The 69,838-nt window shown below is 50.4% G+C and overlaps 3 protein-coding genes across 5 annotated transcripts in view; 2 read left to right on the top strand and 1 right to left on the bottom strand.

The window, feature by feature from the left end:
- Nucleotides 1–6,475, bottom strand: part of MED15 (mediator complex subunit 15) — a 70,962-nt gene extending 64,487 nt beyond the window's left edge. The window contains exon 1 of the mRNA XM_039242840.1: nt 6,334–6,475. Coding sequence (XP_039098771.1) covers nt 6,334–6,401 — 68 coding nt within the window. The 5' untranslated portion in view covers nt 6,402–6,475. The remainder of the gene's footprint in view (nt 1–6,333) is intronic.
- A 13,079-nt stretch (nt 6,476–19,554) lies between these two features.
- KLHL22 (kelch like family member 22) lies at nt 19,555–58,236 on the top strand. Of its 2 annotated transcripts, none has more exons than XM_039242923.1 (7): nt 19,555–19,599; nt 26,605–26,870; nt 35,562–35,727; nt 39,217–39,935; nt 46,959–47,151; nt 54,441–54,674; nt 57,262–58,236. In XM_039242923.1, the coding sequence occupies exons 2-7, from the start codon at nt 26,644–26,646 to the stop codon at nt 57,625–57,627; spliced, it is 1,905 nt and encodes a 634-aa protein (XP_039098854.1). In that variant the 5' UTR covers nt 19,555–19,599; nt 26,605–26,643; the 3' UTR covers nt 57,628–58,236. The 2 variants fall into 2 exon arrangements, with proteins under 2 accessions (XP_039098854.1, XP_039098855.1); XM_039242924.1 differs by lacking the exon at nt 19,555–19,599 and adding an exon at nt 25,303–25,343.
- Nucleotides 58,237–62,145: 3,909 nt separating this feature from the next.
- The window catches only part of SCARF2 (scavenger receptor class F member 2), a 12,076-nt gene continuing 4,383 nt past the window's right edge, over nt 62,146–69,838 (top strand). For both annotated transcript variants that reach the window (XM_039242948.1, XM_039242947.1), the window contains exons 1-7: nt 62,146–62,315; nt 67,472–67,530; nt 67,640–67,741; nt 67,933–68,452; nt 68,559–68,777; nt 68,922–69,050; nt 69,664–69,767. In XM_039242948.1, the coding sequence (XP_039098879.1) occupies nt 62,146–62,315; nt 67,472–67,530; nt 67,640–67,741; nt 67,933–68,452; nt 68,559–68,777; nt 68,922–69,050; nt 69,664–69,767 (1,303 nt within the window). The remainder of the gene's footprint in view (nt 62,316–67,471; nt 67,531–67,639; nt 67,742–67,932; nt 68,453–68,558; nt 68,778–68,921; nt 69,051–69,663; nt 69,768–69,838) is intronic.

The following is a 69,838-nucleotide window of genomic DNA, read 5'->3' as shown; positions in this document are numbered from 1 at the left end:
GCATCAGGTATAGAGATCACTTAAAAATAAAATATTTATTTACTTAAAAATAAAATATTTATTTAAAAAAACAAAAGAAAAGACTTTTCTCCATCTCTGAGGTGAACACCCATGAGTTAGCCCACTACGTCCACGGAGCCTGAACAGGGCTGTGGTGGTGCTTGAGAATCTACACACCATTGCACTCTAGTGATGCAGGAATCACCTCTGATTCAGAAATACTCATGGTATTCCTGCCATGAGGGCTTCAGACTCAGGGAAACAAGCGTAAGCTGGTTACTCTTCATGGAGTGTGCACAGAGGGGCAAGGCAGCGGGTGGCCGGGTGGCCTGGAAGGGTGAGTAGAATGAGACTGCTGCTCATCCATGGGAGGGATGGGTCTCTCAGGCAGGGGAACAAACAGGATGCACAACAGCCAGGGCAAGAAAGAGCTGGGCTCATCTGAAGATCCACAGGCAGCCCAGTACAGTGGGCTACAGACCCTGGAGGAGGGAGTCAGGCTCAGAGTTGAACCCACAGGCTGGGGCGGGGGGGGGGGGGGACACACATGCACTCAAACATTCCAGGCATCAACCTAGTTGGCAGAGGGTGGAGTCCAGAAGTAAGAACTGACAGCTTGAAGCTGAATGCAGATACATGGATATAAGGTCTTTATACTACTTAGTTTCAGGATTTAAACTTTCCATTTTGAATTTTTAAAAATTCATTAGAATTCCTTTAAAAATGTGCCTTCTGGTATGGAACCAACATTACTGCCCTGAGGAATGCTTTAAAGGGTACTCCATTGCCCTGTATGACTGTGGCATGATCATGTGACCGCTGGGGAATGCCAAACACAGAGCCTGGGCTAACCACCCACCTTGTACAAATGGCGTTAAGAGTTGGTAGACTTTCTGGTCAGAATGGATGTTAAGGGCTTCAGGTGTGGCACGTGGGTAAGATTTCTTACAAAAGGAAGCTGGTGAGGCTGGGAGGCTGGCTACAGGCTGTGTGAAGGCCAAAGATCATCAGAGGCTTTCAATCAGAGGCTGGCCCTTCTGCCACTGTTTGGGCCCCACTGACTCACGGCGAGTTGCTGAAACGGATGCCCACTGGCACTCGGCTTAGGTTAACTTCCAGCTGCCATCTCCCCTCTATCCCCAATAAAGGCACGACCTCTCTTTCAAAGATCATAAGGCAGTTTGCCTCTCCTGTCCTGCTACGCTTCTGCAAATTTTATAATATGCAGAGCATAACTACGAGCAGCAGTGACTTCTCTACATCTCAGTTTCGTCGTCTTAAAAATGGGAGTAACAAGGCACTGAATGACTGCGCAAACATGAAGTCAGTGGGCTAACACAGGGCACCTCCCGCAGCGGGGGTTCATGTCAGCTGCTGTGTTGCTGCTGTTGAGGGAGTCCTGGACCCCTGAGCAGATGAGGGCTCACATCGCCTCAGGTCACTGCCACTCCTGATCTAGAAGCAGGAGGGCCAAGGGTCAGGACTCTTGAAGTCAACAGCTCCACAATCACTTCCTGATTGACGTCAGGGGCAGCAAGGCTTGAGGTGGTCAGACAGACAGGCCCCTGGTCTCAGGGAACGAACATTTTAGTGGTGGCTTATACACAGAAGCCTGAAAGCCAACCCAGTTGTCGACATACAACCAGGCTATGAAGAAAGCAGCAGGGCTCAGCAACCTCCCCACTGGAAAACAAAGGCCAGAAGTGCACCAGGAGGGCACAGGGCTGTTGGGAAGTCTGAATGTGATAAGCCACAGAAAAGGGTCACCCAAGACTCATTCACTTCTGCTTGGAGGATAAAACATAACCCACAGGCAGAATCCAGACATGCAAGTTTCAGGGCACTCCCCATCCTTCTTCCTAAGGCCTCTCCATGCCCTCAGAAGTTGCTATTCAGTTGTTCTTTGCTCCTTATGCTTTTGGGTTTTTCTGCTTTTTAAAAATATGTTTCTGGCTAAATAACACTCAACTTTCTCCTTATGGTCCAAGCAGAAAGCTCTCCATCTCCTAGGTCCCAACCTGGAGCTCAAATCTCCTTCGGGGACTGACCTGTCTGTCCTGAGTCTGCTCCATGCTCCCTAATGTCCTCCTGGCACTTGAGTAGAGCCCTGATACACGCTGCCCTTCCCCCACCCCTCAGGGTCTCCTCCCCTCTGCAATCTGTTCAACCCAACAGACATTTATTTATTTCACAACTATATGTGCAATATGCTGTACTGAGAGGTGGGAGGCATAAAAAGTCTCAATAAGATGGCAGAAAATTTTAAAAGAACTGGAAGAAGTGACTGACGAAGTCGTTTCATTCATTCACTGCTTACCCACTCCATGCCAGGCACAGTGCCAGCAACTATAGATACATACTTGTTTTCTGGGATCCTACAGACCAGACATACGGTCGACGCTAACCCAACAATTCCCCTGGAAACGCCCAAGGCCCACAAAGGCCAGCTTGAGAACTTCTCCTGGAGTGCTGTGGGGACAGAGGATGTTCAATGAAGAGATGACCCAAACTCACCAATAACATCACAACTACCCTCCCCACGAGCTCCTGTAAGTGTCATCAACTCCCATAACCAGGCTTGGGGGTTTCACCTTCACCTTCCAAGGCTCCTATTCCTGCAAGAGCCTAAGGAGGAGGCATCTTCTAGGGCTCAGGTGGAGGTCTTTTTATTTTCCCTTCACCTTCCCTGTGAGGCAGACTGGACTCCAGCTATTTTATAGGTAAAAGTGATGATCCAGAAACATTAAGTATCCTGCCCACGGTCACGCGATTAACAAATAGAGAAAGTGGGATTTCCAGAGCTTCACAATGCACACCTGCACAGGTAAAGAAGACCACTGTAGTAGGAAAGGGTGGCACACACAGCCTTGAGGAAAACACTCTTGCACATTTCAACAAGTGTTTTACATGCCAGGTGCCATGTTTCATAGGACTGGGGTTCCAGGGGAAACTACAAGGGACTGAGAGCCAACATACCAGAGGGGTCACCCACTTTAGGCACAGTAAGCAGGGAAGAACCTGGAGTACTTGGTATTTAAGCAGACATCTAAAGGAAAGGAAGAGAAACTGGTCATAAGTGCGGGGGGAAGTCTACCCATTGTCGAATATCCTAAATGCTTGGTAATAACTTGTTTAAAAGGAGAAGGAAAAAAAACCACAACTTGGAATGTTCAAGAAGCTGAAAAGACCAGAAAGAATGGAGCAAGCTGGGGGGAAAGAGGGGCGTGGTGAGAAGAGGTGGCCAGGCCAGGCCATGGTGAGGGGCTGGGAGTCTGGGCCATCTGGAGTCTTATTCTAATGCTAAAAGAAGTCACAGACAGGTTTTCAGCAGGGCAGCAGAGAGCAAGGGGAGGCAGCAAGCAGTCCGGGATGGGCCCAGATGAGGTAGAGGCGGTAGAGGGCTAAGAGGAGGCTATACTAGAGAGTCCCTGCAAGGGCTCTCCTAACCAGCCCCAAGTCAAAACTGCTTGTTCTCATGATGGCCAAGAGACCAGATTACTGGGCGTGTGATCTGAACCATTGTTCTCTTAGTAGATACTTAAGAGCAAGGCGGAGACAGCGAACCAGCTATCAGCTGCTTCTCCCTCTGCTGCAACTCCCGTTTTCACTATGCTTTCTTTACTCCCTTGCTCATCTATAAACTACTTGGGTTCAAAACATTTCCCAAGATACCCACCTTCAACCAACAGCATAAACACCAGAGGAAGTTAGAATTAACCCTGGGAACAAAACAAATCAAGGCCCCAAGAATCATGATTTTCAAAGTGAACCATGGAGATAAAACAGACAAATCTGCAAACTGAGAACACCGCATCATGTTAGGCAGACAACCTCTGAAACTGCTCATCCTAGCAATGGTAGCAGAAGGGCTCCCCAAAGATGTCCAGGGGAACCCATGAACACGCTACGCTATATTTACAGAGATAATTAAAGTTATACACTTTAAAATAGGAACATCATCCTGGATTATGAGAGGACCCAATCTAATCTGAGTCTTTATTAGAGAATTTTCTTGGCTGAAGTCAGAAATATGCAGTAGAAAAACCCACACCTAATGAAGAGGGCCAACATAGAAAGTGTGAGACTGAATACAGGCCCCTTTCAGGAACAAAGACTGACCACTGGATAATAAATAGTAGGGTACAAGAACACCTCAGTCCTACAACTGCATAGACTGAATCTGACCAACAATCTGAATGAGCCTGAAAGCAAATTCTACTGCAGAGCCTCTGGGGAAAAAATGCACACCTAGCCAATGTCTTGATTTCAGCTCTGAAGACTCAGCTGAGACCGCCCAGACTTTGGATCTACGGAAACTGCCAGGTGATCAATTTGTGTTGTTTTAAGTCACTATATTTGTGGTATTTTGTTACGGCAACAAGAGAAAAACTAATGCTCAAGCAGCTATCTGGCAAAAAAAAAAAAAAAAATCCAGCTTCCCTAGAAGCAGAAGGAAGTTGAATTATGAAGTATACAGTCAGTCCTTGACACCCAAAGACTCTTCAATTGCCCTCCCTGACCTCTGACTCTCCCCGACCCTCCCCAATTTCCTTTGATGGCAACTCCTTCTGGTTCTTTGATCTCCCCAAAGAGAAATCACTGCCCTGGGGGCTTTTCTTGCAGGAGCTCTGAAGTGGACCATCCATCAAGATTTCATCTATAGACAATTCCAGGGCATCAAAAAAAAAAAAAAAATACCCAAAAAACAAAAACCACACTGTTCATGGATTCTGCAATATCTGCAGAATTGTCCCCAGACTATTCCATGGCAGTGCCCAGCCACTAACTCTACAGTCTCTACGTCTTCCACTGTACTAAGAGGCTTCCCAACATTCCATCCCACTTCCTTCCTTCCACGCTGCTGCACTCCACCCCCTCCATCCAATTAGTCATCAAGGACTGTCTCTGCTTGCTCTCCCCTTTCTCTGGAATGGTCTTCCTCCTTCAGTTTCCACCACTGTCTGCTGCAGACCTTTATAATCTCCTGCCAACCAGGTCATTCCACAACCATTTTATGGAGCAGTGTGACAGGCAGTGATCTAGCAGTAAGAATACAGGGATGAAAAACGACAGATCCCCAAACCCCAAGAGTTCAAAACTCATAACAGCCTAACTGGCCTCTCACTCTCTCTCTCTCCTCTGTTCTTGATCCATCTCCAGGGACTAAGGGAATCTTCCCAACTCTGGCATTTTACTCCCTCAAAGCAGGCCACATGCCAAATACAGGCTCAACTCCTTGGCACAGCACTCCCACCACTAACATGTCAGCACCTGCTCACCCTCATTCCTTTACCATCTCCTGAACCTCCTTACTCCTGAAACCCCAGAACTCAGCCTAAAGCAATGTCCTCCATGCAGCGAGCATTCACACTTCTCCACTACTCAGCCTGGAATGGTGGCCTTTCACACTCCTACTAGTCTTTTTAGTGCTCAATTTTATTCGTCACCTACTCCACAGACTCTTGGTCTGCTCAAGCAAACGGACAATCCTTCCCAGAGGAAAGACTGCACTGTAACTACTCCTTTGTGGTAGTCCGTTCCCTGGGGGCAGGGGCTGTCTCAGGCAAATTTGTGGCTATCACCACACCAGTAAGCTCAATAAAAGACTGCTAAATGAAACAAGTAGCCGGTGGTGAAGCCTAGGGCGCACTGGCAGCCCCAGCAGAGAGGGGTTCAGCAGTGAAACTGTAGGGACGAGGTATTAACTCCAGCTCTTCATTCCGTCCTCCCAACCGAAGGTCGCTTCCTGACAGCCTCTTCCTGCCACTCCTCGAGAAATCCACACTGGGGGCGGGGGAGGCAGGTTCCCCGTAGCTTCTCCATCCCCCACCGCCCTCAGCCCCAAGCATCTAGCTTCCCTACCTCATCTTCCATCCACCTTGCTCCAAATTCTTTCTCTCATTTTGATGCGCTTTTCTTAAAGAGGAATCACAAACCACCCAGATCTGCTAAAGCCACCACGGGCTGCCCCTTTCCTTTTTCGAACTCAGTGTGATTCAAAGCAGGGGAAAGTCTGCAACCAAAGCACACAAATGACGAATGAGAAAGCTCAGGATGATGACTCATAAACCAGGGCTCGCTGGTTTGCAGAGTTCGGCCCCAGGAAAGCTAACGAACAATCCGTATGAGCCAAGAACGGAAGGGACAGCGCTCCGCAGCGCCCCGTAACTCACGCGAGTCCCTGGCGCCTTCGGCCTCCCGGCACCCCCAGGCCCCCACGGGTCCGGTCGCCCTAGGTCTCCCGCGGGTCCGGCCCGGCCTCGCCCTCCGGGCGCGGGAGGTCTGAAGGGGAAAGGTCCAGGGATCTCGCCCTCTAGACCGGCCCCTACTCACATTTGACTGACCAACTTCTGCCGGAAGGCGGTGCTCCGCCAGTCGGTCTCCTGCCCTGAAACGTCCATGCCGGTCCCTCCGCTCCCACCTCCCGCGTCCCGCTCTGCCGCCTCCGCCGCCTCTACCGCTGCGCCAGGCCCAAACCCGGAAGCCGTCGGAGGCGCCTCCGCCGCGCCGGAAGCCGAACGGGAGTTGTGGGAAATGGAGTCGCGCGCGGGGACCTGTGGGAAATGGAGTTTCCAGACCGCGCCGGGCAACTTCTCGGCGCCCTTCCTCTCCCGCGTACCCCAAATCAGTGGTCACTCTCCCAGCGCGGATGTCGCGCGGGACGGTGATCCCACATGCTCTGGGCTGAGGAGAGTGGGTGTGCGGGAGCCATGGCTGCATAGTCCTCCTGATACTGCCCTTAGCTGGCCCACGCTGGCCACCTGCCTTTCTTGCGACCCTACTGCGTGCTAGTCTCACCAAATCAACAAGATCAGCACCCTGAGGCAGAGCTGGTAGCAGTCTACAGGAGATGCTATGAAAAGATTGTTTATTTGTCAAATCTTTATTAGCGCTTACTGTGAACCGAGTACTATGCCGACATGATCCAGGTTCTGCTTTCCTGCCACTGCCTTACAGCGCCACGTGCAAAGCGTGACCAGATAGAATTACGCTACTGCTTCTCTTTGTTAGACTTTCGGAATCTCATATCACGCTGTGTTTTGTAAGGGGTGGAGATGTAAGGAGGCTAAACTAAACCACATTCATTAAATTTTAGATACGGGCAATCTTGCTTGGCCCAAGAGCCACGTCCTGGTCACGGAGAACACAAGCCCAGATCCTCACCGGACCAGGATAGCACACAGGCCAGATAGCACACAGACTTGTTGGATGGAGGCAAGTGAGCTGGAAGTAGGATGCAAGGGGGTGACAGGGCCTGAGGATACCTTTAGAAGGATAAAAGTTCTGCTGGATAGGATCTGTATGGCCCTTGTCTGTGCCAAAGGGAAGGAAGGGTAGGTGGCAATAATCCTGAGCCCAAATGGTCCACAAGTGCCAAATGGACAATCACCAACACAAGCCTCAATTCCGATTGAGTGCCAGCCCCAGGCTAGACTGTGTACACCCCCGTCTCCATATCCCAGGCAGGAGCTTGGGGTGGGGTGGAAATTGGGAGAGTAAAATGTGACCAGGTTCCCGAGAAGGATCCCTCTTGCCCACAGGGTTTCAGGTCTTGAGTCGGCAGGAAAGCTTTGCACATCTTCAAACTTTTTTGCTCATTCGCCTGAAAATAATTTTTTAAAACTCTGTATTTAGGATGATCAACTTGTTCTGGTTTCTCTAGTACTCTATGTGCTTTAGCTCTGAGATTCCTGCATCCCTGCAACTCCCTGAATCCAGGCCAACTGGCATAGTTGATCACTCTATCTATATACCTCTTGCACATTTGTGTTCCTCTTGCACATTTTTTTTTAATTGAGATAGAATTTGGAGCGCCTGGGTGGCTCAGTCCGTTAAGCGTCCGACTTTGGCACGGTCATAATCTCACAGTTTGTGGGTGTGGGCCCTGCGTCAGACTCTGTGCTGACAGCTTAGAGCCTGGAGCCTGCTTAGGATTCTGTCTCCCTCCCTCTCTCTCTCTGCCCCTCTCCCACTTGTGCACTCGCTCTCACTCTCTCCCTCTCTCAAAAATAAACATTTTTTAAAATAGAGATGTAATTCACATACCATATAACTCACCCTTTTAAAGTGTATAATTTAGTGTTTTTTAGTATTATTCATGTATTCATGAGGTTGGACAACCTTCGTCACTCTCTTGCACATTTTAATTTTTTTTTAAGTAGGCTTCATACACAACATAGGGCTTGACTTATGACCCTGAAATCAAGGGTCATATGCTCTACCGACTGAGCCAGCCAGGTATCCCACTCTTGCATATTTTTTAAAAATTTGTTATAGTTTTTATTTTTGAGATAGAGACAAAGTATGAGTGGGGTAGGGGCAGAGAGAGAGGAAGACACAGAATCTGAAACAGGCTCCAGGCTCTGAGCTGCTAGCACAGAACCCGATGCGGGGCTTGAACCCATGAACTGCAATATCATGACCTGAGCCAAAGTCAGACACTTAACCGACTGAGCCACCCAGGTGCCCTTCACTCTTGCATATTTTTAAGTTGACATCTAAATACTTTCCTGAACATCATTGGAAAGGTGTGACTGTAGTGTATCCTACATTGTATATGGGCTCCAAATGCATTTTTTTAAAAGTAGGTTTCATGCCCAGTGCAGAATCCAACATGGGGCTTGAACTCATGACCCCAAGATCAAGACCTGAGCTGAGAACAAGAGTTTTACTTGGAGTACCTGGGTAGCTCAATCAGCTAAGCATACAACTTCAGCTCAGCTGATGATCTCACAGTTCACAAGTTTGAGCCCCGCATGCTGACAGCTCACAGCCTGCAGCCTGCTTTGGATTCTGTGTGTATGTCTCTCTCTCTGCCCCGTGCTCATGCTCTGTCTTTCTGTCTCTCTCTCTCAAAAATAAATACACATTAAAATTTTTAAAAAGAGAGAAAGATGGATATTTAACTGACTGAGCCACCCAGGCAACACTGCATTTTTTCAAGTTTTATTTATTTATTTTGAGAGAGAGCGAGCAGGGTAGGGGGAGAGAGAAAGGGGGAGAGAAAGAATCCCAAGTAAGCTCCACACTGTCAGCGCAGAGTGCACTGTGAGATTAAGACCTAAGCCAAAATCAAGAATGGGATGCTCAACAGACTGAGCCACTTGGGTGCCTCAAGCACCCCTGCATTTGTTCTTTATGTCCTTGGCCCTGCACATTCCATTCATCAATTTATGGAAAACATTGGACTCATAACCTCATTGGTAAAACCAGTCCTCATTGTCAAACCCTTGGGTAAACAGAGACGCCCTGGGGCTTCTGGAAGAAAAGAGTGGACTTCCTATCATGTTTAACCAAAATGAGCATGTGAATAGATTCCTCAGGACATTTCTCCCCCATTCTGCACTCTGTTTTGGGAAGGCTGATAGAGCAACAGACACACAGTTTCACAGACAGACAGAGGCCGGGAGCTTGTCAAGAGTTTGTCATTGGGATAAAATTAAGTGCTACCCCTTTTGCTGTTTGCTCCAGAGCTCTATTTCTACTGGTCCTTTTGCAGCCCAGAGATGGTAGTAACTCCTGGGGCAATGGTCTTTGGTTAGAATTTGCATGGGTGGCCAGGGAAGGTAAGGAGGTAGAGACAAGCACGGACTCCCTAGCCTCTGGGAGACAGGAAGTCTATGGGAAGGTGGATCTTGAAATGGACTTGCACTCTCTCAGCACCTGCAGAGCCCCTGTGGACCTCAGTGTGAAAATGGGTGATTTAGACCCTGAGAAGGAAATGATGAAGGAAGTTGAAGCCATTCCCAGGCCTGACATGGATGCCACACCAATTGAAGTTAGGTAAGTCTCTGTCTTCCCGGTTCCTGCAGGCTACCCTGCCATTGCTGAATCCTGCCACTAGCCACACACTTTATGAATATGATTTTAGGTCCTGCAGGAGCCCAGAGCTGGAAGCTTCTGGGGCAGATGAACCTTCCCTGTAGGGAGCCTTGCACATGATCTTTGAGCATTTGTCTCTGTCTCCCTTCAGCTTCTTGTGAGGACCTGTCTGATTCCCTGCCTTGCTTTGGTGCTCAGTCCATGGAAGTTGCTCAGCTGCCCCTCTTTCCATCTTAGCACCTGCTCAATGTAACCCCAGTACTGTGTTTAGCTTGGAGCCTCCAATCACCTCTTCGTGTATGGATGGGGGTGGGGGACAGTGGCAGTGATTATTTCTTCTAAAAACAATACATGGAAATTTTAGAAAGGACCAAACATAAATCCCATCATTCAGAGGCAGCCATTGTTTATTTTTAGATAAACTCTCCTTTTTCTTTCTCACTCCCTCTATTTAAAAAATACAGCAAATCATGGTGTAGATGCCATTTGATCCTGTCTGTAAACCTAACATCATAGCATAAGCATCTCCCAAAGATTAACAAGCCTTTAGCAACTGGAATTTTAATTATAATTTAGATTATAAAACTACATCATGGGTAAATATATACAACCAACTGTAACTCGTGTGAAATACGATTTTTTTTTTTTAAATGTTTTATTTATTTCTAGGAGAGAGAGAGAGCGTGAGCAGGGGAGGGTCAGAGAGAGAGGGAGTCACAGACTGAAACAGGCTCCAGGCTCTGAGCTGGCAGTCAGCACAGAGCCCGACGCGGGGCTCGAACCCACGAACCGCGAGATCATGACCTAAGCGAAAGTCGGACGCTTAACCGACTAAGCCACCCAGGCGCCCCGAAATACGATTTTAATAATAGTGTCATATACCAACCTATGAAACCTGTCACATCTTAGTCATTCCCCTGTTCTTGGACCTTTAGATTGTGGATGTTTGATTTCCTATTACAGACAAGGTGTGACAAACATCTTTGTGCACAGATCTGTTAGTGTTTCAGAAGATTTCCTCAGCCCAGACATGAGTCCTGGGTCCTGGTGACATACATTTGAAAGCTCTTACATTTGATATAAATTCATGCATTATACAGATTAAAGGATAATTTTTTTAAATAGATAAAATCATAGCTTTCCAGTATATATTAACTCATTGAAGAGAAAACTATTAGAGGCACCTGACGGGCTCAGTTGATAGAGCATGCAAGTCTTTTTTTTTTTTTTTTTTAATGTTTATTTATTTTTGAGAGAAAGAGAGAGAGAGCATGGAGAGAGGGAGACAGAGGATCTGAAGTGGGCTCTTGGATGAAGGTAGAGAGCCCTATGCAGGGCTCGAATCCACAAACCATGGGGTCATGACCTGAGCCAAAGTCGGATGCTCAACGGACTGAGCCACCTAAGCGCCCCAGGCATGCAACTTTTGATCTCAGGGTCCTGAGTTCAAGCCCCATATGGTTGGGTATGGTGCCTGCTTAAAAAGAAAGAAAAGAAAGAGAGAGAGAAAGCAAGCGCGCAAACAAGCTGGTAATATCTTACCAGATTTTTAGTATTTGGGAATATTACAATGCATATGTAAATGAGATAAAACTGGCAGACAGTGGGGGAGAAAAATCATTTGAATCTCCACCTGGCATGATTTGCATGTCTATGGACAAGAATTATTTTGCATTGCTATTATCTACATTGGACAGAGTTGTAAATCAGCTAGGGTAAGGAAAGACTAGAATCCAATAGATGAGAAGGGTATATTCTACACAATGCACAGTACCCCATGAAGTATGAAATTTTCCTGAAGTGCCTATCACATAATCTTTACAATTTTTGACCTTTTTCCCCCAAGAAAAAGGCACTTTGCATGCCCACCAGTGGCTGTCACATTATTCAGTCTGGGTGAAAGTACAGATCAAAGGACCTGGTTTCTTCAACAAGAAGACAAATACAACATGAAAGGGAACTCAAAGATTAAAAGAGACTTTCGAAGTATCCCAACAATATGAAGTGTGAGGTCCTCGTTTGGATCTTGATTCAAATAAACTTCAAAAAGCAACAAAGAAGAACATGTACATGATAACAGGGAAATATGATCCCTTGACTACTTGGTGATATTAAGAAATCATTGTTGATTGTGTGTGAGAGAGAATGGAATTGTGTGGGTGGAAGAGGTCAAAGGCAGGATGTTTATACAGCGGACCCTTGAACTACTCAGAGGTTAGAGTTGCCAAATCCTGCACAGTTGAAAATCCGCAAATAATTTCGGAGTCCCTCCAAACTTAACTGCTAATAGCCTACTATTGACTGGGACTCTTACTGATAACATGGCCAATTAACACCCATTTTGTATACTTATTATATGCTGCGTTTTTACAACAAAATTGACTAGCGAAAAAGAAACTGTTATTAAGAAAACCGTAAGGGGGGGGCGTGTGGCTGGCTCAGTTAGTAGAGCATGTGTCATGAGTTCAAGCCCTACATTGGACATGGAATCTACTTAAATAAATAATATAATTAATTAATTAGTTAAGATTTTTTTAAAATTATGTTTATTTATTTATTTTTAAATATTTTATTTATTTCTGAGAGAGAGAGAGAGAGAGAGAGAGACAGCATGAGCAGGGGAGGGTCAGAGAGTGAGGGAGACACAGAACATGAAGCAGGCTCCAGGCTCTGAGCTAGCTGTCAGCACAGAGCCCGACATGGGTCTTGAACGCATGAACCGTGAGATCATGACCTAAGCTGAGTTGGATGCTTAACCGACTGGGCCACCCAGGCACCCCTAATAATTTATTTATTAAAAAAAGAAAAGCATAAAGGAAAAGACATTTACAGTACTCTACTGTAAAAAGTCCATGTGTAAGTGGACTCATGCAGTTCCAATAGTTGTTTCAAGGTCAACTGTATTTATAAGACTTGGTGGGGGCAGGTCTTTCAATGTTGGAGCCAGAGGAGAATTGGGCAGAACTCCTGATATCTAATAGTTCCGGAGTGATGAGCACAGCTAGAGGAGTGTTTGGAAACAGCCTTGAGGAGTACACAGGCTTGAAGGCACCCTGTCTTGAGCTCTCTGCTGCACCTTGAGCTATCTGTTGTTCTCACGTGGGACTCTACCTTCTGGTGGTGGCTAGGGCTGGTTGAGTAGCCAATTGTTCAGATTGGATACTCAGGAAGTTCCTGAAAGAAACAATACAGTTATTTGCAACTTCGTCTTTCTGGGTAAAGTCCTGTTCACCCAGTGTGACATAATAAGAAGTCATCTTGATGGAGACTAGGAGCTAACGTTTAGGATGGCTTTAGTTCTCAAAGCTCTGGTTGTTTTCTGCATAAATGGTAGGATGTGAATCTTTTCACCATCTGTCCTTGTCACTTACTAAAAGTTACTGCTACATTATCACTCCTAGATCACCAGCTATAGGTCATTCCACAGTGCCAACGCACCATAGTTTATTGATGGGCATTCACTTTGCTTTGGCTTTTTCATAATTGAAAGCATCCTCTGCTATGCTATCTTATCTCCCTCTGGAGACATTTCTCCAATACAGACACCCAGAGATGGAATCATTAGCTTGCAGAGAGCCACTTTAGATTTTATTTAAATGGTAATAAATAAATAATAAATAAATAATTTTAGGGTATTAATTATCTAATTCTACTGCATAAAAAAATAACTCCACACTCAAGCAGCTTATGACAGCAGTGATAAACATTTACTATCTTTCACAGTTTTCTCAAAACTTTTTTAACGTTTATTTATTTTTGAGAGAGAGATGGAGCGCAAGTGGGGGAGGGGCAGAGAGAGAGGGAGATTCAGAATCCAAAGCAGGCTCCAGGCTCTAAGCTGTCAGCACAGAGGCCGATGTGGGGCTTGAACCCATGAACTGTGAGATCACTACATGAACCAAAGTCAGACACTTAGCTGACTGAGCCACCCAGTCACCCTACTATCTTTTACAGTTTTTATGGGTCAGGAATTCTGGGGAGGGTTAGCCAGGTCCTGGATCAGTCTGTCTTGAGGTTCCAGGTAGATGTGGGACTTCCGAAGGCTATAGTCTGGCAGAGACTGGAGGATCCGTCTCTGATACAGCTCACTCATATCTGGTAAGCCAGTGGTTGGCTTTGACAGAGGTCTTAGCTCCGCGGAGGCCTCTTAGGGCTGCTTGAGTGTCTTCAGGACATGGTGGCTCACTTCCTGCAGACTGAGCAAGACAGAAGCTGCAACACCTTATATGATCTGGCCTTGAAAAGCACAGGCTTTTTTTTCTGCCTCCTGCTATTTCTTGGAAGTCACAGTCACTAAGTACAGCCCACAGTTAATGAGAAAGATTGGCCTTTACCTTTTGAAGGCATGAGAGTTAAAGAATTTGCAGATATATTTTAAAACCACTGTATGGGGGCACCTGGGTGGCTCAGTTGGTTAAGCATTTGACTTTGGCTGAGGTTATGATCTCGCAGTTCGTGGGTTCAGGCCCACGTCAGGCTCTGTGCTGACAGCTCAGAACCTAGAATTTGCTTTGGATTCTGTGTCTCCCTCTCTCTGCCCCTCCCCTGCTCACACTTTGTCTCTGTCTCTCTCTCTCTCTCAGAAATAAATAAAAATTAAAAATAAATAAATAAAACTACTGTATGTTCCAATTTTGCCATTCTGATTTACATTCTCATCAGCAATGTATGTATATTCTCACCCTCAGCAACCAACACTGGATCTCATTTTATTTTATATTTGCCATGCTGATGTTGACAAAGAGACTCTCTCCTTAACCGAACTTTCGTCAGGCTTCTCTGAGCCCTCTTCTCAACCAGGCCTCAACCTCAGTCCCCCTTGGGCTGCCTAGCTCAGCCTTAGCAAAGAATTCTACTCAATCAGTTTAGGGAGCACCCCCCCCCCCTTTGATATCTAGTCAAGTTCATCCTTCAGCTCTGATAACCCTGGTAGGCCAGTTTAGCAAGAATCTCCCCACCCTGATGTCTAATTTTAGTAATCTACATCTACTGGTCCCCTCAGGCTGCTTTTTGGCTATAAATCCCCAACTCCCTTTGCTGTATTCAGGGGTGAGCCTGATCTCTTTCTTTCTCTCTTGACATACCCCTATTGCAATAGTCTTCCTGAATAGTCTTCCTTACTGTTTTAACAACTGTCAGAATAATTTTTCATTAACAGTGTATGAAAATGTGGTGTATTGTTTGCACTTCCTGATTATTTATGAAATTGAACTTGACTTCCTTTGTTTATAGCCACTGGGACTTCTTTATCCGTGAGTTTCTAGTAAATATCGTTTACCATTTTTCTGCCTGGTTGACTTTCTCATTCTCAATTCTTAGAAGGTCCTTATATATTCTGCATAATAATCTTTTGTCTATCATATGTGTTGCAAAAACATTCACTGGTATATTTATTGTAATATTGTGGGGGGGGTTTCTTTCACTAATGTTGATGATTCTCTCTGGTATTAAATGATTTGTTTATCCTCTTTTGAGTATTTTCTATTCACATCCATTTCCACTTAACTGGAAATTCCTAATATCTTTTATTTTTAACTTTTATTTATTTATTTTGACAGAGAGACAGAAAGAGTGTGGAAGGGGCAGAAAGAGGGAGAAAGAAGGAATCCCAAGCAGGCTCCACACTGTCAGCAGAGAGCCCGATGTGGGGCTCCAACTCATGAACCACGAGATCATGACCTTAACCAAAGTGGAACGCTTAACCAACCAACCAAAGTTGATATGTTTTGTTATTATTTTGTATGAATTTTTTATATAGTATTCGCTCTCAAGTTTGTTGTGAATGTTTCCTCAATTGTTGTTTGTTTAGGATGTCTGTGATCAAATTGTGTAGCAGACAAGGGTGTTTGGCTTTTCCTTTGAGATCTTCCATTGGGTCGAAACTTGCAAAGTCTTCCATTGTTTTTAACCAATCTCTCAGCTGCTTATTTCTCACCAATTCCCTCCACTTTTATTTACTTAGAACCTATTGAATGCTAGCCCTGTTTTAGTTCTGGGAATATAGCCATAAAGGAGGTGAAGTTTGTACCCTCAGGGAATTGAGGATCACCTATAAAGCAAACACATCCTGCACATCACAGCTTCTTGGGCTTCTTCTTATCTTGCCACATCCCTCCTCTAGAATATTCCAGTAGGGGATCTGCTCACTTGATCTGGGTATGTACATATATATGCCCATATATATATATGTATACATAATATTTTTAGTTTTTTTAATGTTTTTTTAAATTAAAAAAATTTTATGTCTTTATTTTATTTTGAGAGACAGAGACAGAGAGCGACAGAGGCGCAGAGAGAGAGGGAGACACAGAATGTGAAGCAGGCTCCAGGCTCTGAGCTGTCAGTAAAGAGCCTGATGTGGGGCTGGAACCACGGACCACAAGATCATGACCTGAGCTGAAGTCAGAAACTTAACCGACTGAGCCACCCAGCCACCGCTGATGTTTATTTTTTAAAAAATTTTTAATGTTTTATTTATTTCTGAGAGAGAAGGAGGGAGAGAGACACAGCGTGAGCAGGGGAGGGTCAGAGAGAGAGACACACACACAGAATCTGAAGCAGGCTCCAGGCTCTGAGCTGGCTGTCAGCACAGAGACCGACGCGGGGCTGGAACCCACAAACCGTGAGATCATGACCTGAACTGAAGTCGGACACTTAATCAACTGAGCCACCCAGGCGCCCCTAATGTTTATTATTTTAAGTTTATTTACTTTGGGGGGTGGAGGGACAGAGAGAGAAAGAGACAGAGATTCCCAAGCAGGCTCTGCTCTTGAACCCAGGAACCATGAGATCATGACTTGAACCAAAATCAAGAGTTTTGGCGTTTATCCGACTGAGCCACCCAGGCGCCCCACTGTTTGTTTATTTTTGAGAGAGAGAGATAGAGAGAGAGAAGGAGAGAGACCAAGTGCACGTACACGCAAGTAGGGGAGGGGCAGAGAGAGAGAGGGACAGATGATCTGAAGCAGGCTCTGTGCTGAGAGCAGAGAGCCAGATTCAGGGCTCTAACTCACAAACTGTGAGATCATGACCTGAGCCAAAGTCGGATGCTTAACCGACTGAGCCACCCAGGGTCCCCAAGATATAAATATAAATGTAATGTAATATATTAACACAAATATATTAATGTTTACTTATTTTGAGAGGGAAAGAGCACATGTGTGTGGAAAGGGCAGCGAGGAGAGAAGATCCCAAGCAGGCCCCAATTGTTAGCACAAAGCCCCACACAGGGCTCGATCTGACAAACCCTAACCGCGAGATCATGACCTAAGTCAAAATTAAGGGTTGGACACTTAAGCAACTGAGCCACCCAGGAGTCCCTGATCTGAGTACATTTTGAGATGATGGTCGCTCTAGCTCTGGGAAGACTGGGGAATGTCCTCTCTTCTCAGTCCTGGCCAGCACCCCACTTTGCTCCTGGACTCCTCTCCTTCACTCGTTCTAATTCTCTCCAGCTTCTCCCTCCATCCTGAAGGTGCTGTCTTCAGTCTCTTCTCAAGCTATCGTCCCATCTGTCCAGTATTTTGGATGCCAGACCCATCCCTGCCATCTTCCTGTCATCCCCTATCTTCCTCTGCTTTCACACCTGTCACTGAAGCTGGCTTCTGCCACTCCAAGGGAAGGGCTCCTGCGAACACACCAAAGGTCTTCCTGTTGCAGATCCAGGGGCTTTGCCTCCTGTCCCCTCTGGGGCCTCCCTCATACCTGGGCCTTTGAGATTACTCTTCCCCTGTCTCCTCTATGGGTTCCTGCTTTCTGAGTGTCCCCTGGAACATCAATGTGCCTCGTACTCTGTCCTCAACTCACTCTCCTTTCATAACACATGTGCTAGTTCAGTGTATCACCTCTGGCTGAAATGCATGATATGTCCATGACTTTACCTCTAAGCTGAAAGGTCCCTAGCTGAACATGTGCAGTTTCCTTACCCTGCCTGGGGCCAAAGTGAGCCTACTCTTACCCCCAAACCTGCTCTTGCTCCAAAGTCCTTGTGATGTGGGTAGCCTCATTTTTCCGCACCATCTCTTGGGCTCACTCTTCCTCATGCATCATTCATGTGGAGTGGGGAACTTGGGTCCTTCCCAGGTTTCCAGCCAGCACCAACCTGTCTGCACTCCCTGCTCATCTGTGGCTATAGCTTCACTGCTGCCCCTATACTCTGCCTCCTCTAGTCCAGAGTCTGCAACCCACCTTGGCATCTGCCAGCCCTGGCTGAAGGCTGCCCTCAGGGCCATATCCACCTGCATCTCCAGAGGTAAGGTCTGCTTTCGTTTTACCTTCAGGGTCAGAAACTCCTGGTGGCCTCTGGACCATTCTTCTGGATCTCATCTTCATACCTCTGCTGACACTCCCCTTCCTGGAATGCTTTTCCCATTCTCCCCGAATCCTAATCTATTGTGTAGCTAGGGGGTCACCTCCTCCAGAAAGCCTTCCCAGAAGCCCACTCCCGTTGGGAACCTCTGGTCCTGGAGTCTGATCCTACTCTCCTGGCCCTTGTCTAGACTCTTGGGCAGCGGTGTGGGCTTAGCGAGGTCAGTGCCTGTTTTCCTCTTCTACATTCCCCTACACCTTTCTTTCTTTCTTTCTTTCTTTCTTTCTTTCTTTCTTTCTTTCTTTCTTTCTTTCTTTCTTTCTTTCTTTCTTTCCTTCCTTCCTTCCTTCCTTCCTTCCTTCCTTCCTTAGTGTTTATTCACCTTTGAGAGAGAGTGAGTGAGAGCAGGGGAGGCGCAGAGAGAGAGGGAGACAGAATCTGAAGCAGGTTCCAGGGTCTGAGCTGTCAGTACAGAGCCCCAAGAGGGGCTCAAACCCATGAGCCTGAGATCAGGACCTGAGCCGAACACTTAACCCACTGAGCCATCCAGGTGCCCCACACCTTTCTTTTTAACCGTGAGCCATCCCTAGCCACATCTTTCCACCACAGCTCCACCACCCTCCATAACGCCTCTCATCTACACCAGTGTGGGACATCCCACTTTATCAGGAGGCTCTGCTGGCTGGAATCTCTGCACAGGGCAATTACAAACGAGCCTCCGAGGCAAAGATACTCTTGTCGGTGAGGAGTAGAAAAATGAACGCCAAGAGCCTCCTGGCAGACGGCTGGGAGTAGCCCTTTGGGACGGGAATTGGATTTAGTCCAGAATCTGAGTAAACAGGAAAATACCCGTTCACTCTGCCCGTGTTCATCTCTTCTCCCCAAGATCCAGCAGAGGGCAGGCGATCAACAAGGGGCACTGTGGCCTGAAGGGACCGCGAGGGAAGGAAGTAATAAGTGAGATGGAATGAATCAGAATGAGTCAGAGAGGTAATGAGGAGGAAAGGAATAAAGGGGGAAAGGGATGGAAGGAATGAGTGAGGGAATGAATAAGTGAGAGAACGAGGGAGAGATGAAACGAGAGAAGGAAGGAGGAAATAGATTTACGGGTCGCGACCCTCCCTAAAAGGCATTGCTCCATTTATTCACTCATTCATTTGTTCAGCCCCACTAGGTGTCAGGAGCTATGTCAGGTGCAGAGACGCACGTTCACCCGGGCGGCTGTAGCCTTTCTCCACTGAGCCACGACGGGCTCCTCACCAGCAGGAAAACTGCCTGGGGCGGCGCCCCTCCTCCTGCCCGGGCGCCCCTCCCCCCAGCCCCCCGTGAGGCGCCCCCCAGCCTTCGTGCGCACCCTCCCGGCGCTTGCGCAGCGCAGCCACGTGACTCGCTGAGGCCCCGCCCCGCGGCCCCCTGCCCGCCCCGCCCCCGCCTCCCGCGAGTGCGGCCTCGGCTTGCGGCGGCACCAGGTGAGCTGCGAGGCACCGGCAGGGCGGGCCGGGCGACTGGGAGAGCGGGCGGTAGGCGGCGGGCGGCCGCTGGGCCTGGGTGAGCAGCTCGGGGGGCGCGGGGACACGGGCAGGCGCGGGCCGGAGGCGCGGGAGTGGCGGCCTGAGGCTAGCCCTCGGCCTGACGTGGCGGGGGCGCGGCGGGCGGGACCCCCGGGCGCCGTCCGGGGAGTAGCTGGCGCTAGCAGTGGTACCAGGCCTCCGCTTGTAGGTGGGACCTGCCGGCCCCTGAGCCCTCGGGCAGGCCTGTCACCTGCGCACCTGCGGCGGATCGGAGCGCGGCCTTCCTAGCCGCGACCCTCGGCGCTGCGCGCGGGCGGATCCTGCAACAGGCGGGCTGGGCGGGGCTGGACTGCTGCCACCTGGTGTGACCTTGGACCTTGGCCTGCCTGCCTCAATTTACTCAGCAGCACACCCGGGCCCAGGATCGGGGGCCCGCGGGCTGCAGCCGAGGGAGTCCAACCTCGCTAGCTCTCACGGTTTCCTAAGAGAAGCCGGAGATCGCTGTCATTGCAAAATCTCGGGGTCCCGAAGCGTCGACCGCGGGTTCTGATTATTTCCAAGCCTGGGCGGGCTGGAGTCGCTGGGTTGCCATCACCTAATGCCCAGGGCCCCTTTCGCACTGGGCCTTCCTGGGGCCGGGCCTGGGCCGTAGGTTTGGCGCGCCGAGATACTCCAACTCCGCTTTCTGGGAGACTCCTGTCGGACGGAGCGCATCCGAGTTGGCAGCCCTGTACAGCTCTGCACTCTGGAAATTAGTACCCACTCCCTCCTCTCCTCTTCCCGACTGCCCCTTTTCCCTTTATTGCAGACCTTCATGCTACCAAGGATTGGGGTTCATTGAGTGCAGACACTGTTTTGGGACTCTACAGAGAACTGAGGGGTGCCTGCTCAGTGAATGGTGTTGAGTTGGGCACCTGGGTAGCTCAGTCCGTCGAGTACCCGAGTTGGGCTCAGGTCATGATCTAACAGTTCTGGTGGTTCCAGCCCAGCGTCGGGCTCTGTGCTGACAGCTTGGAGCCTGGAGCCTGTTTTGGATTCTGTCTCCTACTGTCCCTGCCCCTACCCTGCTTCTGTGTGTGCTCGTTGACTCTCTCTCTCTCTCAAATAAACATTAAAAAATATTTTTTTGAATGGTATTGAGTTGAAAATTCTTTGAAAATGCTTTTGACTCTCATCCATGAGTTCCATAAAAAAGCATTTTATGTTTTCAATTTGGGACATAAAGCTTCCTTCCCTGCTCACCTCAAAAACTTTGAACAACACAGAATGGAGGGAACTTGCTTGTGATGAGTGGAATCAGAAATGCTGTGGAGCCAGAGGGAACTTAATCTAGGCAAGAGCTTCATGATAGAATAACATCTGCAAAATGAATAGGAGAAAGAAGGTGACACCAAGTGGGCTCCCAAGAACATTCAAATAAAGAGTGGCCTGGGAAAGGAATCCCAAAAGAAGTGTTGCATTTGACTTAACTTTTTATTTTCTGAAGTTTTGTCAGTTACCAAAATATAATTACACTGTGGAATGCTGTTTATCTTTTTCTTTCTTTCTTTTTTAATGTTTTGTGTGTGTGTGTGTTTTAATTTTTTAACGTTTATTTTTTTTTTTTTGAGAGACACAGGGAGACAGAGCATGAGCAGGGAAGGGCCAGATAGAGAGGGAGACACAGGATCTGAAGCAGGCTGCAGGCTCTGAGCTGTCAGCACAGAGCCCGATGCGGGGCTCCAACCCGCAGACCACAAGACTATGACCTGAGGTGAAGTCGGAGGCTCAACCAATTGAGCCACCCAGATGCCCTGATGTTTGTTTATTTTTGAGAGTGAGAGAGTGAGAGCATGTGTGGGCTTATACAAGTGGGGGAGGGACAGAGAGAGAGGAAGAGAGGGCAGCGGAGGCCCTGACTGGGGGCTCAGACCTGCAAACTGCTAGATCACCTGAGCCAAAGTTGGACACAACCCACAGAGCCACCCAGGCACCCCTGAAATGCTGTTTTCATCTAATTCAACAAAGTGTGAAAAGAAATGCTATTGGTGGGCTAGACGGTGGTTGGAATCAGGTTCTCATATTTTGCTGGTGGGAGAATAAAGTAGTATAACCTCTGTAGAGGGCAATTTGGCAGTATGCCTTACAATGACAAATATTCATTAAAATAAATATGATCCAACAGTTCTGTATCTAGAACATTTTCCTTAGATAACTGCTACATATGTGGCACATAAATCTAAAGGATTTTCAGTGTATAACTGTTTACAAAAGCAAACAATTGGAGGAAACCCAGATGTCTCTCTGAAAAGGATTGGTTAAATATGGTTATCCATATTTAACTGTGGGGGGATATTAAGTTTTCATATGTAGAAGTTCATAAAGGGTGGAAATGGGGTAGATTTACAGACTTGCCTTTGAATCCATAGATTCTCCCCCCCACCCCCCAAGGGAAGGTAGAATAGTAGTTTTCTTCTGGGAGAGGATCTGGTTGGGGCATAAGTTGGAGGGAAATGTTAAGTTTCACAATATGGCTTTTTGTCCTTTTGAATTTGAATCACGTGAACATATTAAAAATAAGGTTGAGCATGCAATTTTTAAATGTCGAAATATTTCAATACAGAAAAGTAACTTACCCACCTCTCCCTATCAGATCCTAATATTTTGTTTTACTTGTTGTTTGTTTGTTTTAAAGAAAGAAAACATTTCCTTTTTTCCTTGCTGGAGATAATCGTCATCCTGAATTCCTTTAATGTGTCTATACTATCTTATACTATAACACCTGTGTATAAGTAAAATTGAATGGTATTCTGTGTGTTTTCACACTCTCTCTACTATATTCTGTGGTGTGCTTGTTCCTTGGTGTGGCTTTGAGATTTCTCCATGTTGGTGACTGTAGCTTGAGGTCTAGTTTGCCCATTTTTAAAAAATGTTTATTTTATGGGGCGCCTGGGTGGCTTAGTCGGTTAAGCGTCCGACTTTCGCTTAGGTCATGATCTCGCGGTTCGTGGGTTTGGGTCCCGCGTCGGGCTCTGTGCTGACTGCCAGCTCAGAGCCTGGAGCCTGTTTCAGTCTGTGACTCCCTCTCTCTCTGACCCTCTCCTGCTCACGCTGTCTCTCTCTCTCTCCTAGAAATAAAATAAAACAAAAAAAAAAAAATTAAAAAATGTTTATTTTTGAACTATAGAGAGTACAAGTGGGGAAGGGAAAGAGAGAAAGAGACAGAAGATCCTAAGCGGGCTTTGTCCTGACGCAGAGAGCCCGATGTGGGGCTCAAACCCACAAACCACGAGATCATGACCTGAGCCGAAGTCAGATACTTAACTGACTGAGCCACCCAGGCACACCTAGTTTGCCCATTTTAACTGATGTCTAGTGTTTTGTCGGCTCACTGTGCTGCAGCATCCATTTCTCTGAGGATTGACGTTTTGGTCATGGCCAAGCTTGTTTTATGAACAAGGCTCTAAGCTTTGCTCCTTCAGAGCAGGAAATGGTTCATTTTTCTTCAGACTGCCCTCAAGCTCCTAGCTTAGTCCCTTAATTGTGCTTGGTAAATGTGCTTTGCTTGCCCAAGGAGGCAGTCTTCTCATGGTACCGTGTTCTGCACTTGTAGTAAGTATAGCTCCCATCGATTCCTTCCCAAAGGGGCAGAAGTGCTAATGGGCTCACAGAGGGCGGGGACTCACTGGGGACCCATGTCTGTTGGAGCAGTCGGTCCCCACTGCTACTGCTAGAGAAGGAGGCCCTCTTGACTCCCTGATGGTCATGGTAGTGAGAAGGAAGCTGAGGCTTGGAGATAATGAGCTAGGTGCCCAAAATCATTTGATAAGCAAGTGGTACAAACTGCCATGGGGTTCTGTGATGTGGGTGAGCTAAAGCCTTAGCTGGTGAGTAGATAGAACAGCTGCAGCGATGGAGCATGCCTGTCATGGTCTTGATACAGTGACAGAGGGAGAAGTGATCAAGCTAGGCCTTGACCAATATGGGGTTATAAAGAGACAGGCCTAGGTGTGAGTGTGAAAGTGTTCAGAGGATGATGACACATGTCCCTTTTGGTCTAAGGACTAGTGACGGTAGAGGGGAAGGAACATTTTGAGCCAGATAGTGGAGAGACCTAAGCAGAAGGCAGTGGGGAGCCAGTGCTTGAGGAGCCAGTTAGTATATTCATTGGGCTTTTGGGGACTCCTGCAGTCTGAGTGCAGGGAACTCAGGAGGATGGGACGAGAGGAAGCAAACCAGACCCAGAGTGGTGGTCATGGAGGACTAAGTGGATGGGCGTCTGAGATGGGAGAGAAGGAATCAGAACTAGAGGCTCTGATGGGGCACAAGGTATAAAAAGGAACAAAGATCAAAGAACATTGAAACCTTGAGGTTTCTGACGTGGAGATGGTGGCTGTATGAACAAGAAAACTAGACCCGTGGAGAAGGTTGCTAGCTGGATTAGGCAGTGAGCTGGAGGTGCATTTGGCAAAAGGTTGAAGATATATATGATCTGAAGAGAAGCCAGAGTATTGTTTTGGGGAACATAGGGTAGATTCTTGGGAAAGAGAGGGAGGGCTGGGATAGAATTGTTGGCTGAGGGAAGAGATCAGAAAAGAGGGCATTGCCACGAGGTAGCATTTCAGGTCAGGAGAGGTGGTTAACGGGGGATATCCCTTGGTCCCGGCTGTGTATGAGCCAGTCCAGGGTGGGAAGGAAGGAGTGGGTGGGTGAAGGTTCCAAATCCAGGAGGTACGTTGAGGGAGCCAGTACAGAGGGGAATTGAGCATGTCGGATGGGAAACAGCAATGAGTTGGAGCAATCAGGTGGAGTGGGGAATGGGAGGGGGAGGCAGTAGCAAGGGGTGCTCTTGACCTCTAGTAGTGAGGAGGGAGGCCTCTTTTGGCAAGTTTTATAGTAGAATCTATTTTTCTTTTTTATTCTCTCTTTTTTTTAAAGTAGACTCCATGCCCTAATAGGGGGCTTGAACTCAAAACCCTGAGATTAAGAATTGCATGACTGAGTCAGCCAGTCACCCCTATAATTTTTTCTCCTAAAGATACAGTACAGGGAATTGAAGAAGAAACTAATTTGGGGGAGGGGATAGTGGAATAGTGGTAGGTGGGAGGCAGATGTGGCTGGGGACCCTTGGACTCCTGCCTACTGACTAGGTGTGACAGTGCTGTGGCCTGGAGAGTGTATAGCTCCATCCCACAGCACAGTGCAGGACTAGGTGCTCCCCTAACTCAGAGTGAGTGTCCCAAGCGTTTGAGGTAGGTTTGTTTTACTGACTGGGTTTCTGAGGCTCCAACTCCTATCAGTGTGCATGTTTTGAACATGCTGACTCAATTACTACAAAGTAAGCTTGAGTTAAAAACATGATGCAGATGATCTTGAATGCAGCAGGTCTAGTTGAAGTTACTGTGCTTGACTCAGAATTTGATGAAAGAAGACAAATCCTCGGGGCGCCTGGGTGGCTCAGTCGGTTAGGCGTCTGACTTCAGCTCAGGTGATGATCTCACAGTTTGTGGGTTTGAGCCCCGCGTTGGGCTCTGTGCTGACAGCCAGCTCGGAGCCTGGAGCCTGTTTCGGATTCTGTATCTCCCTTGCTCTCTGACTCTCCCCTGCTCATGCTGTCTCTCTCTCTCTCAGAAATAAATAAAACATTAAAAAATTTAAAAAAAAAGAAAAGAAAGAAAAGACAAATCCTGGAACCTCCTCTGGGTCTCCTGGTCACCACTCAGGTCTGTTGTCATTTTTATGCATCCATTCTACATGATGGAACCCAATTTTGTACTTTCTGTCTCTCCTTTTTTAAAAAAAATTTTAAAAAATGTTTATTCATATTTTGAGAGAGAGACAGAGTATGAGTGGGGGAGGGGCAGAGAGAGGTAGAGACACAGAATCTGAAGCAGGCTCCAGGCTCTGAGCTGTCAGCATGGAGACTGATGCAGGGCTTAAATTCATGAGTTTATGCCATGAGATTATGACCTGGCTGAAGTAGGACACTTAACCAGCTGAGCCACCAGTAGCCCCAGGTTTGTTCTTTCTTGGTTTGTTCTTTCTTTTTTTAATTATTTTTGTAGCGGTTTTTTTGTTTGTTTGTTTGTTTTTGTTTTCTAAGAGAGCGAGCGCGAGCAGAGGGTCAGAGAGAGAGGGAGACACAGAATCCAAAGCAGGCTCAAGGCTCTGAGCTAGTTGTCAGCACAGAGCCCAATGCGGGGCTTGAACCCACAAACCGTGAGGTCATGACCTGAGCTGAAGTCAGACACTTAACCAACTGAGCCACCCAGGCGCCCCTTTGGTTTATTCTTTCTTAATGGCAGAGAGGAAAAGCTCTTGAGAACCTGTTCTGTGCTGGTACTTTATATTCATTGTTTACCAGTTTTAGGCTTCCCCAACAGGCGAAGTGCCTTTATTTCCCTCTTTTTTATTTGAGGATCATGCAGTGAGTCTGTGGCAGGGCCAGGGCCCAGAGTTCAGTCTATCTCCAGAACCCTTCTGTTACCCAGAGATGCTAAAAGACATAAAATTTAATGAAGAATCTTGGAGATAAAGGGGCACAGATCATCAGGAAAGGAAGCCCCAGGTTCAGATGAGCAGTGGGAAGGTAGAGGGAATTCAGGGGTTTAAGACCATAGTGGAGGGGCGCCTGTGTGGCTTATTTAGTTAAGCGTCCGGACTTGGGCTCAGGTCATGATCTCAAGTATTCGTGAGTTTGAGCCTCTCATCGGGCTCTGTGCTGACAGCTCAGAGCCTGGAGCCTGCTTCAGATTCTGTGTCTCCCTCTCTCTGCCCCTCCCCCAGTCGTTCTCTGTCTCTCATTCTCAAAACTGAATAAACGTTAAAAAAAAAAAAAGATCACAGGGGAAGCACAGGTGTGCTGGTGGGAGGATCCAAAGTGCCAGGAGCAGCAGGTGCCACTTAGGGGAGCAGAGCTGGCCAGTCTGTGTACTGCGTGGTGTCGCCTCTGTGGCTTATTCCCTGTCCCCTCTGTCTTGCCAGCTGACAGCCGCAGTGGTGAGGTCTGGTGTGGTGGTCAGGATGGCGGAGGAGCAGGAGTTCACTCAGCTATGCAAGTTGCCTGTGCAGCCCTCACACCCACATTGTGTCAACAACACCTACCGGAGTGCACAGCACTCTCAGGCTCTGCTCCGGGGGCTGCTGGCTCTCCGGGACAGTGGAATCCTCTTCGATGTGGTGCTGGTGGTAGAGGGGAGGCACATCGAAGCGCATCGAATCCTGCTGGCCGCGTCCTGCGATTACTTCAGGTGAGTTACGTCACATGTTCTGTTCTTACGAGTAAGGTAACAGATAATCCTGGCTCCACTAGGTAGTCATGCTGGTACCCACAGTGACCTGGTGGCAGGGACCAGCCAGGAGCCGCCAAATCCCCTGCTTCTCCCCAAGCTTTTCCCACTGCTTGTGATGACTCCCCAACAGAGAATGGGGCCAGAGGGGTTTTCGGATCTGTTTTTCTTTTCTTTCTTCAAAATGTTTGTGTATTTTTGAAAGAGAGAGAGACAGAGCACGAGCAAGGGAAGGGCAGAGAGAGAGGGAGACACAGAATCCGAAGCAGGCTCCAGGCTCCAAACTTTCATCACAGAGCCCGACACAGGGTGCAAACCCACGAACCGTGAGATCATGACCTGAGCTGAAGTTGGACACTTAACCGACTGAGCCACCCAGATGCCCCTCAAATCTGTTTTTCTTTCAGCTCTCCCATTTTGGGGGCACATTCTCTTTTTTCCTATTTCTCTTTTAAGTTTATTTATTTATTTTTAAGTAATCTCTATACCCAACACAGGGCTTGAACTCACAACCTCGAGGTCAGGAGTCGCATGCTTTTCTGACTGAATCAGCCAGTCGTAGCCCCCCTTTTCCAATTTTATTTAAAAGTCAATGCTTGATGGGGCGCCTGGGTGGCTTAGTCGGTTAAGCGGCCGACTTTCGCTTGGGTCATGATCTCGCGGTTCGTGGGTTCGAGCCCCGCGTCGGGCTCTGTGCTGACTGCCAGCTCAGAGCCTGGAGCCTGTTTCAGTCTGTGACTCCCTGTCTCTTTGACCCTCCCCTGCTCACGCTCTCTCTCTCCTAGAAATAAATAAAAAAATATTAAAAAAAAAAAAGTCAATGTTTGACTTTACTTATTTTATATTATAAAATGAATTTTCTATATCTTGGTATAAAACACATTTTCTTCCTCTTTTACTCTGGTTTCCCCCAACATTTCATTTTGAAAAATTTCAGGTCTGTGGAAAAGTTGAAAGAATATTACAGACACCTTAATACCCGTTGTTAACATTTTGCCATATTTCCTTTCTCGTCTCTCTCTCTCACACACACACACACACACACCCACACACACACCCAGTGCAGAGCCTGACAACAGGGCCCCATCTCATGACTCTGGGATCATGACCTGAGCCGAAATCAAGAGTCAGGTGCTTAACTGACCGAGCCACCTGGGCGCCCCATACATACCTTTTTAAAGATATTGTGGCACTTCATACTTTAGCCTTTCAGTGCCTCCCTCCCCCAGTGGTGTTCTTGTAAGGCTGGCTAGAAGCCCACCTGAGTGGGTGCCAAGCCCAAGGCTGAGTGGTCAGTACTGTATATATACTGTCCACACAGCCATATGATGTGAGAAGTTGTGCCTTTATGCCCCTTTCCTGGCCATTGACCTTCTGGCCCACACCCTCTCACCTTGAGGGCCTAAGCCTCTGACTTTCCTCCTTCCCCCATGTGTTCCTGGTCCCTTGGGGTTTCTCCTGGCTTCTTGCATGACCCATCCCAGCCATTGGCACACTGGGAAGAATTGGTGCCACTGCCCTCGTTGCGTCCTTGTGAGACGAGGCTCAGGAGTGAGCCCCAGCCATGGCTACCCGATTCCCATTCCAGCTCTGATTCTGTTTGATTGTTTCACCTTCAAGTATTGGTTATAGTTCTTGGGGTTTTTGTTTGTTTGTTCGTTAAGGAATCTCTGTTCCCAGCATGAGGCTTGAACTCATGACCCTGAGATCAAGAGTCACACGCTCCACCAACTGATCTAGCCAGACGCCCCAGATTGAGTGGAATATTTTTTTCATGGCATAAGTCCCTCCTGTTCTGCAGAAGGAGTTTATAAAGAGCATGATCAATGGTGGCCTAGGGCAGACATAGGCAGGCTTTCGTGCCGCTGCTTTTCCTATTATTCAGCAGTGCTGCCCTTCTCTGCCTTTCCTGCCCTGCAGCGATCTCTTCTGGGCCCAGGTAAGGTGTGCCTTCCTCTGGGGAGCTTGCTCTTGCTGTCTTGCATCTTTTCCTGGCCTCTGCCTCTCAGGGCTGGCTCCTCCCTGCAGGAGGCTTCTGACCCCGTGAGGCCAGAGAGCTGGATGGCCCTGGATCAGGCTGGTCTTAGGAGGCGCCTCCTACAGGAAGCCTCCTTTGGTGTGCACTCTGTGCAGGGTTTAGGGATTGACTAAACCATGCATCTTCGGTCTTGGTTTTTGGCTTGTGGTAAGAGCTGTCCATTGTATTCATCTTTTGGCTCCCGTAACTCTCTCCTGCTTTGCCCTGTGTACTTCTTCTGGGCTGATTCCTGTGCTCCCACCCCTGTGTGTCAGGTGGCTCAAGTGTTCTGTCCTATATGTGACCTCAGGTCATATATCCCTTTTATTTTATCATATATCCCTCCCTGTTTCCATACTGTGAATTATAAGAGTCAACTTGACTCAACTCAGTGCCTGTGATTTTGAGAATTTGGATAACATTGATGATTTTCTAGAAAGCGTGTGTTGATAGAACTTTATTCCTGAAACAGAAAGTTCTGTTTTCCACAGAAGCATGAAGCACAGCCGCGTCCTGGGGAGTTATCCCTTTTATGAACAAACTCTAATGCGATTTAAACTTTTTCAGCAGAGGAAGAGAAGGGAGTTTCCAAATTTTTTTTTTAATGTTTTTTATTTATTTCTAGGAGAGAGAGAGAGAGACAGCATGAGCAGGGGAGGGTCAGAGAGAGAGGGAGTCACAGACTGAAACAGGCTCCAGGCTCTGAGCTGGCAGTCAGCACAGAGCCCGATGCAGGGCTCGAACCCACGAACCGCGAGATCATGACCTAAGCGAAAGTCGGACACTTAACCAACTAAGCCACCCAGGCGCCCCGGGAGTTTCCAAATTTTTAAAAGAGAGTTATGTAAGATGGGTATCAAAATTGGACAGATTAGCCAGCACCCAAGAAAACTACAGCTCGTTTGTGAATGACAGCATGATGTGTTCAGTGAGACCTCAGTACAGAGCTCCAGAGCCTCACTGTCCCTAACATCACTTGTAAAGCAGCAGACCCTAGCCCAGGGAAGCTTTGTTTCCATGTCAGAGAATCTTTCTTGTAGTGGAAGTCGCCCTTACTTAATCGCTCAAAGGCCACCTTGCATGTAGCCCCTCCACAGACATCAGCCTCCATTCCCACAGCTAAAATACTTTTAAATATGTGTGTGTGGGGAGGGGGGAATGTTGAAAGCACTGCTTTACCCCTACCCTTCCATAGCATCTCCCCCCTCCCTCTCCCCCACCATGGTAACTATTTTCAGAAGTTCCTGTTCATCCATAGGCTGTTTCTTTTTGCAATACTGGCCCTGAAATTGACAAATTCTTTTGTTCTGGTGTTTTGTTCCATATTGCCATAACTGTCATAAATGTGTTTAGGGGGTTTCCTAGAGCTGTTTTGGTTAGTTCATAGCTGTCTGGTGGTTGATTTTGTGGGGGGATGGGGGAAACTGGGTTCTCCCATGTTGCCTTTTTTTTTATGAGGTTTTTTTGGTTTTTGTTTTTTTTAATTTTGGTACAGATTTACTGACTACAAAACCTGCCCTAAACTGATATGAGGTTATTTTTATCCCACTCGGTATACTTGGAAATATTAAGGAGTTTGGATATGAGATACTGATCTAGGCCCTGCAGGGATGTGACATCATACATGGCATGGGTGCAGTGTTTCTCCAGTTGAAACCTTTTGAATTCTGAACACCCTTGGCTCCTAGGGTTCGGACCAGGGATCTGGGGGCCTGAACAAGCTCCTGTAGGGAATGTTCCTCACTGGACATCAGAGGGAGCTTATTAGATATCTGGTTATGATATCCTATCAGTGGGGACAGCCCTCATTATGATTCTGCAGAGTTCTGTGGTGTTCATGCCCTGCACTTATTTTCTTGGTCCCCTGCTGCGATTCTAAACACATATGATAAGATTTACCATCTTAACCATTTTTTTAATGTTTGTTTATTTTTGAAAGAGAGTGTGTGTGCATGTGCATGCAAGCAGGGGAGGGGCAGAGAGAGGGAGAGAGACTTGAGAATCCAAAGCGGGTTCTGAGCTGACAGCAGAGAGCCTAACGTGAGATATGAACCTAAACTGAGAGATAATGACCCAAGCTGAAGTCAAACACTTAACCAATTGAGTCACCCAGGCACAAACCATCTTAACCGTTTTTAAGAGTACAGTTGAGTAGTGTTAAGTGTATTCACACTGTTGTGGAAGAGGTCTCTAGAACTTTCTCATCTCACAAAAATCAAATTCTGCACTCATGAAACAATGGCTTTCCATAACCCTCCTCCCAGCCCCACCATTTCACTTTCTGTTTCTATGAATTTGACTATTCTAGGAACTTTTTTTTTACGTTTATTTTGAGCACACACGCGCAAGTATGGGGAGGGGCAGGGAGAGAGGGAAACCCAATCAAGCTCCACTGAGCGTGGAGCTCCGTGAACCTTGAGATCTGACCTGAGCCAAACAAAGTGTTGAATGCTTAACTTACTGAACCACCCAGGCATCCCTCTAGAACTTTTTGTAAGTGGACTCATATATATATTTGTCCTTTGGGGACTGGTTTTTTTCACTTAGCATAATGTTCTCAAGTTTCAAACATGGTGTAGCATGTGTTAGAATTTCCTTCCTCTTTAAGGCTGACCGATATCTCATTGTATGAATATACCATTTTGTTAATCCATTCATTTCTCAATGGATACTTGAGTTGTTTCTGCGTTTTGGCTGTTGGGAATAACGCTATTTTGACTGGGGATGTACAAATACCTTCTTGACACCTTCCTTCCAATTCTTTTGGATATGTACCCAAAATTGGAATTGCTGGGTCATATGTTAATTCTATTTTTAATTTTTTGAGGAATTGCCATGCAGTTTTCCATAGCAGCTGCCATCAGTTTAACCTTCCTGCCCACAGTGCAGCAGGGTTCCATTTCTCTGTCTTGTCTCCAACACTTGTTACTTTCTTTTTGTTTTTTTTTGTTTCTGTTTCTTTTTCTGGTAGTGGACCATCCTAATAGATATGAGGTATGGACATCATTTTAAAAGTCTTTCCCCTTTTTAAGTTTTTATTTGACATAATTTCAGTGTACAGAAGAGTGACAAGACTATGATAAATAATTAAGCATCCATTTTGGGTTAAAAACAACACAACCAGAAGAAGTACATACATATTTTATTTTTCTTTTGGCCTCCCCCCCCTCTTATTTTGAAAGATGTCAATCATATAGAAAAGCTGCAAGGTCAGTGAACACCTGTGCCCTTTGCCTAGATTCGTTGGTTAACATTTTACATGTTCGCTTCAGAGTAAGTTGCAGATATGACAGTTTTAACTGGAAATACTTTATTGCACTTCTAAGAATAAGGGCCTTCTCTGGCATATATTTAGTACCATTGTAAATCTAAGAACATTTACAGCCATTCCATAATTTTATCTGGTGTTGTTCATATTTAGATTTCCCTAGTTTTCCATCTCCTCCATCCTCTCTCCATTCAGGATCTAGTCAAGGTCCACACAATGCATGGAGACCCCAAAGAGTGAGTCAGTACCACGGAGGACGGGAAAGCACCCAGAAGGTGTATGTGTGGAGTAAAATATCTAGGAATTAAATGTAACATGTGAGTGTCAGTTCTGTGAGCAGGTGACCTGCAAGACTTGCAGAGAGACCCAGAGGCTGGCTTGTGAGAGGGAAGAGCCCATCATGTCCATCACAAAGATGCTAGCTCTTTCTGTGTCAGTCTAGACGTGTAATGCATTCCTAGTAAAAATACCAAGAGACCTGAGGCACCTGGTGGCTCAGTTGGTTGGGTGTCTGATTTTAGTTCAGGTTATGATCTCACAGTTTGTGAGTTCGTGCCCGGCGTTAGGTTCTCTGCTATCAGCACAGAGCCTGTTTCAGATCTTCTGTCCCACGCTCTGTCTACCCTTCCCCCCCACAAAGTAAATAAACATTAAAAATTACTTATTTATTTTTTATGTTTATTTTTGAGAAAGAGAGACAGACCGTGAGTAGGGGAGGGGTAGAGAGGGAAACACAGAATCTGAAGCAGGCTCCAGGCTCTGAGCTGTTAGTACGGAGCCTGATGTGGGGCTCAAAGTCAGGAGCCTCGAGAACGTGACCTGACCAGAAGTTGGACGCTTAACCAATTGAGCCACCCAGGTGCCTGTTTGTTTTATTTTTAATGTTTGTTTATTTATTTATTGAGAGAGAGAGAGGGTGCACAAGTGGGAGAGGGGCAGAGAAAGGGAGACACAGAATTCAAAGCAGGCTCCAGTCTCCCAGCTGTCAGCTCAGAGCATAACACGGGGCCTGAACCCACGAACTGTGAGATCATGACCTCAGCCAAAGTCAGATGCTTAATTGACTGAGCCACCCAGACACCCTGGATAAATGTTTTTAATGTTTTTCCCTCATAGGGAAAAGCCTTCCTAGTTTGGCATAAAACTCACAGGCAAAAAAAAGAAAATGAGAAGTTTGTATTCAAAACAGACAGACTTCTCCATGACAAAAAGCACCATAAAATCAAAAGATCTGAGGTAGAAAAAAGAATTTCAACTCATCCAATAAAGGGCAGATTTTTCAACTTAACAAGACAGAGTCTAGTAGAAAATGGACAAAAAATCTGGACTGTTCAGAAAAGAATATAGAAACGACACTTTAAGGAGCCCTTGGCTGGCTAAGTCAGAAGAGCATATGACTCTTGATCTCTAGGTCCTGAGTTCAAGCCCTATATTGGGTGTAGGGCTTACTAAAAAAAAAGAAAGAGAAGAGGAAGAAGAAATAGCACTTAAACATTTGACGAGATTATTTGTCTTGTTCATTATAGGATTTCTCCTTTAGAAGATTGTTAGTATGTAGGCAGAACTATCAAAGTATAAACGTATATAAACCCTGTGTCCCAGCAATTGCTTTCATAAGAATCCTGGCAGGCACAAGCAAAATGTGATGGGGGTAAGACCATACATCTGGTGACATGATGGGAGATTAGAAGTAGCCCAGGTGTATCCCAGCAGCAAGAGCGTTAAGTCAACCTGATAGCCTTTCCAGGAAGAGGGGCTGCCCTGTGTGTACCAGGAAGGAGCCATTTCCAACATGGCAGTGTTAAATCAGAACGTGATGTAGAACATAAGGTGCATGCCTGGACTGCCTCTGAGCGTAGGGCTGCCCTGGGAAGAGGGACTGATGGCCTGGAGCAGAGGAGGAAGGGCAAGAGGGAGACTTTTACCCTGGGTTTTATTTTAAGCCGTGTACTTTTTAAGCCATGTACTGCGCATATAATTTACCTAGCTGAAAAATAAACAAAAGGTAAAAAATAGCTACTCTGTCCTCTCTATGTTACTTACTGTCATATTTCAGGCTCTGCCGCCTCCCCTGTCTTCCCTGACCATCAGCCTCTTCCCTCTGAACAGTTAACTAACTGGCTTCCCCCGGGATGCCCCAAAGGCATCCCACCGATGGTGACTGTGCTCTCTGGCCCCGTTCTTCCCAAGTTTCCGTCAGCCCAGCGAACCTACCCAAAGGCCCTGATTCCTCCGGTGCTCTCCTAGATTCTGTCCTTTAGCATGTTCTCTCTTCCACTAGGCCCACCCCAGGCCTGCAGAAACCCTCTGCCTGAAAAGTCCCCTCCTACCACTCTCCTGCGTAAAATTTCCTGACCCCTGAAGGTGCCTCCTTACGCTTGGATTTTAATCCTGGCTCAGTCTTGACCTGGGGGAAGCGTGACCTGGCCCTGAGTCACCTGCTCGGTTCCTCCTTGCCCTGGCCTGGCTGCCTTGTTTACTGAACTCATCCCGCCCCAGGACTTTGGCACCCGTCTCCTCTGCCTGGAATGCCTTCTACTGGCTGGTGAGGTGCCAGCCAGCCCCATCTCAGTTCCTGAGAGCTAGCCTGTCTCTGCTCTTCAGCAATGTCCACCTGCTCCCCTCTCCCAGCTGGACGCTCCTAGATCAGATGCCCAGTGTGTTTCTTCCTAGCATTTCCTCACTCAGAAATGCCTTATTCTTTTTTTTTTTTTAATAGTTTATTGTCAAGTTGGTTTCCATATAACACCAGTGCTCATCCCCACAGGTGCCCTCCTCCATGCCCATCTCCCCCCTCCCCCCCACACCCATCTGCCCTCAGTTTGTTCTCCGCATTCAAGAGTCTCTCATGGTTTGCCAGAAATGCCTTATTCTTTACTTGCTGTCTTCCCTAGCAGCAAACTCTCCACGTAAGTAGGAATCTTACACTTGACTGTTACACCTTTGACTCTGATTGGTATAGTTAGGCGCTTGGTTAATATATTTTGAATGGAATGATTTATTATTTTCCCTTATCTGTTCTTTCATGACATGCCCTGGGCTGCTGCTATGATCCTGGAAGTGTACCGTGGATGCAGCAGAAATCAAGCTGGACATTGTCCCTATTCCCAAGAGGCTCATTCGTGACACCTCGCAGCCCATGATGGTGATTTCTAGGGTGGCTGCCCAGATTTGGTCAGGAGTTTGTGGCCCCTTCTGTGGCAAGAGTCAGTGCTCAGAGCACAGAGCGAGCTGAAGTTCTGTTGCACATCACTGCTGGTTCAGCCTGGCCCCTGCTGTGGGTGCTTTCACTCTTTGCACTCTGGGCTGGCATCCTGATTGGTAATATATTGAAATGACATCACCATTTCATGTTTTTACTTTGCAGAGGAATGTTTGCTGGAGGATTGAAGGAGATGGAGCAGGAAGAGGTCCTGATCCACGGCGTGTCCTATAATGCCATGTGCCAAATCCTGCATTTCATTTACACCTCTGAGTTGGAGCTCAGCCTAAGCAACGTCCAGGAGACTCTGGTTGCTGCCTGTCAGCTGCAGGTGAGGCTGCTGTCGCCCCAGCAAGGCAGATCCAAACCCAGAGGGCGTTCCCCTGGTTCCCTGCCGGGCAGGGGCATGAGGGGGGTCAGCAGGCAAAGGTGCCAGGCAGCTAAAGAGACTACAGGTGGGGTAGAGGATCTTGGGTGGTGCGCGGCTCAGTTAGCCCTGGGCGCCGAAGCAGAGCTGCTCTAAACACCTCCAGGCCCAGGCTCCTCCTCTCCCTTTGCCCTCTGCTCTTCTGCTGTTCCTTGCCTTCTGCCTGCTCTCTCTGCCACTCAGAAGATCCTGCAGGTAAACACGGGGGCCGACCCTGGGTTGGGGTGTCCTGTGTGCTCCAGCATCCGGCAAAGCTGAGCTTCTCCAGCAGTGGCCCAGGCCCTTTCTGCTCATCCATCCCATTTGGCCTCGTCAGTCTCTTTGAAACTACTTTCCTTTTTGTCACTGGACTTTGAATAGTTTTTCTACAGATCTCAGAAAGTTTTCTGAGGCTTTGACAGCGTGAATTTGATTTAAGAAGGCTGTATTGCCTCGGCAGTGTGGGTGCAGTCACACAGGCTGGGCCTGCACGTGCCTTTGCTCTCAGGAGCTGTTGTTACATGGTCTCTACTAGCTGGAGACCCTTCTCATCTTACATTTGTTGAAAGTGAAAATGAAATGCTATGCTGAGTTCATCATTCTGACCTTTTCTCAGGTCAGAGCACATTTGGGGCCATCAGAAAGTGCAAGTTAGGAAAACCAACCTGTGTCCCCTGCACGTTCACTCTTACCTCGGCGGGCGGCGGGAGGGGTGGGGTCTTGGCCCCTGCTTGTTGGGTTGATTTGACCACAGCTTGTCATAGGCAGTGAGTAGGTGGAGTTGAGCCAATGCTCCCGAGCACTTTAGTGCCTCTGAGGCCATTGCAAGGGTTAGCACAGGATAGGCATCCCTGCTTCACCTCGGGCAGCCTGGCTTTTGGGGGTTTGATTTTTAACAAATAGGGATTCTATGCAGTTTATTTATTTTGAGAGAAAGAGAGAGAGCGCATGGGAGGGAAAGATAGAAAGGAAAGAGAGAATCCCAAGCAGGCTCTGCATTGTAAATGTGGAGCCCGATGCGGGCCTTGATCCCACAACCCTGGGATCATGACCTGAGCTTAAATCAAGAGTCAGATGCACAATTGACTGAGCCCCCCAGGTGCCCCTGCAATGTTGTTTTGGGGGGGGGATTTGCGTGTATTTTGTTTGTTTTTTTGTTTTTGTTTTAATTTTATTTGAATCCAAGCCAGTTAACATATAGCACAGTAATGGTTTTAGGAGTAGAATTTAGTGATTCATCACTTACATGTAACACCCAGTGCTCATCCCAACAAGTGCCTTGCAATGTTGTTTTTATTTTATTTTGTTTTTTTAAACATTTTTTAAATTTTTATTTATTTTTGAGAGAGAGACAGAGCACGAGCATGGGAGGAGCACAGAGAGGGAGACACACAATCGAAACAGGCTCCAGGCTCCGAGCTGTCAGACCAGAGCCCACTGCAGGGCTCAAACTCACAAACTGCGAGATCATGACCTGAGCCTAAGTTGGACGCTCAACCGACTGAGCCACCCAGGCGCCCCAGTAAAGCAAGTTTTACTTGGCATTAAGTGTTCCAAGTCCATAGGCCCACGAGGGTCCTGTTTGTTCGTGTAGCCTGTGACCACATTCTCCCCTTGTGCTGTGCCCTGTACTAGTTCAGGATCAGACTGTGGTGTCCCCAGAGACCTGGATCTGAATCCCAGCCAGACTGTCACCACCGGGTAACTACCAGCGAGGGTTCTTTTCTCTGAGCCTCTTGCTCCTGCACTGGGCAGGCTTGGGGTGAATCCTCTGTGAGCTTCTCCAGCAGAGGGCCCACTGCTATGACCAGAGGATGGCAAGGAGACGACATGGCTCTGGATTCTTCAGGAGCTGCTTCTTAGGGCCACTGAGAGCTGTTTGCTCTCACTGTCTACCCAGAACCTGGTCCTTAGTGTCCTGGCCCACAACAGATCAGAAGTAGTATTTTAGGAAGATGAGGCAAAGCAGAAGGGCCTGCCAAAGGAAAAAACGGGTGGTCAAGTGAAGACTTTCAGGACTTAACAAAGAACCGTGGGGACACTCCGTATGGGGCAGACGTGTTCCTGGCACTTTGCAGTTTTTCTTCAGCCCTCAGCTTGTGACCTGGCAAGCACTAAGTATCTTGTGAATGCAAAAAGCAATAAACATAAAAAGATTTTAAACATTTACTAAAAAGCTTCATATACCAGCAGAATTATTGTATGTGCAATGGTTAATTTGTTGATAATAAGTGAGGTATTCATATTAAAAATAATATTTTTAAGAGAGAGTGTGTGTGAGCAGAGGTGGGGGAGGGGAAGAGAGAGAGGGAAACACAAAAGTTGAAGTGGGCTCTAGTCTCCGCACTGTCAACACAGAGCCCGACACGGGGCTCGAACTCAACGAACTATGAGACTATGACCTGAGCCGAAGTCGGATGCTTAACCAGCTAAGCCACCCAGCACCTGGAGGCATTCCTATTTTTAGAGCTAGTCTAAAATTCTGTTTTCCTAAAGAACTTAGCAATGCCTGGGCAGCTTTCCCCAGAGCCCTCCCCTCTGTCTCCTTCACCCTGCCATGCTCTCGTTGTCTAATCACTGGGTGGCCTCTAAGCCTGTGGCTCACGCCTCAGCTCCCACCTCAGCACTGTTGTCTCTTACTCTCCTTCCATCTCACTGGTTCTTCTGCACGATTAGAAAAGGCCAGGTGCCAGCCCCTGGGACACCTGTACTAGCTGGAGTCATGCAGGCCTCTGCCCAGGCAGAATGGCTTCCAGCCTGTTCAGAACTGAGTGGGATTCCCAGGATGGGTGCTGGGCAAGCATCTGGAACGCCCTGCTGGCAGTTCTTAGCGCGTGGGTGCTTCAGAGACTTCTCCTGGGGAAGGGGGTGGGTTCCCTGAGCCTGTGTCTTTGGCTGAGCCTGCAGTTGTGGGGGTTGTGGCAGGAGAAGAGAGCTGGATGTTTCTAGAGAGCCTGGGGAGGGGTGGGCATGAGTCCCAGGTACCTTCCAAACCAGGGGAAGCTGGTGTCGTGGCCACTGTGCTGCTTCCTGATTCTCTGGTGATTCAGTACTTTTGATCTGAATGGTTTTGCTCTGTGCCAGGTAGTTCCTGGGAACCATCTCATCTTCAACTTACTGCTATCCACTTTAATCAGTGCTCTTATAGATGAGGAAACTGAGACTCAGAGAGGTTAAGAACGTGCCGCAGATCTCTTTGAAGGCCGGGTTTAAGCCCAGTCAGTCTGCAGTGTGCCCCAGTCGTCTCTAGTGTTGGGAGAGAACAGCTGCGCCAGCCTCCACTTCAGGGAAGGTCAGGGATGGTAGACAGGGGCCAGCTGTAGCCAATGGCTTCGTGTCCACTGTTCTCCTCTGACTCCCTCGCCCAGATGCTGATCCCAGCCCAGGCTTGAATGGGGCTTGTTCTTTTCACAGATCCCAGAAATCATCCATTTCTGCTGTGATTTCCTCATGTCCTGGGTGGACGAAGAAAACATCCTTGACGTCTACCGGCTGGCGGAGCTGTTTGACTTGAGCCGACTGACTGAGCAGCTGGACACCTACATCCTCAAAAACTTTGTGGCCTTCTCACGGACTGACAAATACCGCCAGCTTCCCCTGGAGAAGGTCTACTCCCTCCTCAGCAGCAACCGCCTGGAGGTCTCCTGCGAGACCGAAGTGTACGAGGGTGCCCTGCTCTACCATTACACCCTGGAGCAGGTGCAGGCCGACCAGATCTCGCTGCATGAGCCCCCCAAGCTCCTCGAGACCGTGCGCTTTCCCCTGATGGAAGCTGATGTCCTCCAGCGGCTGCACGACAAGCTGGACCCCAGCCCACTGAGGGACACGGTGGCCAGCGCCCTCATGTACCACCGCAACGAGAGCCTGCAGCCCAGTTTGCAGGGCCCTCAGACAGAGCTGCGGTCAGACTTCCAGTGCGTCGTGGGCTTTGGGGGCATTCACTCCACACCATCCACTGTCCTGAGTGACCAGGCCAAGTACCTGAACCCCCTGTTGGGAGAGTGGAAGCACTTTACTGCCTCCCTGGCCCCCCGCATGTCCAACCAGGGCATCGCAGTGCTCAACAACTTTGTGTACCTGATCGGAGGGGACAACAATGTCCAGGGCTTTCGTGCCGAGTCACGGTGCTGGAGGTAGGCACAGGTGCTTGGCTGAGACTTGGTCTGTGGGTGATGCTGTGGTGCAGGAGTTGTGAGCCCAGGAGGCTGCTTGTGGAATGGGGTCTGCAAGGGCCAAGGCTGTAACTTTTTGAATTAATCTTGTGGCTGGTCAGGGTATGTCTGTTCTGTGGAGTAAAGTCCAGGTCAGTTTGAGAGTGAGGGCTGTGGTGAGGCAAGGAAGAGGGGACCCGGCATGTTTCCTTTTGCCGTTCTCTTCCTCTTGGACCCACTTACCATGGGTCATACCCACAGTCTTTTTGGTGAGTATCTAGGTTGTGATTGTGCACTTGGACTGGCCGAGTGTAGGGGTCAGCCTCGGAAGGAGGGCACCTAGTTGCCAGGAGCACCGGGCAGGGTGGCTGCTCCTTCCATCTCACCCTCTCCAGCTTTGACACGTATCGTCCGAGGCTCCCTTTGCCAGTCAGCTCTGCTGGCAAGCACCGGCCTTGGTGGAGGACGGCTTCCGGTTCCCCCTCCCTCTTCTGCAGTGTACAGTTCTCAGCCCACGGGACCCAAGAGACGGGCATCGCTGAGCCTCATGCCAGGTTTCACCGCCCCTGCCTGCCCTGTCGTCAGTGGTGTTGACAGGCGTGGGGTCCCCTGAGGTCCTCTGAGGCCGCAGTTTTCCAAGAAGGGGTGGGATATTGCGATGTACTATATATGTTTTTGCTATATGTTAGGTCTATATACACAGTTTCTGGCTCACAGAACTCAGAATTTCCGAAGGGAGGAGAGTGCTCATTTTGTCTTCTGTTATGTTAAGGAGGTGACTTTGGAAGCCCCCCAAGTGTGTGAGTGTGAGGGGTGCTGGTTACTGGGAGAACCAGCCCTGTGGTTAGAAGGTTGGAATTTCAGGCCCACCCGCTGACCTTGGCGGGGAGGAGAGAAGAGTTGGTGGTTGAGTCAGTCGCCAGTCGCCAGTGATTTAATTAGTCACGCCTGTGTCGTGAAGCCTCCATAAAAGCCCAAAAGGAGGGGGTGGGGGCGGTGCCCTCTTGTAGACTGAGCCCTGAACCTGTGGGATCTGATGCTTTCTCCTGGTAGATAGTGTTGGAATTGAGTTGAATTGTAGGACACTCAGTTGGTGTTCCGGGAATTGCTTATTGATGTGGAGAAAGTGCTGTGGTCTCCACCCCTCCCACCCCCGCCCTGCCCCAAAACACATATTGGAACTGAGTCCAGGAACCCAAAAAGGGGGTTTTGTGGACTGTCATGGTCTGCAAGGCGCTCCCAGCTCTGTCAGTCGATGGGACTGTGATCCCACAAATCCATTTTTGAGGGCAGAACAAAGAAACCAGAGTAGATCCCCACAGCCTCGGCTACCATTAGGTGTCCAGAGCCCCTCCACTTTGGTGCTTTTGGTTTGGTATCATGGGATTTAGTGCATGTGGGAAGTCTCCATCTTCTGCAGGCTGAAGGAAAGCTGGCATTGCAGAGAGAGCGATTGCCAGCTGCTTCCATGGTCGTGAGTTAGGTACTGACCAAGTTCATATTCATGTTCATGTTTCCGTCTTTGAGGGTGGAGGTGGAGTCCAGCCTAGCCATGCCCCACAGAAGTAAGCATGGTGAGCAAGACTGAGGAGGAGAGAGTCCCAGCCACTTCCACTCTCCCAGCCCCAGGAAGCAATCACCTTTGTTAAACTGATGAGATGCAAAGCTTGGCAGCTCAATTGACGTTAAACAGGAGGACAGGCTGGGTTCAGAAAGGAGGAAACAGTACCTTCATTTTCTCCCTAACCGAATACCCTCCACAGTGGGTGTGGCAGCAGCAGGTTCAGCCTTCCCTTGAAAAGCCTTTTCAAACCCACTTTTTTAGGGGCCTGTTTCCCAGTGGGAGGGCCAAAGCCAGGCCTCCCTGCTGAGGCAATCCACAGACCTGTAAAACAGACCCTCTCCAGGATGTTGTGATCACCGGCCTTAGCATACGAATTAGCATACGAATTAGCATACAAAGGGGTGGTTGTGTTCCCACCAGTAGGCCATGGGCTTTCCCCAGAGGGCTGTTCCCAAGGGTGACAGCTGCGGCCACTGCCTGCCCTTCATCTGCCCTTTTACTGACTTGACGTCAGTTGCGCTCAAGAGGGTCTAAATTTCCCATTGGTGAACATGTGCAAGCTCTGGAAAATGCTAGTATCAGCACCAGTGTTTGATAACCGAGGCCTCAAACTCCAGTGAGAAGGGTAGGTCACTGTGGCAGGTAGGGCTGGTGAGGCCTGCCCAGCCAGGGGAGGCCCCTAGGGAGGATTGGGGTACAGTGTCTGCCTTGGATGATGGGGTGGTGGGGAGGGCCTTGGGGTCTGTTCTCTCTACAGGGTGAGAGTTCCTTTAATCTCTTCATAGACTTCTAAAACTGCCAGTTGGATCTTAATTTGAAGAGTCTAAGAGTTAGGTTCTCTCCCATTGCCCTTTCCTAAGTTTATCAGCCTTAGGATCTATAGACTGTCAGAATGTAAGAAGGCAGAATTTGCAGTTAATTAGACTTTACATTTTGAGGCGTTGGGGACTTAAGAGGTTATATCAGAGCCCTGGCACAGGAACTGCAAATAGGAAGTTAACACTCTTGGAGCAAATTGTATTTGTACCCCCCACCCCGCTTTCAAGAGTACACATTACTTGGCTTTCGTAAAAGACCTTCGTAAGCACCTGTTTTCAGTAACCAGTAGAATTCCAAAGAGGATGTTCGTTTTTACAAAAATGACGAAAAGAGAGGATTGTGTTCAGCACTGGTTTAGCAGTGAGCCTTTCTAGAGGCAGCGTGCACCCTGAGCAAGAGGGGCCCCTCCAAGTGCCTTCCCCAGGAACGATACCCCGCATCTCAGCATCAAGGGACCATAGCTTTGAACTCTATCGGTAAGCAAATGTGCTTTATCTCCATTTATTTTGTGTATCCATTAGCAAGGTGTGATTGAAGGTATCAGAAAAGCCCTGAGAACGGTTATTTTTTGAGTCTGGAAATACTCAGAATTTTTTTCCATGTAAACTAATTGTAATTGCTCTGCTTTATGCCATTTCAGCTTCTGAAAGATTTCCAAAGAATGCCCTGCTTTCAGATGGGGGTGGCAGAGCCTGCACTGACCTCCTGCCTTACCTGAGAATGGCCTGTTGCCCTCTGACCCTACTTAGAATAGCATTTTTTTTTCCCATGGGGCATTTCCATGGTTGTTCGTATTTTAAAATACGTTTTAAACATTTCTTTGATTGTAATGGACTTCATTAATAGTCATGGGAATGCTGGGGCACCTGGGCGGCTCAGTTGGTTGACTGTCCGACTTCAGCTCAGGTCATGATCTCACAGTTTGTAAGTTTGAGCCCTGCACTGGGCTCACTGCTGTCAGCTCTGAGCCCACTTCAGATCCTGTGTTCTCCTCTTTCTCTGTCCCTCCCCTCCTCGCGCGTGCGCTTTCTCTCAGAAATAAGTTTGTTTTAATGTTCATATTTTTAAAAATTACCATGGGAATGCTTAAGTTGTGGAAACACAGAAGAAGAACAGTCTGCTCAGTGTAGCAAAGACCCCAGAGCTTTTTGTATCCAGTCTAGCTTGAGCTTCTGAGTTTGCAGTCCGGTGATCCAAGTTCTGCCTTAAAGTGACTAGAACTGTTTATATCTTTCTGTAGCTAGTTTTTATTAGAAAAAATATTACTTGAGAATTTATTTTGACAAAGTAGAAAATCAATCCCAGAAAGAGGGAAATGTGGAATACAGGGCACGGTGGGGAGATAAGAAATGAGGGCGACTGTGATTATGTCTAAATTACTGATGTATGGTGTGTGTATGTATAGCATGTGTGTGTGTGCATTTGTGTGCATGCGCACGAGTTAAATCTGAAATTGCAAATCTGTATGAATGCATCTGAAAAAGCTGTGAGGACCAGAAGGAAGCAAGCGGAAGCATCAGGTGGGCCTTGTCTCACTCTGATGGAAGATGCTGACTTGCACTTGACTAGAAACGGGGTTGGGGGAACACGTACATGAATGACCGCTGTGCACAGGAAAAGCAGTGGAAAGTGCCATCCCAGTCAGTTGGCAGGGTCTGCATGAGTGTCGAGCCCCTGGACTGGCCTGGGCTGCCGGTCCCCCCTGGACCTTCAACTGGCGGGGCCCCTCGTCATTGAATTCTTAACTGCCACCTCCTCAGGTGGCCCTTCCTGGTCTTGGTGAGAAAGCTCTGACCTCCTGGCCCCTGCCGTCCGGTAGATTATGACCTCTGAGTAGATCACCCTCTGTGTACCTCAGTTCTTGTCTCTCGTGGTGCTTGTCATTATATGGCGCACTTGCTTACTTATTCTCTTTAGCCTGCTTCCCAATATACAGTGGAAAGAAGGGTCCTGGTCTAGATTTGCAGCATTGAGTGCCGTGCCTAATCCACGTTGGGTCACCAGTGAGTGTTTGCAGAGTGACTGAATGATTTCCCCTCTGGTAGTCTTTGTTCCATTCACTGAGCACACAGTGCCCTGAGTGACAGCGAAGTCCAGGGATACAGACCTGAATCAGGCTTACAGACTCCCTTCCTGAGCCGTCACGATAGCTTTTGGAGGCAGGCGGCATTGGCCTGTTGGCCAGGTGCGGACACTGAGTGAATGCCAAGTGAGGAAAACCAATGCCCAGACACACGCAGATGGATAGGGGCAGATCCGCTGTCATCCTGGGTCTGTTTGTCCCACATGCATGTTCTTTCTCTCCTGTTGGCCCCAACCCCTGAGCCTCTTATTTCCTGTCCTTCCTGTCTGGCAGGGAAGAGCTGGCCAGAAGGTGAAGGCGGGAAGAAGCAGCTGCATAGCGAGTCTAACTTGTGCTTTGGGGCAAAGGATGGAACCTGTCTCTTTACCGACCAGCACGGGGCACAGACCAAAGCAAACTTTGCTCGCTCTCTAATGAGCCAGTTGAAGTTCAGCTTGTTCTCTTAGGGTTGGCCTTTCTGTGGAGAAATAACCACTTATCTGAAAGCAGCCGTAACAACGCACAAGCTATTGAGCAGGGAAGCCTCAGAAGCAGCCACTCAGGATGCTGGTGCCTGAGTGGATGTCCAGGGGAAGGGGCCAGACACAGGTCAAGGGAAGAGTGGACTTGGGCCTTGGGCTTGCAGGGTTCTGGTCCCTCATGGCTCTGTAAGCATCTGTATTGACCCAAATAGCATTACTTGCCTGTGTACCCTGCAAAACGCCAGGCCTGGGGTGTGGAGTAGGGCAGGGCTGAGTGCTGGACTCAGTGGGGCAGGACATGGCTGTAAGGGCCTTCTCAGCTGCTAGGCTAGTGAGGATTTTGGTGTGAGTGGGGGCTTTGCTGGTGAGGGTGGGATCAGGTGGGCAGAGGGAGTGTGGGGTTCCGTTCGGGACTGGTGAGCAGCCAGCTGGAGATGGCTGGGAGGCCTTTGCTGTGTGGGTCTGACGTGCAGGAGGAGGAAGTGAGGGGTAACAGCTGGTCTCCTGGGGTGGTTGAGATCCCAAGGGTTGAGCACGTGAGGCCCTTCAAAGGAAGATGAGGGGCAGCACAGCCTCAGGGGGCTATGGGAGGGGATAACCACACAAAGCAGCACAGAATGAAGCTGCTGCTTGGGGAATATGACTTTTTTTTTTTAATTTTTAAAATGTTTTTTTTTTTTTATTTCTGAGAGAGAGAGACAGACAGACAGTGTGAACAGGGGAGAGTCAGAAAGAGAGAGAGACACTGAATCCAAAGCAGGCTCCAGGCTCTGAGCTGGCTGTTAGTACAGAGCCCAGCACGGGGCTTGAACCCACGAACCGTGAGATCATGACCTGAGCCAGAGTCGGATGCCCAACTGACTGAGCCACCCACGCGCCCCATTGGGGATATGACTTTTTAAAAAATATTTATCTATTTTTGAGAGAGTGGGGGATGGGCAGAGAGGGGTACAGAGGATCCGAAGCAGGCTCTGCAGTGACAGCAAAGCGCCCAATGTGGGGCTTGATCTCCACGATCTGAGCCAAAGTCAGACACTTAACTGACGGAACTACCCGGACACCCCTCTCTGTCAGCCTTTTAAAAAATCACATCCCCGGTGGCTCAGCCGGTTGAGCATAAGACTTTGGTTCAGGTCATGATCTCGTGGGTCATGGGTTTGAGACCCGTGTTGGGCTCTGCAAGGATGGTGTGGAGCCTGCTTGAGATCCTCTCTTCTTCCCCCTCTCTCCGCTTCTCCCCCATTTGCACTTTCTTTCTCTGTCTCTCACAATAAATAAACCTTAAAAAAAAAAAAAAAGGTTGATGGAGAAAGAAGGCAGGGCTTGGGGACAGCTGTGTTTCAGGGGGAGAGGAGCTTGAAGGTGGCCCTGGTGTTGGGAGAGCAAACTTCATGGCATTGGGGCTCAGCAGGAGCTCGGTGCAGGCTCAGCCATGGGCAGCATCCCTGCCGCCTCCAGCTGCCCTCCTGGGAAACCCCTCAGAACAGCAGTGCTCCTCTAGCCTCGTGGGGCTGCTGTCCGATGTCTTCCTCCCGCGGCAGGGCCTGGATCCTGCCTGCCTGTGGCCCAGTGTAGGAGATGGCTCTCATTCCTCCAGCTGGCAACAGGACAGCTTAGGAGGGGTGCCTGCAGTGATGGAGGGGTGGTCTGTGACAAGACGCTGGCACACCACCCGAGAGGGAATGTTGGCATTGCCCGGAGGCCAGGAGGCTGTTGTGCCTGTCCGGGGGTGGACATTCCTGAATAGGGATGGGGCCATGGGGCCCGTGGAGCTGGATAGGTGAGATGGGGCAGCCTGGAGTAGACGGATAGGTGGGCTAGAAACCCCCTACGAGGTTACCCCTAGAAGATGATGGCATCATGGGCAGAAACCCAAGCGTTCCTGTCCATGCCTTCCAGGCTCCGCGCTGGGGACACATCCGTGTTCAGGCCTGTAGGGGCCTGCTGGTGTGGCTGTGGGTGGGCCTGGGCTGGTGTGTGAGGGCAGCCGGGGTATAGGGAGGGAGCAGGAGGTACGGGCCTGCTGGGCAGGCTTTCTGGCCTATCAGTGATGCACTGCCTTCATGTTCCCTCAAAAGGTATGACCCAAGACACAACCGCTGGTTCCAGATCCAGTCCCTGCAGCAGGAGCACGCTGACCTGTGTGTGTGTGTGGTGGGCAGGTACATCTACGCGGTGGCGGGCCGCGACTACCATAACGATCTGAATGCTGTGGAGCGTTACGATCCCACCACCAACTCCTGGACTTATGTGGCTCCACTCAAGAGGGAGGTAAGGAAGCCCCTCTGCCCGTTTTCCTTCCAGCGTGTGCAGAGCGAGTGTGTGGTCAGGCTGGGGAACCAGGCCCAGGGGGTACCTCCAAAGACTGCACTGTGATTGGGGCAGGGGACCCCTGAGGTTCAGCCACCCCCTGGGGCGATCCTCCCCAAGTATGCATCAGACTCCGTTCCCTGGAATTTCACCCCCATGTGGGTCTCACCACCTTGTCCCAGGAACTGCTTTAACCCTGCAGTTCAAATGTAGACAGAAGCCTCCCCCTTGTCTGTCCTTTAGCACAGTTGAGCTAAGCTGGGATGTGTCCAAAGATGTTAAACAGGAGGGACCCTGCCATAGGGGGAGGGGGCTGGAGCCTCAGACTTCTACAGCCTTCCTGGGGGGTGGGGCCTTTGAAAAGCCAGAAACCTATTTTAAAAGTCATATTTCATATTTATTCATTTGTTTTTTAAAATCATGTGCATCCTGCATAGTACTGTGGTTCCGATTTGAAGATGTTTAAAATAGGTTTGTGCAAAGGTGGTTCTTTAGAGATGCGCCTGTCTTATCTAATGGACTTGGAGTATTGGGACCCTGGCCGCAAAACCAAGCACAAGATCCCCAGGACCAGGAAGAGGCCTCAGTGATCCAGGTCCCATGTTTTGGGTCCTACCTCAGAGCAGGGTAGGCACCCTTCCTGTATTGGCATTATAATTTGCAGAGTACCTTCTATGGCCCTCTGAGTGGGCCTTTGGGCATCTCTGAGCCCTCTAGTGGCAGCGGATGGTGTGGGACACACGCAGGGCTATTTTCCAGGCTCTGGCCTAAGAGCTCCTGCCTTTCTGAAGCTCTTTCCAAACCTCCCCTCTTTATCTCTCACCCCTCTCGAATTCCCCCAGGGCTGTAGACTTTGACCTCAGGGGGCTGAGGGTTTTCTTGATGGCCCCAGCGCTTTTCCATGGCCCATGAGGCCTCCGAGGCTGGGGGCTCCCACTGTAATTCCTCCCAGGTAAGGAAGCTGGCCTGCTCCTTGCTCCTCGGCTTCTTTGGAGAAGGAAGCCCCTTTCGTAAGGTACTCACTACCCTCATTCCGGAGAAAGGAAAAGATTTTGCATGGGAAAGATCAAGGGGTCCTTGAGACCTGATGGACACCTGAATTCTGTTCTGGAAGGGAGTGAGTAGAAATGGGGGGTGTTGGGCCCCATAGGTTCTTTGTCTGGGGCTGTCTGGTGAAGCTGCAGTTCTCCAAAGTGGCCACAGAGGGGCAGCCTCGACCTTCAACCAGCTTCTCCCCAGAATGTCAGTATTCCTTCCTCCCTTTCTTCCTTCAGCTCATTCAGCTGCTGTTTATTAAGCACCTACCATATACCATGTCCAGGGGATCAAGTGGTGATAAAAAATGAGAAGGGATTTCGCGCACACGCGTGCGTGCGCGCGCATACACACGTCATGGTGCTCACAACCTAATAGGAGAAAACTCTCTTAACCACTAAATAAATCAAAGTAACTGTCTGTTGTGCTAAGTGTGTTGTTGAAGGCAATTGAGAGAGTTGAGCTCTGCATTGCTCAGGGACAGGGCTGTGGCGAGACTAACCCGAAAAGACTGGGGAAGGCCCAAGCGAGGAGATGTTGATTAGACCACGGTCTAAAGGAAGCAGCTGTTGGGAGAGAGAAAAGGAGCTCCCAGGCCAGGAGAGGGACTTCCCAGTGTTGAATAAAGAGGGTCGGCATGAGGAGGGATTGTGAAGAGATGAGGGGACAGGGGAACAGCTCCTGGGCCATGGGGTCGTCCAGGTAGGGGCAGCCGTGGCTTGTGCTAGGGTGGAGGCCACGGGGAAGGAGCGAGATGGGAGGTTCGAGGTGTAGTTTGGAAGTAATCTGATAGGACTTGGCTATGGATCAGATGTTAGGGAGTGAAAGAGGAGAGATTGCAGAAGATGCCCGGGCTCCAGGTTTGAGCACCTGGGCGGCTGACCAGGCCATTGACCAAGAAGACAGATGGGTTTGGAGATGAGAGAAGGAAAGGTTCCATCTAGAACATGATAAAATATTTCAATTGGAAATGTCAGTGTAGCATTTAAAGTCACGGGCAGGGGAGCGGTGAGCCAGGAAATAAAAGTGTGGAGGGTTCGTCAGGACGTGATGGTATGCACAGGAACGGTTGTGATCAGCTCAGAGGAGCAGGGATGCTGAGAGGGCTGTGGAGGGGCAGCCAGGGAGGTAGATGGGAAGCCTGCCAAAGAGAAGGGGATTTTCTCCTGTGTGCAGAGGGGGCCCACAGGTCCCGGAGAAGGCAGCTATGCAGTCCACATTGCCAGCTCGGAACCCACACTTAGACATAGCAAGTGACCGAGAGAAAAGGCTGTCACACAGCCCCATCCATTTGTCACGTCCTCTCACCTGTTTCTTAGGGACCCTCATCATGCTGAGTCCCACCGTTGTGGCCTCATTAAGAACTGGTTGTTGACATGCCCCCAACAGACCATGATCTCTACTCACTTAAAAACCTCTCCTAGAGAAGTCACACTTCCAGGAAGATAGATTAGATGTGTTCTTCCCAAATCCTCCTGCTAAATACAACTCAAAACTCTGGATGTTGTACAGAAACTTAAGACTCAGAATAGTTGAGAGAAGGCAGGCCAGCTAGGGGTTTCAAAAACTGAAGACAATACCACAAACTAACGTGTTCCCTGGGTTTTCTTTTTGCCTTGTATACCTCAGACTTGTAAGTAAAGACCCTGACAGCTGGTAACACCGATGGGAAGCAAACTTCAGTGAATGTATGAAAATTGAAATCCTACAGTGAGTTCTCCTATTCAGCTAGGACTCAAACTAGCAATCACCAACAGAAATCTCCAAGCCATTGGAAACTAAACAACATAGTTCTAAATCCATGGGTCGAAGGGGAATAATAAAAATACCTTGAAGTGAGTGAAAATGGAAAAGCAGCATGTCAGAATGTGTGGCATGCAACTAAAGCTGTGCTGAGAGGGAAATTTGTGACACTAAAAGCATACGTTAGAGAGGAAATAAATCTCAAATCAGTTATACAAACCCGTATCTTAAGAATTTGGGGAGAAAAAGAGCAAAATAAAGCTAAACCAAGCAGAAGAAAAGAAATCAAAGAGCAGAAATCAGAAGTTGAAAAGTAGTATGGGGCGCCTGGGTGTCTCAGTCAGTTAAGCATCTGACTTCAGCTCAGGTCATGATCTCATGGTTCACAAGTTGGAGCCCCACATCAGGCTCTGTGCTGACAGCTCAGAGCCTGAGCCTGCTTCGGATTGTGTCTCCCTCTCTCTCTGCCCCTCCCCTGCTTGTACTCTCTCTCTCAAAAATAAATAAAAACATTAAAAAACATTTTTTAAAGTTAAAAGCAGTAAAATCATAGAGAAAATCAACGAAACAAAGAACGGGTGCTTTATTAAAAAGATTAACAGAATTGACAAACCTCTAGCAAGTCTGAGAAAGAAAAAAGTCACAATTTAAAATATCAAGAATAAAATGGGACATAATTATAACCCCTGCAAACATCGAAAGGATGATAAGGGGATGATACTATGAAAAACTCTACACCTGTAAACTTGATTACAGATGAAATGGACCAATTCCCCCCAAAATATAGCCTAACACAACTGACTCAAAACTAAATACATAACTTGAATAGTTCTATACCTGGTCAGAAAATTGAACTTCCCAGGGAGAAGTGTCCAGGTCTAGGTAGTTTTATTGAAGAATTCTACTGAACATTGAAAGAAAAGTTAACACCAAATCTGTATCAATTTTTTTTTTCCAGAAAATGGAAGAGGAGGGAATACTTCCCAGTTCATCTTATGAGGTTAATATTGATAGCAAAACCAGACAAAGACGATACCAAAAAAGACACATCTCTCATAAATATACATTTGAATATCTTTCATTAAATGTTAGCTAATAGAATTAACCCCTTTCAATAAATACATGACCAAATGGAATTGGTTGCAGAGATGGGAGGCTAGTTCCATATTTGAAATTTAATCAGTATATAATTGATACCATGTTAAAAATCATGTGATCATATAAGTCAAAGCAGAAAAAGGATTTGACATATTTTGTATCCATTCATGATCAAAGTCAAAAACTTAGAATAGAGATGCTTTTCTTTTTTTTTTTTTTTAAATTTTTTTTTTTTTTATGTTTTTATTTATTTCTAGTAGAGAGAGAGAGACAGCGTGAGCAGGGGAGGGTCAGCGAGAGAGGGAGTCACAGACTGAAACAGGCTCCAGGCTCTGAGCTGGCAGTCAGCACAGAGCCCGACGCGGGGCTCGAACCCACTAACCGCGAGATCATGACCTAAGCGAAAGTCGGACGCTTAACCGACTAAGCCACCCAGGCGCCCCGAGATGCTTTTCTTCAACCTGAAGAGCATCTACAAGAATCCTACTCCTAGTATTATGTTTAATAGTGAAAAACTAAATTGAATGCTTTTTTCCTAAATTGGGGAGCAGGGCAAGGCTGTCTGTTCTCACCACTCTTACTCATCATAGTTCTGGAGGGTCTAGCCAAGGAAACATGGCAAGAAAAGAAAATAAAGGCATGCAGATTGAAAAGAAAGAAATAAAACTGACCCTACAGATGAATAAATTGTCAAAAATCTAAAGGAATATATTTTAAAAAATCCTAGCACTAATAAGTGAGTTCAGTAAAATTGTAGGATATAAGATGAGCATAAAAAAATCAATTGCGGGGCAATTGGGTGGCTTAGTTGGTTAGGTGTTCGACTTCAGGTCAGGTCATGATCTCATGGTCCATGAGTTCGAGCCCCACGTCGGGCTCTGTGTTTACAGATCAGAGCCTGGAGTCTGCTTCAGATTCTGTATCTCTGCCCCTTCCCTGCTCATGCTCTGTCTCTCTCTCTCTCTCTCTCTCTCTCTCTCAAAAATAAGTAAAGATTTAGAAAGTTTTTTTAAGCAATTGCATTTTTATATACTAGCAATGAACATGTAGACACTAAAATTATAAAGATCATACTATTTACAATTACTCAAAAAATGAAATATGTATATATACATTTAACAACACTTGTAGGATCGCTATGCTGAAAATTATAAAATGCTAATGAAAGAAATAAAAGAAGATGTAAATGAGTGGAGAGACATACCATGTCCATGGATTGGAAGACTCAAATAATAAAGATGTCAGTCCTTCCCCATATCAATATATGGTGTTTAACTCAATTCCTATTAAAATTCCAACAACAGTTTAGATATAGATGAGACTATTCTGAGATTTATGTGGAAAGGCAAAGGACCTAGAATACCTCCATTGTGTAAAAGAGTAAAGTGGGAAGAATCAATCTGCCTGATTTCAAGACTTACTACATAGTTACTACGGTAGTCATGACCATGATATTGGCAGAGGGATAGACACATAGACAGTAGAACAGAATGGAGAACTCACAATAGATCCACACAAATATGCCCATCTGAATTTTGACAAAGGTGCAGAAGCAATTGAATGGAGGAAAGATAACCTTTCAACAAATTATGCTGGAGCAGTTGGACATCCATCATAGGCAAAGAAAGTGAACATCAACCCAAGTCTCATACTTTATACGAAAATTAACTCAAAAGGTTTATGGGTTTAGATGTAAAATGTAAAACTATATTTAGTGGGGAAAAGTAGGGAAGGAGAAGAAAATCTTTGGGATCTAGGGCTAGGCAACGAGGACTTGGACTTGACCCTCAAAACATGAGCTGTAAAAAGAAAAATTAATAAAATGGACTTCATCAGAAGTACAGAGGGGATGTACAGAAGGCAGACAAGCACATGAGAAGATTTGCAACATCATTAACTATTAGGGAAGCTCAAATTAAACTCACAGTGAGAAAACCATCAGAATGACTCAAAAAAAAAAAAAAGAAGAAGAAAAAGAAGAAGAAGGGCTAAGAAATGGCAACACCCAGTGCTGGAGAGGATGCAGAGAAGCTAGATTGCTCATACATTGTTGGTGGGAATGTAAAATGGCACAGCTGCTCTGGGAAAGAACTTCACAATGTCTTTACAAAGTTGACCTCCAACTCTCTTGGGCATTTTTTCCAGAGAAATGGAAATTTTGTACACAGATATTTATACTGGTTTATTGGTAACAACCAGAAATCAGGGAGGGGAAAGTAGGTGTGATTATAAATTAGCAACAGGAGGGATCTTAATGGAAGTGGAAATGTCTTGACTTTGTCAGTGTCAGCATCCTGGTTGTGTTTATTGTGCTACAGTTATACTGGCTCTTACCATTTGGGAGTTTGGGTAAAGGGTACATAGAGTCTGTAGTATTTCTTACAACTACATGTGAATCTACACTTATTTCAAAATGAAAAGTTTAATTTTAAAAAACACCAAAATTTCCCCAGACCCCTCCCATTGATGGAAGAAGACCCAGACCCCCGGTATATGTCTTGCCCACTGCTCTGCCCCCTGTCCACCTCTCCAGCCCTTTGCTGTGTTGCCACACAACCTGAATGTTAGTGACTGGCTCTGTAACATAAGCTCTGGAACTTCCACACCTCATGGGGCTCCTCTGTCCCTAAAGCACAGTGTTCTGCCTTGGGGCCCACAGACCCAGCATGGAGGCCTTGCTGGGGGCGGGTGGAGTGAGTGGGTATGAAAGAGGAGGTCCTGGCTGAGGTAGGGACCAGGGAGAGGAGCCCAGCTGCCTGGGCAGGGAGGAGAGCCTCTGCCAGGGTGCATGCACAAGGCTGAGGGCCGCAATCAAAAGCAGGGTAGTGTATTTTCTTCCTTTACACGTAACTGTCACTGAAATGGCATTATTCTTTGTTCTGATTTTGCATTTCACTTTTTTCCTCATCATGTTAGATATTATTTGTGAACAGAGTTTGAAAGGGGGGTCAGCAGGCCTAGAGGATTGGCTGGCCATTGGGAGCCGGGGAGAGGTGGTGGGCACTGAGCATGGGTCAGGTGGTCCCAGAAGTGCTCTCTCTTCTCCTGTGTCTGGCTCTGAAAGCTGTGCTTTGATTGCTCTGAGACCCCATGCAGACATCTCCTTTAGGGGCAAGGGAAAGACAGAGATTCCATTCTCCCCCTTGTAGCAACTCAGCGTCACTTGTGGGTCCGCAAACTGTCCCCTGTTGGGGTGATGTCGGGGTGAATGACTAGGACTGTATCAGGGAGTGTGAGGTGGAAGTTGGGGACTCCACAAGGCATGGGGCAGCTGTGGGGTATGAGTGGCCTTGGCGAGGGCTCCTGGTTGCCCTCCCTCACAGCCCTCTTGCCCCCTTCCCGCCCTCCCCGGTTCTTTTCGTGGCCCTGAGCAGGTGTATGCCCACGCGGGCGCCTCGCTGGAGGGGAAGATGTACATTACCTGCGGCCGCAGAGGGGAGGACTACCTAAAGGAGACGCACTGCTATGACCCAGACAGCAACTCCTGGCACAGCCTGGCAGATGGACCCGTGCGGCGGGCCTGGCATGGCATGGCCACCCTCCTGGACAAGCTGTACGTGATTGGGGGCAGCAACAATGATGCTGGCTACAGGAGGGACGTGCATCAGGTGAGCAGAGCTGCCCACCTACACGTTATTCCCATCCCTTTTAATTGTTATGGATGAAAAATTAATTGGAATGTGTATGCTTTTTTAAAAAATAGACTTTATTTATTTATTAAAGTTTATTTATTTATTTTGAGAGAGAGAGAGAGAGAGAGAGGAAACATTGGGAAGGGGAGCCAGATCTCGAACTCACAAACTGTGAGATCATGACCTGAGCCAGGATCAAGAGTTGCATGCTTGGGGGCACCTGGGTGGCTCAGTCAGTTAAGTGGCCAACTTCAGCTCAGGTCATGATCAGGCGCATGATCAGAGCGCCTCGTGGGGCTCTGTGCCGACAGCTCAGAGCCCAGAGCCTGCTTCTGATTCTGTGTCTCCCTCTCTCTCCGCCCCTCCCCTGCTTGCGCTCTGTTTCTCTCTCTCTCTCTCTCTGTCTCTCAAAACTAATAGACACTAAAAAAATAAAGTCGGAAGCTTAAGGCCACCCAGGCACCCCACAGACTTTGTTTTTTATAGTGGTTTTAGGTTCTTGGCAAAATCGAGCAGAAGGTACAGAGATTTCCCATATACCCCCGTCCCTGCACACGTGTTCTCCCCACTAGCAACATCCCCACCAGAGTGAGACATTTGTTATAGTCAGTGAACCTATGCTTACATGTTCTTACCCCAAGTCCATAGTTTACATTAGGGCTCCCTCTTGGTGGTGTACATTCGAGGGACTGGGATGAATGACATGTATTCACCATTATAGTGTTAGACAGGGTACTTTCATTTCTTTTTATTATTAAGAAGAACATTAATTATAAAATTTATATAACCACATTGCAGAAGGTTTGAATAATGGATAAGGGTGAGGAAAAGCACCCATAATCCAGCTCAGCGCCACTGTTTTTTAGCCCTACCTGTGCGTAATTTCCACCTAATTGTAGGTAAAGAACATTCCATTCTGCTTCTGACTGAAGATTGTTATGGCTGTTTTCCAGTTTAATTCTTGATCTCCATAGACACCTCTACTCCGATGGCGCTGAAGAATTCTGTCACGTTGATGCATCATTTGGATTGGTTCAAGTTTTAACTATTCCAAGTAACATAAGTAATAATTGCTTTGTAGAGCTTTTTGAGTATTTTGGATTATTTCCTTAGGTGAGAGCCATTCTTCTCAAAGCGTGGTCCCAGACCACCAGCATCCACATCCCCTGGGAACTTGTTAGCAATGCAGGTTCCCAGGCCCCACACCAGACCCACTGAACTGGAAGCTTTGGGGCCAGGGCTCAGCAAATCTGTTTTAATAGGCCCTGAGTGCTGAGAACCCCTGGGCTGTAGTGGATTAGTTTCCTATTGCTTCCCTGACAAATCACTACCAACTTAATCACTTAAAACAACATATGCAAGTGTATTCTTACAGTTTGTATTCTTAAGTTGGATGCGGTCTCACTGGGCTAAAATCCAAGTGTCATCAGAGCATCTGCCCTTTATGGAGGCCCCTGTGGAGAATCTGGCTCCTTGCTTGCTCAGGTTATCAGAATTCAGTTCCCTGCATTTGTAGAACTCAGGTCCCTGTTTCTCTGCTGGCTGTTGGCTAAAGGCCCGTCTTGGCTTCTGGCGGCCTCTGCATTCCCTGGCATGGGAATGGCCAGCAATGGCCGGTTGTCCTTTGACTTCGCTCCTGTTAGACTCCCCCTCCCCCTTTAAAGACTTGTGCAATTAGGTGGATCCACCCAGAAAATCCAGGGTAACCTCCGCATCTCGAGGTCTAAACCCTTAAGCATGTTGGCAAAGTCCCTTTTGCTGTGTAAAGTAACTCTCACGGGTTTTAGAGAGTTAGGGCATGGACATCTTTGGAGGGTCACTTTTCTGCTGCCCACAGCTGGAGAACCAAGTGTGATTATTAAGTTTAAAAGATAAGATTTTTGTGGCTCTTAGTACATATTGCCAAGTAGCTGCCCTGGAGTATCAGACAAACGCGCAGTAGTATGGCTTCATCACACATTTGCCAGCACTGGGTCTTGTGATTTTTCTTCCCCCAGTGGCTGCTGGTTATCAGGGACAAATTTAACTCTTGTTGTACATTTCTTGGGTTATTAGTAGGTTGAACATTTCCCCATGTATTTGTTTACTGTTTGGGGTAATTTTGGAGGCATGAGAACATTGTTGATCATCTCTAGTCAACAAGTTAACTATTTCCACATTTTATCTTCACTTTCTTCTGGTGTTGGGGTGCTATGTGTGGGGGGGTTTACTCGGGGTCCCTGTCCTCAGTCAGTTTCAGTCCTGTGGAGGGGAGAGAACCTGAGACCTTGGAGAAGACAGCATGCCAGTGTGCCAACCGGGAGATGCCCACACACCTGGGGCCACAGGCTGGCTGAGGGCCCTGGAAGCAGGACAGAGCCTGGTCCACAGACAGGACATTTTGATGCTGGCCCCAGACTCTTCCTCCAGGGGAGCTGGGTTTACACACAGCCTGGCTGCCTCCCTCAGCCTTGGTCCGAATCCAGGGCCTGGCTGAGAGTGCCGCCCTGCCCAGCTGGCCTGGGACGGGCTGGCAGCTCCGTCCCAGCAGGTGTCCAGCTTTACTCTGACCTTGGCTTTGCAGGTGGCCTGCTACAGCTGCACGTCTGGGCAGTGGTCGTCCGTCTGCCCGCTCCCAGCTGGGCACGGTGAGCCTGGTATCGCCGTGCTGGACACCAGGATCTACGTGCTGGGTGGCCGCTCGCACAACCGCGGCAGCCGCACAGGCTATGTGCACATCTACGACGTGGAGAAGGACTGCTGGGAGGAGGGGCCGCAGCTGGACAACTCCATCTCGGGCCTGGCCGCCTGTGTGCTCACCCTGCCCCGCTCCCTGCTCCTTGAGCCGCCTCGTGGGACCCCTGACCGCAGCCAGGCCGACCCGGACTTTGCCTCCGAGGTGATGAGTGTGTCTGACTGGGAGGAGTTTGACAACTCAAGTGAGGACTAGGCCTCCAGCACCTGGTGTCAGAGGGAAGGTGGCGGGAGCTCTGAGGGCAGCGGGTCCCCAGGCGACCCTTCCTGCCGGCACTGCCTGCTTGCCGGCTGCTGCCACCCGTCCTTCACACCAGCCTGCCTGCCGGCCCATAGCAGTTATTTGGGGAGCTCTGCAGATCTGTGGCTATAATTACCCTACGTTGGGGAATGCTTGCAGAGGGCTCTGGTTCTCTGGAGGAGGTGACTGGGCCTGCCCTTCCTCAGCTCGGACGGGGTGTGGCATCACCAGCTATCTTGGCCTCCCCAGTCCCTGGTTCTAGTCCCTGCTGGGCTGAGAAGGCACTCTTCTCCAAAGGGACCTGGGGACTGGCCTCACAGGTGAGGGGTCTGAGGCATATTGCGCCCCTTCCCATGGGCAGGGAAGGGGTGGAGTGAGCCCGGCGCCTGCCTGGCATCCGGGGGTTTGAGCTATTTGCAATAGCTTGCAGCTCCCAAGGCCTGGAGAGGGAACAGAGATGCATAGAATTGCCCGAGACTGGTTCTAGTAATAAAAAGATCCCCTACAGCTGGGCTTTTCTGACCCTATGTTGTTGACAAATGAAATAAATCCTCTTACAAAAGGTGTGAATTGTTTTTCTGTGGCCATGGCCGCACTTCTTTCATAGCCTGTGCAAGCCTGCCCCACCGGGCTTCCCAGGGTCAGACTTGTTGAGTGGCAATGGGAGGACAGGAGCCCCCCTCTGAGGGAGAAGCACAGCACACCCACAGCTAGCAAGGCTGTTACTGGGAAACCGACCCTGGTCTGCTGACAGCTGGTCGCCCATCCTGCTGAAACATCTCTGGTGCTCTTCTCTTTGAACCCTGGTCCAGCTCGATTAGCAACCTCTTGGCCTCACAGGTCAAGCCCAGCTTGATATTGAGGAAACCACCCCATGCCTGGGGAGGAAGGCTCAGTCAAGATAGACTCCCCCCCCACCCCCCTGCCCCCCCGGCTTGCTGGATCTGAGTGTGGCCGGAATAGGAAGGGAGAGCTGCATTTCCTGTAGGTTCCCTAGCTGGCTGAGTTCCTGGCACAGTGTCTGAAGGGTCATGCTGCTGCAGTGAATGGGAACTTTCTGGGCCACCAGCAAATGGACTGGGCTTCCAGCACCAGCCTGGCTTTTCCACAGTCGAGCTTCCAGCTGAACACCCTTCCCTCCTGCCACCAGTTTCTATATTTACAAACTCCCAATGGCAGGCCTTCCTGCTGGCAACACCCTGCTGGTGATCTGTGACTTCCCAAGTCTCCTGGGCAGAGCATGGGGACAATTGGGTCTTCTTTCTGTGTACTCCAGTGCCTTGCCCAGAGCCTCTGGCATCCCTGTCGTGGATGGAGGAGAACAGAGAGGCAGTGTGTGCTACTTGATGGGAGGAAAAGGGTAGGATCCAGATATCCTAAAGACTTTGGGGTGGGGGAGGGAGACCGGCTGTCTGCCGCTCAACACCATATGTATGATCTTCCTAGCTGTCTCCTGGGGGTCCGGTACCCATGCGGAAATATGCCCCCAATCCCTAACCCCACCATGATCTCATGCCCTTACACTTTGGGTGGCAATCCTAGTGTTGACCCTAATAGGTCACTTCCAACGGGACAAGATGGCCACATTCTTCAGTGTCCTCTCCCTTGCTCCTTGAGGGGCTCACAGTAGAGACCCAGCATTTCCTGTCTCTGCCACTACCTTGCAGGCCAGGGCAGCACTTCCTACAGACCCCAGAGTTTCTGGGAAGGGGAAGCACCAGAAATGCCTACGCCCCTCCAGTGTGTCCCAGGCTTGTTGGCCCCATTTCCCCACCCGGAGCCATCAAGGTGCGGCCACGGCTTTGTAAGAGACCTCTGCTCTGCGGGGCGGGGGGAGGAGGATCTGTGAGGCCCTGTGGAGCATGGGATGGGGTAGACCCAAGCCCTGAATGAAGTCTCGCCACTGTCCCATGGGGAGGCGTTCATGGCTATCCACCCCCACCCCCAGCACTTCCTGTCTCAGGACCTAGGCAGCCCGGGCTCTCCAGCTTGGGAGGCCCTCAGAGGCCCAGCATCCACACCTTCACTCAGCTCAATACCCCTCCCTCTCTGCCTACAAAATCCTCACCCTCTCAAGTACCGCCTGGGGAAGCCATCCTGGCTGGAACGGGTAGGCCCGGGCTCCGGACCCTATGGTGTGTCTTGTGTGGTTGTTAGTTTGTGGGTGCCTGTGAACCCACAGCTTCCACATGGCACCAGGCCAGCTGTAGGGATGGTCATTTACCCACACTTCTCTGTCCCCTGATAGGGGGTGGTGGTGGCTGGGACAGACATGGGTCCTTCACTCAACACCTGAACTTGGCATCAACTAGGAGGTGGCCATGATGGGACACATGTAGGGGACCTTGGGTCTTGAGTGAGATGAGGCTAGGGACAGTCCTGCGGGCAGTGGGGGGCAGCCAGATGTGATTAGAAAGACTACTCTGGGTAGTACACTGATGGGTGGGTAGAGATTTGAGACATTTGTAAAGTCCTGGTGATGGCATGGATTGGGGGCATCATCCAGCTGGTGCCTTTCCCAGAGGTGGGAGTTGGGGGGTGGCAAGCAGTTCCGAGGGAAGGGAAAGAAGAGGATGGAGTTTGAGGTGCCTGTCCTCCACGAACTCAGTCCAGCCAGGGTAAGTGCCGAAGCCCTGGGGTCTGTGCCTCTCAAGCCAGGAGCTGGGCTGCCACAAGCTGCTGAGCAGACCCTGCAGCCACACGGGCCTCTGGTGGCCTCTGTTGCTGGCAGGCTACGCGGCCTCCGTGGGAAGGGCCCCGGCCCTGGGAGGGCGCTGCTGAGGTCAGGGCCGTGCCCAGGCGGAGCTGCCCACAAGTGGCTGGCCTGTTTACTTGTCCCCAAGAAGTGTTTGCATTTGTGATCTCAGGGGTGCAACTTCCCCTTCTAGTTCACCCAGCTGTCACCTGCCTCTGGCCTCCCTCCTTCACCAGCAAGGCTGAGGGAAGGGCCCCAACCCCTGAAGCTCCCTACCCTGTTCCCATCCCACCCTCCTCTGGCCTGCCCTGGACACGTCTCCCTCCCAACCAGCCTGGTATTGACCACAGTCTTGGGCCTTTCAGTGGCCGTGGTTCCAAGACCCTCCTTCAGCCCACCTTCCACTCTGATCACCTCCACATAAGTGAGGAAGGACACTGCCTCTCCCTCCTCCTCAAGGAGCCTGTATTCAGCCTGCTGTTCAAGAGAAGTCAGGTGCCCCCTCCTGCACCCAGGTCCTCCCACCAGCTCCCAAGTCTGCAAAAGACAAGCTCATCTTTTTGCTGGGACCTGGATATCCCCGCCCCCTTTGTTCCACCCCCAGGCCTGTCCACCTTTCCTGTTCCATGCACCCTGGGACTGGGTCTGTGCCCCATAGCACTGGCCACCTCTCTGCTTCCCAGGCCCAGATTTCCTCTTCCTCCCTGTCCCCCTAGGTCCTGTTCCTCTCAACTCTCACCCCCTCCACCCAACTGCCCCTGTTGCCCCTGCTCTGTTCTATGCTGTCACCCCACTCTTTCTGATGCAGGAGCCCCCAGGCCTCCACCCTTGATTCCATCTTTTGGACTTTTCTGCTGGTGATCCAATAGCCTTCTCAACTAGAAGTCCTCAACCAGGCTCCCCTTTCACCCCCGGGACGTGATTGCAGGGTCTCAGTCCTGGAATACTCCCATCTCCTCCCTCTGCCTTTGTCCCCACCTGCATTTACCTACACCTTCTATCCGAGCCCACTGCTGGGCCATGCTACTACCTTCCCGGCATATGTGGCATGTGTGCAGTCCGTACCTACGAAGACACCCGTTGCCCAGGCCTCAAGGCCAGACCAAGTCTACCCGTAGGCCTCAAGCATCCTGTTCGGGTGTCCTCTGCAGGCTTTGCACCGAAGTGCGCAGAAAGAGCCCACAGAACAGCCCAGCTCTTTTGCCTCGGGGAGCAGAGGCCGGCTTGCGGCCTTGACCCCAGCAGTCTTTGGGCTGCCCTATCCCCGCCGGTTCCGAGGTCCTGGGAGCCGAGGGAGTTTCCGTGAGTCGCATCTTAGTCCCTCACTCCCTTTCCCACCCCGGGCCTGGCCGCGCATTGACCGCGCAAGGGCAGTTTCTCTGGTGGGTGGTTGGAGAGGGGCTGGGTGGTTGGAGAGGGAGCAGAAAGGCTAGCGGACAGGGAATTCCTTGGGAGCTCACCCCCCTCCCAGGCCCCTCCCACTTTCAAAGCTCCTCGGGCCTCCTCCAAGTTCGCCCCCAAGTTTGCGAGCGGCCGCGTGGGGGCGGGGGCCGCGCGGAGGGGCGGTGGCGCGGCCGGAGGGTGGGGTCTGGCGCGCGGGGCGGGCGCTGCCGCCTGGCCGGCCGCGGCTGGCCCGGGATCAGGGAGCCGATGTGGAATTTCCTGCCCGGCCCGGCGCCCCTCCTGCCGCCCCCCGCCCGGCCGCGCACTCCGCTTCCGGCCGCTCTCGCTGCGGCCGCACCCGCGCCCGCGCCCGCCCCGCGCCTGCCCCGCGCCGCATGGAGGGCGCAGGGCCCCGGGGGGCCGGGCCGGCGCGGCGCCGGGGAGCCGGGGGGCCGCCGTCGCCGCTGCTGCCCCCGCTGCTGCTGCTGCTGCTCTGGCTGCTGCCCGGCCCCGCGGCGTCCCAGGAGCTGAACCCGCGCGGCCGCAACGTGTGCCGCGCTCCCGGGTAGGAGCCCGGCCTGGCTGGGGGAGGGGGTCGAGGGGGACGTTAGGGGCCAAGGGAAGGGGGCGCCCGGGACCTTCCTAAGCTAAACGCTCTAGCCCTTTCGCCGCCTTCGCCGGCGCAGACTCCTCTCCAGGCCGAGTCTGGGCACCGGGCCACGACGGTGCATCCGAGGATACCCCAGATGAGAAGTCAGCCGAGGGGAGAACGGAGTGCAGTAGGCGCCCCGAGGGGTGACCAACGGTGTCTGAGATTTCAAACCTTGAAAAAGGAGCCCTTGGGCCGGGTTGTGAAGGCCATAGGGAGAAGTCGGTGAAGGGCATTCCAGTCAGATGGAAGAGTATCTGCAAAGTGCAAAGGACCCGGGCACGAGTGTGGCTCGAGGCGGGAGGGAGGGCGAGGGTCGAGTGGAGATGGAGCAGCGCTCCTGAGAGGTGGGAGCCGGCGAATCTTGAGGCTGGTGGGACTCGAAAGGGCAGATTTGTGTCTTAGGTGCAGGCGTAGGTGGGATGAGGATGGTGATGGAGCTGGGCACTGAGGAGCCTGCGCTCAGAGTGGACCAGAAGCGGGATTCAAAAAAGCAGTGACGTGCATCAGGGTCGGAAAGATGTGGAATTCCTGGTGGAGATACTGGGTGCGCGGAGGGGCCGCGCAGGCTTGAGACGCCACGAGGTGTCTGTTGGGGAAGCCAGCGTGGGACTGGCAGTGGGCAGGCCCCGCGTAAGAGCGGGGGGCCGAAGATCTTGCGCGGAGGGAAAAGAGCAGAGGACAGACGTTAGGAGTGGGTGCGGGGGTCGGAGGACTTGGTTGGCTGGTCAGAGGCCACAGCGAGGTCAAGAACATCTTCGCTCTGGACCGAGGAGCTGGCGTACGGGGGTGATTTGGCGCAAGTTGGGGGGCGCCGCGCGGGCGGGAAGCTGGAGAAGCGGCCTCAGGACTCCGGTCTGCGTCCCGTCGGGGCGCTCTGAGCCGAAGGGCTGTGGGAGGCCGCGTCCGGGGGCTTGGCAGTCGCCGCAGACAAGGGGCTGCTAGGGGGCCGCGCGGGGTTTCCGAGCTCGGATCCCGCGGCGCGCAGACCCCTCCCCACTGCGAGCCCCGCCTCCGGGGCGGGGGCCGGCCTGGCCCGCCATCTGCTTCACATCGACGCCGCCGCCGCCTCCCGGGCCTCCCCGGCCCCAGGAATGCAGTGGCAGCGGCGGGCGGGGCCGTGCCTGGAGAGGGGGAGGGCGCGATCGCTGCCGGCCCTGTCTCTCCGCGTCACTCCTTCTTCCCCGATGGGGCTCCGTGCTGGGGGATCCGATGGCAGGGTCAAGCGGTCGGGAGCCTGAGCCTTTCGCTCCCTATGTCCCGTTGCCTGGACACCTCCCCATGAGGCGGCCTGTTTCAGTAGCCCAGAGCCCGGATTTGGGTTTTGGATCCTGATGCCACCTCTCCCCACCTGTGTGGACTGGGGACAAATTGCTTAAGCTCTCTGACTCTGACCGTGTCAAGAGGGGTTGGTGGTCTCATGGGCTGGAGAGGGGAAGAATGTGATTTCGTGTGGAGCTGGTTAATGGGAAGGACGGCCACTCTAGGCACTGTCCACCCAGGGTCTGGGCCTTCTCTTTCATTTCCCTTACAAGGCTGTTACCCACGCAGTAATTTTTCCCCAGAGGCTGGAGGACCTGAAGAGGGGAGCGGATGGGCAGCCTGTAAAATCTCATGCACTTACTGTGATTGGTGTAGTGATACAGCCGCCAGGACAGATGTCACTGTCCTCACAGTGGAGGAGACTTACAGAGAGTCATCTGACATCTAGCAAGTGTTGGGTAGGAGGTATTCAGTTGGGGACCGCTATATTCTTTAGGGTGATCTGGGGAGACCTACTGGGAGGAGATGAGTGGTCAGAGGTCTGGAGGTGGAGTGCTGCGGTGCCTGGGGCAAGGCTCTAAGTGCAAAGGGCTTGATGGAAGCACTGAAAAGAGCCATGGGGACTGGGCAGAGCCCGGGAGGGGGATGGTGGAAGAGAGGCCAAAGAATGAGGATGGAGGATGGGCTGGCTACAGCGAGTCTTTTTCCAGCGAGGGCCATGGGAACCCCCAGGGGCTTTACACACAGGAGGGGTGGGATCCGACCATGTTCAGCTGCCAGGTGGCAGATGAACCGGGCTTAGGAGGGTAAAAGGGAGAACCAGTTAGGAAGTCAGGAGTAAGCAGGGAGAGTGAGAGTGGCTCTCACAAGGCTTGGGCAGAGCAGGGAGAAGTGGCTCATCCCATCTTCCAACCAGTTTGGAAGGTAGAGCAGCATGTTTCCCCATGAATCAGGTGTGTGCTGTGAGCGGAGTCTCAGTCACCACAGAGCAGGTGATCTGGGGTTTCAGCCCCCCAAACTGCAAGGATGGAGCTACCTGAGATGGGGAGATTCTGGTGGGGGTTGCCTAGGAGTTCCGTCTGGGAAGATTGGCCCCACTGGAGGGCTCTGAGCATTTTCAGTGCTTCATCTAGATGGGCCCCCGGGGAACTTCCTGAGGGATTGGACAGAGGAGCGGGGAGGACAGAGCCAAGGAGGGGGACAGAAACCAGAGGAGGGGTGTCCAGGGGGCAGGTGGAGAGCAGGGAAGTATGGGATTCCAAGTGGTATGGTGGGCAGAAGAGCCTCCAGGCTGGATTGGAGAGGGAATAAGGACAGACATTGGCACAGTGAGCAAGCAGCCGAGTTCTCCCAGGGTGCTTTGCTGCAGGTTCAAGATCATACTGTTTGAATCATGGCAGTTTTGTTTGCAGACTGTGATCTGTGTAGGGGGCAGCCCGAAGGAAGGCAGGCAGGAAGGCGTGCTTGCTAAGGGGCCTGGCCCGACCTGCGGCCTGGCTCTGGAGGGTCTCACCAACTTACAGCTTGAGTGTGGGAACAGTCCCCTGCACCAGGCCATTTTTCTCCTCGTCTCAGTTTTGTTAAGTTCTTGAGAGGCTGGGCTTGCCACCCCAGGGCAGCCTTGTCTGCCAGCCCTCCCAGAAGGAAAGGCAGCTGTCCCACAGGCTCCTTCTCATGTTCTTGCTAACCCCCATGGGTCTTCCTCCTTGCTGGGGGTAGGCAGTGTTAGCTCTGCTGCAGTGGGGGCTGGGTGCCGGCCATGCTGGGGGTGGGGGTGGGACCAGGTGAACTCAGGTGCTTCCTGGAGCCTGCACAGCATAGGCTGGAGAGCAGACCAAAGCCTTGGCTGAGCTCTTAGTTCATGCTTTATTAATACTCCAGCCAGATCCATGGGCACCATTCTACAAAGGAGAAGTCTGAAGGTCAGAGTTCTGTGCCCAAAGTCACACAGGCATCAAATCCAGCTTCGTATGGCCCTAAAACCAGACTCATAGCCACATAGCCGTGTGGCCAGGGCAGAAAGCGGTCAGTGCCTCCAGGGCCAGCCCAGCCGGCCATCTGGCAAGGCCGCCTGTGCAAGGGACACCTACGGAGGCTCTCCACCTAGAAACCTGGGCTCAGAACTGGCAGAAAGGGCAGGAGGGTGATAGGCTGGCAGACCTGGCTCTACCTGCAGATGGGCACGTACGAGTCCTGTGCACCGGCTGGGTGGGTGGAAACAATGGTGAGGGGTGCGGAAAAGCCAGGACTGCTTTGTGTTCCTGGGTCTGGTTTCCAGTTTCATTTGAGGAAAGTAAACCGGGCCCATTCCTTGCAGGTTGGAATTTTATGGTTCCTGTTCCCAAGGCCCCTCATCTTTGGACTGAGGGAGAATCAAACCGTTAGGGTGGGGCAGGGGACCTTCATGGGTGTGGTATTGTTCTCTGCTGGGGAAGGGCTGGGGGCATTTTTGAGGGGCACAATAAGAGCACCTGCAGTCTTTCCCTTCCCAGCTGGTCCCACCCACTAGGGTCTCACATCTCCTCCCAACTGCCTCCCAATACTACATCCTGGTTCTAGATCATAGTCCCGAAGGGGTATAATCCTCTTCTCAAGTAGGAATGGCTGCTCTGTGACTTCAGATCTGGGTGAAGTTCTAGGTCTGCTGGGACCCACAAACCTGCAGCCTGAGTGTCTGTTCCTTCTTCTCGGGCTCCTTTGTTCCCCACATGTGGACATACCCCCTGTGAACCCACACTCACCCTCTCCAATGGTACCTTTCACTCTGGCAGGGCCTCTAAATCTTTGTGCCCCGGGTTTTGGAGGCCATACTACCCTGAAATGCAACAGTTCTGTTATTTACCTCCTACTGAGGTCACGTCGTGTACCTTGTAAAACCAAATAAAATTACAATAAGATGTTTAAAACACATAAGTAGATGCTTTAATATCTCCGCCCTCCATTCTTTTTTTTTTTTTAATGTTTTATTTATTTCTAGGAGAGAGAGAGAGAGAGACAGCGTGAGCAGGGGAGGGTCAGAGAGAGAGGGAGTCACAGACTGAAACAGGCTCCAGGCTCTGAGCTGGCAGTCAGCACAGAGCCCGACGCGGGGCTCGAACCCACGAACCGCGAGATGGTGACCTAAGCGAAAGTCGGACGCTTAACCGACTAAGCCACCCAGGCGCCCCTCCGCCCTCCATTCTAAGTCTTGCCCTGGTGCTCTGGAGCCCTCACTGTTTTGCTTTCCCTGCTGACTTGGAGGACTCCCTATATGTGCCCTGTCCCTCCACCGAGTGGACACCCCGCTGTGTCCACACTCACCTCGCTCAGAAGTTGCACATCTGCCAACTGGGTATCCAGGTGTGCCCGTCAGCCCTGCCAGCCCCAGCTGTCCAGGTCACAGCTAGATACTGACACCCATCCGGCTGGACCCCCACCTCCAGCGATGTCGCTTTAAGCAGGTCCTGGAAACTCAAGGACCTCTCACCAGCCCCTTCTGGAATACCTGGTGTTCTTTTCTCGGGCTTGGGGGTGCAGGACAGATCACAGAGGAGTGAGTCGAAATGGGGAGAGCGGGGAAGACACTTTATAGAAGGGACTGAGAAATTCTTGGAGGTAGATCTTTTGGTAGTCTGCCCGCTGCTGCTTCCCAGTGTCTGGGAAGGGCTGGAGTGTGTGTCTTATTTGCTGGAAACCTGAACCTACAGCAGTGCCTGGCATATGGCAAGGCCTCCATAATCACCTCCTGAGGGCAGGGTGGAGGTTGCTGGGGAGCCCTAGCAAGGACAGGGGTTGGGGCTCAGGCTCAGGAGTCCTTTCTCTGCCTGCAGCTCCCAGGAGCCCACGTGCTGCGCCGGCTGGAAGCAGCAGGGGGACGAGTGTGGGGTCGGTGAGTGGGGCACCCTGGGAGCCTGGGCAGGGGCTGGGGGCAGGAGGGGAGGAGGGGATAGTGGGGGGGGGGCAGCCCACGCGGCAGCTCAGATCCGTTTTGCCCGCAGCGGTGTGCGAAGGCAACTCCACGTGTTCGGAGAATGAGGTGTGCGTGCGGCCGGGCGAGTGCCGCTGCCGCCATGGCTACTTCGGTGCCAACTGCGACACCAGTGAGCGAGGATCCGGGTGGGCGCTGGGCAGTGGGGCAGGGCCTGTGAGTGGGGAAGGGTCTGACCCGGAAAGGGATCCGGCATGGGGGAGGGTCCCCAAAGGCGGAGGGCGGGACGCGGATAGGTTCTGGCTGGATCCCGGCTCCTGCGAGAGCACCCTGGCCTCACACCCTCTCTGTCCGCCCCTGCAGAGTGCCCGCGCCAGTTTTGGGGCCCCGACTGCAAGGAGCTGTGTATCTGTCACCCGCATGGGCAGTGCGAGGATGTGACAGGCCAGTGTACCTGTCACGCGCGGCGCTGGGGCGCACGCTGCGAGCATGCGTGTCAGTGCCAGCACGGCGTGTGCCACCCGCGGAGCGGCGCGTGTCGCTGCGAGCCTGGCTGGTGGGGCGCGCAGTGCGCCAGCGCGTGCTACTGCAGCGCCACGTCGCGCTGCGACCCACAGACGGGCGCGTGCCTGTGCCACGCAGGCTGGTGGGGCCGCAGCTGCAACAATCAGTGTGCCTGCAACACGTCGCCTTGCGAGCAACAGAGCGGTCGCTGCCAGTGCCGCGAGCGCACATTCGGCGCGCGCTGCGAGCGCTACTGCCAGTGCTTTCGCGGCCGCTGCCACCCTGTGGACGGCACGTGCGCCTGCGAGCCCGGCTACCGCGGCAAGTACTGCCGGGAGCCGTGCCCTGCCGGCTTCTACGGCCTGGGCTGCCGCCGCCGGTAAGCGCGGGCCCCGGGCTGGGGAGGGGAGGAGGGGGGCGGAGCGCCGAAGGGGACTGGGGCGAGGTGGCTCTGGGCCCCGCCTAGCCTCCCGCCCCTTCCCCAGATGCGGCCAGTGCAAGGGCCAGCAGCCTTGCACGGTGGCCGAGGGCCGCTGCCTGACATGCGAGCCCGGCTGGAACGGCACCAAGTGTGACCAGCCATGCGCCACCGGCTTCTATGGCGAGGGCTGCGGCCACCGCTGCCCGCCATGCCGCGACGGGCATGCCTGCAACCACGTCACCGGCAAGTGTACGCGCTGCAACGCGGGCTGGATCGGCGACCGGTGAGCAAGCAGCCCAAGGCCGAATATATCCCAGGCATGCAGCCCCCAGCCCCGCCATTCCCCTAATGCTCTCCGCGGAGCGCACTGTGGGGTTTCGGTTCATTTGCTCCCATTCCCAGTGACTGTCTCTCCCCGCGTTCCGAGGTGCGAGACCAAGTGCAGCAATGGCACTTACGGCGAGGACTGTGCATTCGTGTGCGCCGATTGCGGCAGCGGCCACTGCGACTTCCAGTCGGGACGTTGCCTGTGCAGCCCCGGCGTCCATGGGCCCCAGTGAGTGCCCAGGGACCCGAAGGGGGTTAGGGGATAGTACTCGTCACAGGGCTCCAGCCAGACCCCCGGTGCTGCTATGGTGACCGACTAGATGAGACCCGACTAGACTAGGCCCTTCAGCCTAGGTCTGCTTACCGCAGGGAGTCCTGTCAGGCTCTTCGGGGCGTTTCCTGCTCTGGTGCGCGGCCGGTGCTCAAGAGAAGGGATTGGCAACAAGTTCAGCCTGTGGTCAGTGGGCTTCTGAGGACCGCACGGCTGAGGTGACCCCAAGCTGGTGCAGAGAGAGCAGAGACCTCCACTTAGAGCCAAGGGTCTGGTCTGGCAGCCCCTCTTCCCACCCACCCAAGAGTCAGCCCCAGAAGTGGACACGGAGTCTGAGTTACCACAGGCCCTGTCTCCCAGATCCCACCGGCTGATTGTGCAACACATCATTTCCAAAATACTGATCGTTCAGTATGTGGCTGGCAGTGGTGGTGGGCATCAAACCCGAGAATGGAGCTAGAGAACCCGGCTCTGGGACCCGGGCTGGTGCGCGGCAGGGACGAGGGCGGGAGGCATCACGGGGGAGTGGGGTGGGGCTGCCGTGGCCCTCCCTGACCCCGTGTCCCCGTAGCTGTAACCTGACGTGTCCGCCTGGGCTCCATGGCGTGGACTGCGCCCAGGCCTGCAGTTGCCACGAGGACTCGTGCGACCCGGTCACTGGTGCCTGCCGCCTGGGTGAGTGGTTGAGGGGGACATCCTATTGAGGGGGACGCACGAGGTGCCGGCACCCGCGCTGACCTCCCGGT

This window comes from Hyaena hyaena, unplaced genomic scaffold, assembly GCF_003009895.1.
Source record: "Hyaena hyaena isolate Hyena2069 unplaced genomic scaffold, ASM300989v1 scaffold_219, whole genome shotgun sequence".
Classification (NCBI taxonomy): domain Eukaryota; kingdom Metazoa; phylum Chordata; class Mammalia; order Carnivora; family Hyaenidae; genus Hyaena; species Hyaena hyaena.
Note: the sequence above shows the minus strand (reverse complement) of the source record. Positions and strands in the feature narration are given on the sequence as shown.

What these genes read in the sequence shown, in the direction of transcription:
- KLHL22 (XM_039242923.1), top strand. Translation starts at nt 26,644, where the DNA reads ATGGCGGAGGAGCAGGAGTTCACTCAGCTATGCAAGTTGCCTGTGCAG. An exon ending in TTGCTGCCTGTCAGCTGCAG is followed by an intron (nt 35,728 to 39,216) that starts GTGAGGCTGCTG and finishes TTCTTTTCACAG; the next exon opens with ATCCCAGAAATCATCCATTT. An exon ending in TGGCTCCACTCAAGAGGGAG is followed by an intron (nt 47,152 to 54,440) that starts GTAAGGAAGCCC and finishes GGCCCTGAGCAG; the next exon opens with GTGTATGCCCACGCGGGCGC.